Source organism: Phasianus colchicus, chromosome 5, assembly GCF_987193195.1.
Source record: "Phasianus colchicus chromosome 5, bPhaCol1.hap1.1, whole genome shotgun sequence".
NCBI classification, from domain to species: domain Eukaryota; kingdom Metazoa; phylum Chordata; class Aves; order Galliformes; family Phasianidae; genus Phasianus; species Phasianus colchicus.
Window position 1 is genome coordinate 43,984,930 of NC_143440.1, and position 60,948 is coordinate 44,045,877.

The following is a 60,948-nucleotide window of genomic DNA, read 5'->3' on the forward strand; positions in this document are numbered from 1 at the left end:
TTTTGTTGCTGTTTCTACAACATAGAGTGCATATTAGTCTTTCAGATGTGTTTCTACACCGTAGGACAACAGACAGCACTGTACCCAATGCAGTATATTATGCAATGAGAAAGGAAGTAAATGAATAACAACAACAACAGCAACAAAAAACGTGCACAATTTCTGAGCATCTGTTAAATACAGTACATTTCTTCTATGTAAAAGAAATAAACATAGGAGTTGAAGTATAAGAGCTTATGCAATCTTCAGTAATCAGGGATTTCACAAACATGATCCATCAGGGTTTCTCTGACTTAGATACAATACATTGAACATCACTTGTGTTAGCATATCTTGCAGTCATAATGCCACATATCTGAGCATTCTGTTCTCACAAGCAAGCTAGGTTCTTAAAACTGGAGTCTTGTGTAGCACTTCAGATTTTTTGTCTTGAAATATGGAAGTTAAAAATCATTTGTAGTCCTCTATCTTCATTTCTACGGAACTTAACTACTTGAACATCTGCAGAAATGGGCACATAGAAACAATGATGATACTTACGGTAAGTTTACTTTTAACAAGTAAAAAACTATCACTGTTTAAAACTATCACCATTTTCTGTGATTTTTGTTTGTCTTCCTTCTCCCAAATTCTAAGAAATGATGATAGACAGAAATCAGCTTTATCACCCTTCTTGTGTATAACATAAATTTTCAGGAATGAGTCTTAGTTTCAGTCATCTCAGCTTGAATTCTAAATTTTCAGTTTTCTATTGCTCAATTCTGAAAGAGTTTCACTCTTTCAGCTACTATTAACTGTAGTTACTCTCCTGGTCATTTACCCCTGACAAAACTGATCTCTGGCCATCTAAAGATGAGTAATTAGATATCACTCCATGATTAATAAAAATGAAACATTGATACATTGATATGAATGAAAAAGGGAATAAATTACAGGTGTGTAATCATTGACTTTTATGTCAGACAAGTAGTCAATTCTTGATTGTCTGAAAAATAAGTAAAACTGTAATTTATGCAGAACAAACAAGCTGCATTTTACTATGAGCATCAGAACATAAATATCCATGCCACTAGTTTTACCAATTCATTTATTTCTTTCTGCTTTAGATGGTAACAAACAGACATGGCAGTTTATCAATAGCAGATTATGAGCACGCTCCTTTAGCTGTGCTTATTCTTAGACTTCCTGCCAATACACATTGCCAAACAACATTGGTGGAGTCAGTTACACTTGTATGATTGAACATTGCATATCTCTGTATAAACGCATGTCTAGGTGCAGCTTCTCTTTTCCTCCTAGTAGTGCTGAATAGTGCCTCAGCAGCCACAGCAGTTCATTTGCCCAATCCAGAACTGTGAAAAGGTTTTCCTTTAAGCCACATAATATTTTGCTTTACCCTGGTGATACTATGATTTTGTGATGAACTCTAGATCAGATTAATGCATTTGCTCCAAATAATAGATTAGAGGAAAGCACGAATATTAATTTGTAGTATGGTTTGTAGACTATGTTTACAGTAATTCTGTGATTACTTTCTGGTAATTGTGTACTAATAATGCTAGTTGTATAGATACAACTTCAAAAGCAAACAAGAAAGAGGTTCATTAGTAATGGACTCTCAAGAGTGATTTCATAACAGAAATAAATTTCCTCTATTTAATATGGAGAGGTTGCATATATATTCAGATACAGTCAGATGTAGCAATACTAAGACAGCCAGGTAAATACAGTCAGAAACTCACAAGTATTTTTAACTGCATTAACATCCACCATTGCTTGTGCATTTGACAGAGGTAGGTAAGTTAAGTACCAGGATATGTTCCACAGTCAGCAGAGATTTAGGCTACAGGAGTTTGGAGAGTGGCACTAAAATCAGAGAGCAGAAATGAAATTAAGGAAACAGGATACAAATCAAAGTTTTACTGGAAGATCTGAAAGAGGGCTTATAAAAGTTTTTAATGTATTTCAACACAAGGAAGACACCAAAAATTTTTAAGATTAGCATGAATGTCAGCCTTCAGAAGGAAGCCATAACAACAGTCATTCTGAATACAACGTACCTCTCTCTGCATCACTGTGCTAGTATATCTGACCTGAAGTGACTCATAAAACTGCGTCTTGGAAAAAGGTTCATGAATGATCCCCAAAAAAGAGTGGGGATATTTTTACATGACCAAAACCATCTTAGAGTGACATGTGCACTACTTCGTTTACTGTTTGCTCTCTATTTTTTTCATGGCTATGCAGCATATTCTTTGCTTTGTGCACCAGTCTGATCGCTACTAAGCAGTTGCTCTGCTGTGAGCAATTAAATAACTATCTAGGGTGGCAATATGTGGTGATGGATTAGACAGTCTCTATCTGTTTACAATTTTGGTCATTGAAATTTGGAAAGAACTTCGGAATCTTTGGCTGAATGTCCCTCTGCTAATGTCAGTGATTAATTATTAACAAATGTGCTGTTACTATTTTAATAAGCTTCTCAGTATGCTTATGGAGCTGTGGAAATCTTCCATTCTCTGGAGTTAATGCCTCGTATTTATTTCCATGTGACAGATAGGAAAAGTGCCAGTAACACTTTGATAGAGCAAATTCTCAGCTATAAAAAACACTGTTTTTCAACATTGTCACCACCATTAGCCAATTTGCACAGATTAGCAGATCAAGACACATTTCATTTCATGGTATGACTGCTTTGCATGTCTGTCTGGAACATGGCTTGTGGGGTTAGGGAAATGTTTGATACTGGAAGGTGGTGGGCATGGAACAGAACCTTCCACCCATGGCAGTGGGCACAGCCCCAAGTTTTTGTAGCTCAACCCAGACACTGGGTTTGGGTGTGTTGTGTGGAGCCAAGAGTTGGACTTGGTGATCTCTGTGGGTCCCTTCCAGCTTGGGATATTCTATGATCCTCCGATTTTAAAAGGAAGCCTCACTGCTTGGCTTTTGGCATGAAGATGGGCTTAAAGAATCATGGAATCATTAAGGTAAAATTTACTCTGGAATAAAACATAAGTGAGTACACATCTAAGGCTTTGAATAAATTCAAAGGCATTCTTTCAATGCCTCTGAATTTCCCAAGCCATCAGACAATTTTATCCTTTATGAAAGTATTTATAACGGATCTCCTCCTTTGTCAGCTAAATTCACAACAAAAGTCTGTCCCAAATTCCTATAATCAATTGTGTTTGAATATAAATTAACCTCAGTAATATATCATCAAATTTGTTGAAACACTACAGGCATCCATGACACAACATAATGAAGAACTGCTGCAGCACAGTTTTACATAGCTCCAGGTCTGGCTCTCCTGTTGCTTGGAGAGTGGCTGTTCCAAACTAAAATCAGTCAGAAGCAGTCCCAAATGACTGTGCTCCACCTAAATATTAGATGTGATCTGCATTTACCTTCTTCACAGAATGGCCAGGGTTGGAAGGGACCTCAAGGATCATGAATCTCCAACCCCCTGCCATATGCAGGACCACCAACCTCCCCATTTAATACTAGACCAGGCTACCCAGGGCCCCATCCAATCTGGCCTTGAACATTTCCAGGGACAGGGCATCTACAACCTCTCTGGGCAGCCTGTTCCAATACCTCACCACTCTCTCTGTGGTGAGAAAGAGAATTTCCCCCTGACATCCAACCTAAATCTCCGCTCCCTCAACTTAAAACCATTTCCCCTCGTCCTGCAGTTATCTGCTCTTTCAAAGAGTTGATTCCCCTCCCCTCTGTAGGCTCCCTTTAAGTATTCAAATGCTGCAGTGAGGTCACCCTGCAGCCTTCTTTTCTCCAGGCTGAACAAGCCCAGCTCCCTCAGCCTGTCTTTGTAGAAGAGATGCTCCAGTCCCCTGATCATCTCCATGGCCCTCCTCTGGACCCTTTCCAACAGTTCCCTGTCTTTTTTGTAATGGGAGGCTCCACACTTGGACACAGTATTCCAGATGGGACCTCACAAGAGCAGAGTAGAGGGGAATAATCACCTCCCTGTCCCTGCTGGCCACCCCTCTTTTGATGGAGCCCAGGATCCCATTTGCCTTCAGAGCCACAAGGGCACACTGCTGGCTCATATTAAGTTTTTCATCTATCAAGACACCCAGGTCCTTCTCCACAGGGCTGTTCTCAAGGACCGCTCTTTCCAGTCTGTATGGATGCCTGGGATTCCTCCAGCCCAAGTGCAAAACTCTGCACTTTGCTGTGTTGAACCTCATCAGGTTTACCTGGGCCCACCTTTCTAGCCTCTCGAGGTCCCTCTGAATGGCATCCCTTCCTTCTACCGTGTCGACCACACCACTCAGCTTGGTGTTGTCAGCAAACTTGCTGAGGGTGCACTCAATTCCATCATCGATGTCATTGATAAAGATGTTAAAGAGCACCAGTCCCAAGACAGATCCCTGGGGACGCCACTCATTACTGGCCTCCACCTGGACATAGAACCACTGATGACCACCCTCTGTCTGCAACCTTTCAACCAGTTTCTTATCCATCAAGTGGTCCACCCATCAAATCCACATCCCTCCAATTCTGAGAAAAGGGTGTGGTGGGGGACCATGTCAAAGGCCTTGCTCAAGTCCAGGTAAATGACCTTGGTCGCCTTTCCCTTGTCCACCAATGCCATCACTCCATCATAAAAGGCCACCAGATTGGTCAAGCATGACCTTCCTCTGGTGAAGCCATGCTGGCTGTCACGGATCACACGCCCTTTCCTCATGTGATCAAGCATGTCATCCAGGATGATCTGTTCCATGATCTTCCCAGGCACAGAGGTGAGACTCACCAGCCTGTAGTTCCCGGGGTCCTCCTTGCTCCCTTTCTTGTAAATGGGAGTGACGTGACCCTTCCTCCAGTCATCCAGGACCTCACCTGACAGCCACGACTTTTCAAATATGATGGAGAGTGGCTTGGCAACCACCTCAGCCAGCTCCTTCAGAACCTTGGGATGCATGCCATCCAGCCCATAGACTTGTACACATTCAGTCTCATCAGGCAGTCTTGGACATGCTCTGTCCTCACAGCCGGGGGGGGGGAGGGAGGGGAATTTACCACCCCAGTCCCCACCCAGAGGTGTAGGGATGCAGGGCTCAGGGACGGAAGAAGTACAGGAATCCTGGCCGCCAGTGAAGACTGAGGCAAAGAACTCATTTAGTACCTCAACCTTCTCTTCATCTGTTGAAGCCAGTTCTCCTTTTACATTTACCAAAGGAGGCTTTGGCCTGTCTCTTCTGGCCAATGTACCTGTAGAAAGTCTTCCTATTGTTTTTCATGTCCCTTGCCAAGTTCAGTTCTGCCTGACAAGTTCATGACAAGGAACTCCGTTTGAAAGCTTCCTGAAGAAAGAATAATAGAACAGTATTTCTTGGATGTTTGTACTGTGAAATGGTCCACAGAAAGCTGAAGTGACATGTAAGAAAGAGTTCAGTGTGTGTTTACATGTTCTACTAAACCCTGCTCAGTACCTTACAGAATTAGAGATAGTTTAAGGGTTAAAAATTTGTTTAGGGAGAAGAGATTTGAAAGAGTTTTTCAGCTCCAATCATTGTAATATTAACAAATGAGGGCCTACTGCTTGATCTTGAGTTTACTGATAGCATCAGTAAGGATACTTCAAGATGCTTTTGGTCAGGCCTTTAAGGTCTCTGAATTAGGTAGAGAGCAGAGCAACAGGCAAGCAGAAATGGTGGTTGAAAAGAAACTGGGTCCAATTTCTGAAAACTAAAGCAATTTCTTCGTAGCCACCTAACAAGCTGGGTAATATCAACCAATTTAAATCACAACCAGTAAGGAGTAATTTCTGGAGCACAATGTCCTCTATCCTACTCAGAGAATAACAGTGATAAAATAGTAATTATGATGATAAGGCTCAAAATTCATTTGTGTTTGTTTGAGTTGTGGTTATTTGTTTTTTGATGGAGTTTTGAGCATGAAACAATGGAACAGTCTCCCCTATTTACATAATCAAGTCATCAAAATCTTTAGAACAGGGCATGCTATCAGCAGCTGGCTGTGTCATGTGTTGTTGGATCCTTTCATTTTTACAGCTTCTGTTGAATTCAGTTTGCGTATCTATTGGCCTTTAGTGAAAATCTGTCTTCTAGTACTTTAGTTTATATTAATATATGGAGTTGAGTGTGTGTGTTATGTCAGCTACAGAGGCCCATTCAGACACAGCTCTTTGCCTCTGCAGTGGTCAGGTGGGTCCTGCTGGGGTCAGGACTCTTCTCTGCAGGCACTGCTGGCTCGTATGCACATACAATACAGATGGAAAGGACAATTGGAATAACACTTTGTCAAAAGTCAGTGAGAAATTGCAAAAAAAATTAGATTTCAATTTTCAAAAAAAAAACCAAACCACCAGCACCACCACCACCACCACCAAAAAACCCTCAAATCTGTAGATGTTTTCCCCGGCTGATGTGTTTGTGCAGCCAGATAGTTGTGCAGACCTCACATGGGGGACGTGCACTTTGCAGATGCAAAACTTCTACATGGAAACTTATGATTTTTCTCTCAATTATTCCTATAAAACTTTTTAAATCATTTGTATTTCTCATGACAAAAAGACAGTTAAAAATACTTGTTTACATAACATCTTCAATGTGAAATGTAGTCTACCTTACTACGTTTCTATCAGGCTATGAACTGGTGAAAGAGCAGCAGCTGTACCCAGATCCCACCTGTGTGCTGCTACCCAGTGAAGCTGCTCGGGCACTGCAGTGTGGTCAAAGAAGTGAAAACTGAAGAACTGCAGCATCTCTCAGCAGATTGAGAATTCTCTGCAGGATATTTTCTCCTGGATTTTTCTCCTATTGTTTTTTTATTTTTTTTTCTTAGATGTTGTCTATATGGTAGACATGCATTTGGAGATATGGGATGATTGGGTTGGGGTTAGTGCACAGGCACTGTTTTAATTGTGGCTATATCTGCTGTTGCCTTTATTCTGTCTGTTCCTGTTATGAATCTGATTTCCATTACCTATTTTGGGGACACATTGTTTGTTTATCTATTTTGCTTTTCAGAAATGCTAATGTTTAGCCCTGCAGGTAGCTAGGCAAAATATAGTCATTTTCTTGTTTCTCACCTTCCTGGTATGGTAAGGATGATAACTGGGCAGTGGGACCCAAGTTCAACTTGGGGTGTTCAGATAAAATTATATATTAACATAAAGAAGCAGAAAGGAGTGATTATTGTAAAAAGTGAGTGTGTGTATCTATGTGTGTGTAGTATTGCTGTACAGGGATTTAATCTATATTTAGTCACTGCCAACCAATGCTTTCTCATTCAGGGGCAAATTTTTCTATAGTCTTTTCTTCATTATGTCTTATAGTATGGAATATCTTTTTGGACAATTTAATTCAGCTGTGTGGGTTCTGTACTGTCACAGCTCTTTATGCCCAGCCCCCTTCCTGCCAGGACAATAGGAGAAGTTGAGGAAATGAAGACTTTCTTGAATCTACAGAACCTTTCAGCAACACCTAGAAACACTGGTATTGTATTGATGTTATTTTTCTTGTTAAACTGAAGTCTGGCATCATACTTGGGCCTATAAAGAAAAACAACTCTCTTAGCTTATCCTAAGACTCACATGAGGCACATCACACTGATTCATGAACATGTCCTGATGTGAATCACAGTTGGATTTGATTTACAGATGAGGATCTAGTTATTTATTGTGACAGCTTGATCAGTACAGATGCACAGTCTCAATTATTTGTCCAGTGACAAAAGAACAAGTGGTACCATGAAGATTAAAATTCCTTAGGTTACCTTTTATCTTGTTCCACTTGCAGAATACGTCATTTTTAATTCCTAGTGTTCTTTATGATTTTGCCCTTTCTTGTATCCATATGTCCTCAGTATAACTGCAGTGTGTCTTTCTCACTGTTCTTTTTGGGATGACTTTTGTTCCCCTTTTTTGTAATAGTTGATCTGCTAATCAATTTAATTGGGCTATTTTATGTCTTGACTGAAGCTATTTACCATTTTAAAAACATTATAAGTACTCTTTAGAGGCTGGGATCTTTTCACCACATGTATCTGTTCAGAAGCATTATCCATAAGTGTGCACACAGTTATTAGCCTTTCAATTTCACAGTCAACTTCTTCACATGTTCTTGTGGCCTACAGCTCTGTTTTGTCATGAACTTAGGAAGCTTCTATGAATGCTTTTCCATCTAATCTTACACTATTATTCTAGCATTTGATCTTTTATCCACATTTTAGCAGATGCTCTCAAGCAGGACTCTCCTAGGTTATTCAGACAGTGAAGTGTGCACTGTAGGGTTTATTGGGCTTTTAAACATTTAATCTTCAGACAAAATGTTTGACCTCTTTCCCTCCCCATCTAGCAGTTAGAAACCTGACTTCAAACTGAAGCAGGCACATAAAAAAATGAAATGTGTTTCTACATTGATTTGTAGATCAGTTAGATACATAGAATTTGGTTGGTTTCTAGGTAAAACGCCTGTAGAGCCACAGGAAGTACTGTGCATCAAAAATAATCAAGGTCAAGATAAAAATGAGAAGATTTATAACTAGTGTATCATCTTTACTTAGAAGTAGAGTTTCATGAGCTATGTCTGTTCAAACATATCTCTGCCACTTATTTTAAATCCCACTTGTTTTCACACTGCAGTTCTATTCATGTCATCATTTTTATGAGATAATAAGTTCATAATGTCATTACTTTGCTTGAACTGTTATATGATATAAGCAGCATAAAAGAAAGCGTTTGAGTTTGGAGCTGGAACTGACATGTCTAAACTAGGCTATGCATTAAAAAAATGTGCGGAATCATCTACTCTTGTTTTTGAAACAAAGCTATTTCACAAGTTTTTAACTACTCTTAAGTAGTTTTTAAAATTCTTTGACTGTTGGGTGCTTATCAAGAACAGGGATCATGGCACAGAAGACATAGTATCCTCTACAACAAATGCCCAGGTTCTTAGATTTATTAAAATACAAAACAATAATAAATCAGTTTCCTGATATACATGTTTTTTTAAATCATAGTCAAGCTTCCCACGGAATGGGAGCATTTCAAGAAAGATATTGAGAACTGTTGGTCAAAGCTTTCCACTGAAAGGAGACTTTATCTCAAAGCAGGGACTGTTTGCTTGAGCTGAGAGAATTCTAAAACAAAGTGATTAAGATATATAAAATCTATTACCAACTAAGAAAAAGGCTGTCAGTACCTTCTGTGCTCTTTGTTTTGACATTCAGAAAGAAGGGGACAGTCAATTGGCAGTTTCAAAAGAAATCTTTTTCCATTCTGCACATTTTTTTAACAGTAGACACTTCTACCAATAAAATCATATTTGCATTTGAGATGATTTAATAAGGAGATAAAAATTCCACAGAAAATCAAAACACTTCTAAACTACTTTTTTTGAGAAAAATTAAGCACATTCAGACTTTGAGGCCTAGGTTTATAATCGTTATGATCATTGAGAATTTAAATCCCACAAACTAGAGTACTGGAAAAAGAAACAAGCTATGTTTACGTGAACTATGAACTTAACTGAAGTGAGGGAAATACTTTAATAGTAAGGGTCCAAACACAAAACTAGTCTGTCAAAGTTACAGTAGATTTTCTCTTGAAAGTATATTTCAATTTAGGATTTTGTTTTTGCTGTTCCTAAAGACACACATTCCAGTTCACTGACAGCTAGTGGCCTTGAAGAACTCATTCTTGGAAGTGCTCCGTATCCTACCAGTAGCTAGGTTAGAGAACAATGCCAGTCTCTTCTCTCTTTAAAAAATCCCTGAGTATATAGTATTTTATCTGAATTACCTGAAAAATGGCTTCTCAATTTTGATGAGTGTATCATAGGAAGAGAAATATAACTGTAAAAAGTTGACTGAGTTTAGTATATAAAGGGTTAGACAGCTGATTCTTGGCAGTTCTCTTTCCATTGACCTTTGGTGCATCTGCAGGTAAATCCTTTTACCTCTCTGTATTCTTAGCTTACGCAACCGTAAAGTATAAACAGTATATTTCCAAGGCATAGTCTGTTGATCTGCTTAATTAGTAAATATTTGTAAAAGGAATCTAAATCCTTGGATTAAGAGGAGGGAGATATGCAGATCACTGCTGAATGCAGGTGTGCACTGTTCTGTGGCAGAATAGTGTTATCTTCCCTTGTGCATTATAAAATCTCAGAAATAAATGTCAATTGTAACTTTAAAAGTACTAAGAACAAGCATAAAGGGCTGTGCTCAAGTAATTCATTCATCTGAGACCCAGATGACAGGGGCAAATTTTCTAAATCTTCATGAACCACATGAATATGGTCACTCAGGAGATGTGAAAAAAGATTTATTTGTAACACTGCAGGGCATTTATTATTTCAAAATAAATTTGAAAATTGGATGGTCTTCACCTTATTCTGAATATTCTGGTAATTCTTTCCTCAATAGGTGACATGGATCTGTATATGCAATAGCTCTCTGCCTAATGAGGAACTTGTTCATTCAGGGTTCAGGCAAAAAAGAATCTGAGGCATAGCAAGGCACTTTACTGCATCAGAAAAATTCCCAGATATTGATGTAGACTAATAAAGACCTCTGCTGGATGTGCAGGTGTTGCTAGACATGAGGGTATCTAGTGCCACGTCTGTATTCATTTGTGAGCCTTGCCAGCGTATCTGGAGCTGACAGCCACAGCACTGTCATCCTTGGGAATGAAGGTCTATCCAGCAATGTGTTCACTAGACCACTGAAAAAGTATCTCAACATTATCTTTCAATGGCTACCTTGCAGCCATAACAACTAGTCATTAGTAAATCACTTGTATTAATTAAGTATCCAGAACTACTCTTGTAGAACACATCAAACTTGTTGCTATTTACATTACATCCAATGACAATAACCAAGGAAATAATCTTACATATAGTTGCTTTTATTTTGAAAATTGAAGTAATTTTTTTTGCTCTTCCTTTTTTTCCTGCTTTTGACAGCAAAGTCCCTTTAAGTAAAGAAAAAAATAAAGTGAGGAGTGCAAAATGAATAAAATAATGGTCAAAACTGTAAATTTGAACTACAAAGTTTTCATCTTTTTCCCTAGCCAATGAGATGGATGAATTCTCTCTGAAGTTTAGAAGCAGAAGAATGAATATTACTAAATGTCTACCACCTGCAGTAACAAAATGGATTGCCTAAAATACACAGTTTTAACCTAAGAAATGAACCTTGTTAAATGCACAAGAGAAAAGTCAAAATGACAGCATGTCCTTTGTTTGCTTCAGTTTCTATATCGTAAATGCTAGTTTTGTAAGTTTTGCTTGCTTTTTTAGAGAAGAAATCACTAGATATCCCATTCAGTAAATATTTCTGCTGCATGCTATTATTTACTTGTAGAATTGAAAGCTATGCACAAATTCCACTGGAAATACTGGCAAGACTTCATTTTAAAACAAGCTCTGCTTCTGCTCCCACTGGTGCAAGAAGTAGAGAATCTCACTTATGCTTGAGAATAAACACATTCTAGCCTGAGAAGTGCTTGAAAAGATTTTGTTTAAAAAATAAAAAAGGGAAAACTGATAAGCATTAGCTCTAGAAATCAGCCAACCAGAGGATCTAAAGGTTTTGAAATTTTCACAGAAAGAAATGGAGAACATGTGTTTTCATTCCACACTGAAACCTTCTGAGTAATGGAAAAAGAAACAGCTTCCTGTGCAGCCTCAGAGCCTGATGGTGGAAATATCTGTGGGCATTAGTGCTTATGATAAGCTTTGCTATTTCTTTTCTTGAGGTCTTCTTCCACCCTCGTTTTGCCCTAATAATTTACTGTTTGAAATAGACCTTTTAATTAATTTCAGCAGCACATGCTGTTTAATCAAAGTTTGTCTTTGAGGTATACCTCTCAAATTTAATTTCAGATTTGGGATGTGACTCCCTTGTACTGCCTTTGTGACATTATCTCTATCCTGAAGAAACTAAGTGGTGAAAACTCACCTTCTTATTCCTTGAAAGAGAGTTCAGAGCTTATTTCTACTTCGTATTTGCTCACTGCTAACACCCTTCCTACCTTTCAGAGCACGTAACACACTGCATGGTCTCCATTCAATTACTTGAATGATAGAGCAGGAGAAAGGTTCCAAGACATCACTGAAGCTACTTTTTGAGGCACATATGAAGAAAAACATCTCTTAGGTAGCCCATCCTCCAAGGAGCCCCATTGAAAGTAACCCTTGCCACCTGCAATCTTGACAGGTGACCATTTTCCTGACCCCTGTCTGGTGCCAGAGCCCTGACATGCAAGTAAGACATGTTCTGCTCAGTGGACAGAAGAGCACTGTGTAACCAACATTCATGCTACATTAATATAAGAGATATATGTAATGTAGCTGCTAAATGCTTCTAATTTCTCTGTCCTTTATTATAAGAGCAGTCAAAAGTGCAGTCAAGAAAACTAAAAGCTGAAAAGATCAAGATTGGAAAAATACATTTTTGCCCTTCCCAAACACTATTACCGGGAAAACACATGGCAGAAACACGCGTGGTTCACCACCAAATATTTTCTGCTATATATTCAGCTACGTCTCAGAACTTTCATCTCTTTCTTGATATGTGTAAAAGAGCAGCTGAGCTCTCAGTACTCTTGGTGAGTTCTGAGGAGGGTGATCAAAATTTCAACTCATTCCACTGCATGCATTTCCAGACTTCTCTTAGATTCTTACAGTAGGGTAGCAGCACAGTTCAATTCATATGCCACTCATATTACCTACCTCCAGGCTGTTACAATACAGGCAGAGTAACAGTAAAACTTTATGGCAGAAAATGCTTCATCTAGCAGAATCTATCCCATTTTGATAATACAATTTCCCCCTCTTTTTTAGAATTCCCAAGTTCATTGTCCTTGGGAATCTTACACGAAGGTCTATATTTGAATGGCTAATTTCTTTCTGTTATCTATGAACCTTAATTTGAAGCTGAACTTAGATGTATCCCTTCTGTGCTGCAATCTGCAGTATGGATGCATTATAAAAGTTGACTATAATAAGCAGTCAGAATAAGTGTCCTCCCTCCTTTTTACTCTATGCCTTTGTCAGCTAAATTCTAATTAGCAGAGGACAGATAACACTAGACAAACTCCACAAATATGCAGACGCAGCTCCATAAGTAGTCTGTTGTACTCATAATATTATTAATAATGAAGATATTCCCTACTGTTACCATGGGACAACATCTCTGATAAAGCTAAACTAAATTACTGCATGTAGTGGATGTTCATGCTGAGTAAACAGAAGAAAGAAGAGATGGAAAAAATTTCAACTCAAAAAAATGAGAGGAACTCAAGGTTGTAAAAAATGGAATAATAAAATCATATTTGCTCCGGGGATAAATCAATCTGGCAAGTATTAAAGATGGTGAAGTCCTGTAGAGAGGATGGCAGGCAAGAACAGTAGAATTTTAAAGTATAGGAGTTTTTCCCCTAGACACTTATAATCACGATGAATAACATTTTTCTTGCTTTTTTGTCATACAGTAAATATTTTCTTTATGATACGATTTTCTAATGCCTGAACTAGAACATCTTTAAAGTTTGTGGAGACAGCCCAGTGCTTAGATATCTTTATAGTGTACTACAACATCCAATATAAGTTCTAAAGCTCAGACAATCCTGATAGGGCTTTAGAAATCACTTGCAGATTTAATGAATGAGCAAAAGTTCCTACATACTGTTTACAGTGAAGTGAGATGAACAGTATCTTTTGTTATCTACTACATTGCACTTACTGAACAAGCTGAAACCTCTTAATTTAATCAGAACATCCCAAGAGGATACAACAGTTTGCAAGTTATGTTTGGCACTAGGTAGCATTCTCCCCTTTAAATCCCACCTATTCACAACAACAGAGAGAAACGCAGCTGCTCTCTGAATTAGCATGCGTGTGGATCCAGCTGTTCTGGAAAATCCATGGCCAGCACTTGAATACTTTAAAATCTAATGTATTATATACACACATCATTAAGTTTTAATAGTAGAGTAAATGAAGTATTTTCATTATGCCTGCCAGTCTATGACGTCTATTTGAACCAGCCATGATTTTTTTTCCTTTATAAATACAGATATAATTTTCTGATCACTGAAACAGGATCCTGAACTTCTGAAAGACTAAACAAAAAAATAATCCTATCTCAATGAAAAGTCATGGGATAATTGATTATATGATGATACTCCTTTGCTAAGGCATTTTTGAACTATTAATTAAAATGTCTAACTAAATCAGCCTCATCAACTCTCCATTATCCTATGGAAATCTGTGGTATTTACCAAATGAATAGTCTGAATTACATTTGTGTAAGTAAATAGCTGAGTTTATACAGAGTGACAGTAAGCTGTCATGTGGATGTTGCAACACAGATGGGCTTTTCTACCAGCGTTGCAAGTGCAACTGGTCTGTTTTTGGACCATTTCTGTTTGTTTTTGCATCCCATAATTAGCAGAAGAGCATTTTCTGTTTTAACTCTATCTTCTGCAAAATCTGCTAGGCAGTGGAGTACATAAAAAAATCCAACACAAAAACTAAGCCCATACTAAAAATAACATAGCTTAATGATAAATCAGCATGTAAATCTCAGTCTGATTCCTTTCCAATTCTTTGGTTCTGTGAACCAGCTCCTGTGGCTTCAGCAACAGCCAAACCAAACCCAACCCAGACAGAGATTGTTTCCAGGACCCAGATGTATCTGATAATGCCTTGAATGGAAACCTGAAATCTGATCTGCCAGAAATCTCAACTTCACTGCAAAACGATGGCTGAAAATTCAACAGTGAAACTCCTAAAGCAACCTTGGATAACTGATACCAGCAGTTTCTCGGTTATTTGTTTTGGCCCTCTGCCACTTCCCTCGTTACCCAATCCAGCTCATCACATAGCAGCTAATACAAGCATTCCTGCCAAACCAACCCAGTTTGCTGTTCCAAGGATAAGAATGAATGGCATAGGCAGGCAGTGACTAGTTTTGCTCCCACTGCCTCTGAAAAGTTGATTGTTGAATTTTCCCCTTTAGAGTAGTTTTAATTCCCATCCAGATTCTCATGAAGACTTTAACATATACAAGCACTGCAGCAGAGTCGTCATCATTGAAGACTCTGATTTCTGCCAGCATTTCAGCAACTCCAGGTAATATGAGAGTCCATAGACAGAGTCAGTGCAAAAAAGTAAGATGTAGCTAAAAGATGTTGTACAAGAAAATGAGGCACATGAGAGATGTAGTAAAGTGTTTTGTTTCCGTTCCTCTGTCGAGGAATGCCACAAAATAGCAATATTGTTCTGTGGATGCAAACTGTAAAAGAACAGAGAAGTATATAGAATCAGTGTTCACTCTGTATTTTATCTTCAAGCACTGGGAAAACTGGAATAAACTGGAAAGGGAAATGCTTAGTAATTCATCACAATTGAATGACCCATAGATCAACCCCTGAAATTTAACAACAAACCAAAAGGTTGGTGTAGCTTAGGGCAAATAATTGAAATAATATTTTATGCCCCATTTCCATGCTGGAAACCTTACAATGCACAAAGATCAATACTCAGCATGATAGATGGATGGTTTTGAAAGCTTCAAAAGTCAGCTGGCTGACTTCAAGTTCATGAGATATGAGAAATGTATCAACCATTGCACAATTGTGCCATTAATTTTGCAAACTCATCTACTATGTGTTTGTGAAAAAGAACAAAAGGATTTGTGACTTGCCTGTGTAATAGCTTTCAAAACATGGGAAGGCAGCTCAGCTGTTTTCTAACTCCTCAAACTTTTTTCAGAACTAGAAAGGCCTAAATTGCAGAACATTTTTATTCTACACTCTGAATTTACTTTGTGAAAAGAAGTTGTACTGAAAAGAATAACAGGGTAAAGCAAAGGGGCCCACTTTGACAGAAAGCCTTATTCTGTTCTGGAGCTAATCTGCAATGTACAAGCTGAGGGAAGGATGGTCTGGTGCTATCAGTGCACAGGAAACACATGGAAGTAGAAGGAAAAAACAGTCTATTATTTTGACTTTCTCATTAGCTATCCCAGAGAAAACTTCAGTGAAAGAAAGGAGCTAACTGCTCAACTTCATATACGCTTTTAGAATTTAGCATTTCACCAGTGAAGACTTCTGCAGTTTTTGTTGATTATTGTAGAACTTAAAAATTAATACTGCTATCCAGAAATTTAGTATTTGACTCAAAGGGTATGTAGTTTGATACAAAACTTAATAAATGGTCTTTTTCCTGGTGAGATATAACTTTGAAGATGATGGACAAGGTTTGATTTAGTTTGGTGTAGAAACAGCCTTCACTCCACAGAGAGTAAAAGCATATGAAACTATCAGAGCTGCCTCTCATAGCAGAGATATAACCAATCTGTCCTATACTTCGTATAGAATGTAATGGTGCGTAGGAAGACCTTAGAAATTCTGTAGGCCATGTTATTTCTCCCATTCCCCATTTAAGTCTTCACTGAAGCATAGGTCAGAATCAGATTTTTCAGTGACTTAGATGAAAGCATTACACAAGCAATTAACTACAGAGCGAATGAAGACCTCTTGATAAGTGGATGTTAATAGTTCCTGGTTATCATTCAAAATGACTATCATTTACCTTCCTAAGATGCAAGGAGTTGAACTAATCCAGCTGATGATGATCAAGGTTACATGAATACCATCAGCATATCTCAGTTTGTCATTACACACTCCATCTACTCTCACACTGGAGATTACCCTTTACATTTCTCCTCTTGTACTATCTGCCTGTTTAGCTATGTACCTATTTGCTCCCACAGTCCTGCGAAGTAAGCTGATAGAAAGGAGAGAATGGGAGGGGAGATTTCACAATCACAGCAGTGCCTTGTAAAGCAGAAGAGCCTCCCTGCTGGTAAGAAGATGTCAGCACATGTTTTCTCATCATATAGCACTTCTACTGCAAGTATTTAACTGCATGCACAAACATAGGAGTTTAAGTTCCACATAATCTACCGATCTTCTACAGATTCAAAGTAGCAACACATTTCATGGTTTCTTTAGGTTAATAAAACACTCTCTGGAACACTGAAAGTTATCTTAACAAAAGATCTACTGAACAGTCAACAAAGTACAGTTGGAAAGAGTATTGTAGTGAGATAGCAAAGAAACAACCAGAAGGAATGCTCACCCCATACCTGGAGATTTAGGCTCCTAGGATCCACAAAGGAGGGATCTCCAGAAGAAGATCCCTCCCCAGAGTCAGTCAGCCCTTAAATGGAGCCAGCACGGGTTCTAGTCACACAGCTGAATTGCCTTCACCTGTGCTCCCACAGCTGACTCAGTCCTTTACTCAAGTGATCAATCAGTGGTTCAGGCCATAACTCAACATTTCCCATACAATCTACTGATTATCTACTGAAGTAGATAAAGCTGGAACATTCACCTGTGTCAGCCTAAGTCCACAGAAGTGATTCCAACTCCAGTCTTAATGAATTTCCATATTCCCGTTCTCTTACTGCTTCAGCACTTATACGATGGCTGGAAGTAAAACTGTCAACAGTGAAACCTTCCCACATAATATTTGGAGCAGATCTGGTGGCTTATCTTCAGTATATGTTACTTCTATACAGAACTTATTGTGGGAAGAAGCATTGAGTAGTGTACCCAGACTGCTTTGCTGTGCAATAGGGCAACACAGCTTCACAGTCCTCTCAATGTGGGGCATCTGCATTCGTTTAAATATCTTGTTTTAAAGAAAAATAAAGCAGATCTATGAAAACAGAGATAGAATAGCATTTTGCCAAGTTGAAGTAATCTCTAGAAATACTTCTTTTTCTTAAATAGTTTCAAGGAACCTAGTTATGAGGATTATGAATGACATTATCTCAAGGAAAGAAAAAATATGTGGAGAAAATTGGCAGAATATTTTCAGGATCAATCACCTACATTTTTCATTCTGAAACAACTTTACCTTCCTATTTTTTTTATGTTGTAAATTAAATTATAGTTCTAAGCTTTAATTCACATCATACCATTCAGTGACTTCAATATAGATGGGAGTATTCCAAAAGATAAAGCTGTCAGAGTTTCTCAGCTACATAGCAATAAGAACTTTTAGCAAGAGCAAAACTGTTTGTTTTCCTCTAACTTGTTCTGAGTAACAATTAAATTGGAAGGCAGAAAAAGAGAAAAAGATGCCTTGGGGAAGCACTTCAACCTAACTGGTTCAACTGCTTATTAACATCTGTAAACAAGCTTCTATAATGAGAAGTGTCATAGAAGTGACACAGTTGTCATCGTCAGAGAGAGATATGGAAAGCAGTTAAGACTAAACATTTTTACCCAGATCCTTTGTACTTCTGGAAAATAATAACTGTAAATCACAGTGAGATTTACTAATGGTATTGTTAGATGCAGTCTAGATTTTTTTTTTATTTCTATTTATACTGATCGAAATGTGTCTTTTCCTGGCCTCCTTCAATCAATCACTGTGAAAGAAGATAGACAAATGCTAAATATCAATTCTTTTAATTTCAGTCTTGACAAGTTTCTAAATAAAAATTCATCTAGAATTTATGGGTTTGTCAAGGCAACCAGGAGAATGTTTCCTCACAAAATTAGGCGTTTGGAGAAGAAAAAATATGAATTAATGTATACTGTTATCTTTATGACTGGAAAAGTATATCTGATTTACTGTTTAATTTTTGTTACTTACATGAAAAGGTGATGTGCTCTAAAATTCCTGATAGATAAGAGCTTTGTCTTGTGTTTCATCATACCTCAGCCCAGTGGATTTCAAAGGAATTTACTGCTTTTGTCACACCTATATCCTTCTACAATGGAAGAGAATTGTGGAGGATGGGAAAGGAAGTTTTAATATTAGCTTCTGGATGTAAATCCCTTTCATGTGACTTTAAAATTGAGTTTTGAACCATATGCATACAGAATTTGCTCTGTTCAGCAGTAGTAGTAATGATATGTGCAAAGCAGATACAGTCTCTTCTTAAAAAATTCTGACACTTCCCTTAAATATGGAAAAATAACTGCTAAAATTCCAAATTTTAGGAATTTGTAAAATGGCAGTCTGCAGATGCTAGTTATAAACTAGAAGACAGATCAACATCTCCCATCTGATGAGCAGGATTAAATCCTTTTCTGATTTTGCCTTTTTTACTTGCTAAGAAAATGTCTCTGTAGTCCTTACATTAAAAAAAAAAAAAAAAAAAAAAAAAAGAAGTACATGTAAGATTATTTTGTTTGCTTTTGAGATCTGGCTGCAGCTTCTCCACAGCCCAGCTATTAGCTAAAATGAGAATTGGTGCAGCTGGTAGCTACACCATCAGAACTTTCATGCAGACAAGCTTAAACGTCAGGTGTGAGTCTTTGTAGTGGGATCTCTTCTAAGTCTGAAGAAAGGTTAACATTCTTCTGTATTGTAGTTGCTCATCCAGACATATTCAGATATTCCCTTGTTCTGGCAATCCTGCTTGTTTCTTTTACTGTAAGTTATCTTACTCTTCTTTCAACATCTGTCACAAACTCTGTGACCTTTTCCTTCTTTAGAATATTCTTCCCTTGAGCCAGGTTCTTCATCAGGTTTACCCTCCTTCATAAAAAAGTTATCAGCAATTTCTTCCTATTTTTAACTGGGCAGCTGTAGATCTGACTCTTTATTAAACAGTTTGCATTAATTTTCTGGAGAAGCATAACTCATTGAACCACTGATGCAGACCTAGGGAACTGATTACAGAAATGAGTTTTCAGCTTTCTGAGCCTGTACCACAACTTCATTCACAGAAGTAAACTGAAACAAAGTGCTAGCTACCAAATGAAAGCATAACCTATATATAAAAAAAAAATATTCTAGAAGATCATTAGTGCTCATACTCATAAAGGCTCAACAGAGTGAATTTTAGCAGTTGCTTGGACTGGTAGCTAGCTTGTCAATATAATATCATTTATACAATGGACAAGAGCCCTGAAAGAGACCTTGATGAATGACCTACTCAAATGGTATCTCCACTCCCCATCTATTAAATATAATAATAACATGTCTTCCTTAGATGATTTTTTCTTGATCTTTGTGAAAGAATGTGTGTTTTTACAAATCCATCAAAAGAAAACACAGGATCTCTTTTGAAGGCCAGAAATTGCTACTGTTTACAAAGAACAGTGTTAGTAATGGATATATAGATCATGGGTGGGATATAAGGACATTAATAGAAGAAACAGTTTTGATTTTTTAATGAGAAAAATAATCCTTCCTTTGAAATTCTAATTGTTTTTGTTATGTTTTATGTTGTGAATTAGTTATCTATTTCTAACAATTCTTACCAAGACAGTAAAGATACACTCAGTGTCCTACTGTTCAAAAGAAATAGGTGGAGTAAGTAAGAGATTATTTATTCAAAATATTGGCAAAAGTACAAATTACAAGTTCAGCCACTTTTGAAGGCAGATATTCTACTGGTTTTTTAAAATAAGGAATTATATACCTGTTACAGAGAGCAATATATTTCTTTCTAAAAAACAAAGTAATTTCCAAGCTCTTCAGTGTAAGAATTATGCTTAAGTCATTATTAAAGTGACAGCACCAATAGTAACATTTAATGTTCCCAATATTGTCATGTTACAATAAATCAAACTGTTAGAAGCTGTAAGACTCTAAGAAAAGAGTTGGAGTGCTTCAGTTTGAATGAACGGTACACGTGATCAAGAAGCAGCTTACTGATAGCTAATTGTATGAATTTGTCTCTCTTTTCTCACAGAGAACTATGCATATTTTATAAAACATGCAATGCATTTATCTGCCAGTGTGCCAGTAATCATTCTGGGACTTTATTAGTATGATAGAAGATAGAGAGGCCAAGTTTACAGGTAGAAATAATGATTTAATGATTGTTTGGAATATATCTGCTATCTTGCTTCAAAGTGGTTTATTTTTTCTTGTTGGTGCATGGAGCTTTCAATTATAAAGGTAAAGAAATAATTTAAAATAAAAAGATAACATACCTGGCAGTAGTCACTCTCTGCATGTAACTGCTTTTTTGCACCTACACATCTCAAAGTGTTGAAAAGGAAACATTGAAGGTCCCTTCCTATGACTCCCACTGCTGAAGAATTCATAAGTAGGGAAATAATGCTTCTGATAACAGTATTTATATTTCATATGAAGGGTATCTAAAAACCAGGACTAGTATTATTCAAGAGTAATTTGGAGCATAAAACTAGAATTTATTTCCAGAGGAATGGATGGATGGATGTGCTTCTGCGTACACGTCTTGGTGGATGCACTGAATACTATAGTGAAATTATGAAATCATTTTGTTTATTTAAGACAAGTTACAAATGAAACTTCCCTCGTGCTGAATACTGTGCAAGTATTAAATAACAGTTATCATTTGCTAAAGAAGAAGTAATCCATCTGAAATAGACAGGTCAAGGATAAGAGAAAGAGATAAAAAGGATAAGACTCTGGCAATAAATAATTAAAAAAAAATTGGGTGCCTCCCTGAGGAGAAGTGTTTGGGGGTGTTGATTGGTGAAAGATTCAACATGAGCCAGCATTGTGCGCTTCCAGCCCAGAAGGCCAGCTGTATCCTGTGTTGCATCAAGGGTGACCAACAGGCCAAGGGAGGTGACTCTGCCCCTCCACTCTGCTCTCATGAGATCCAGCTGAAGTACTGCATCCAGTTTTGGAGCCCCCCACACAAGTAGTACATGGAGTTGTAGGAACAGGTCCAGGGGAGGGCCACAAAGATTATCAGAGGGATGGAGAACTTCTCTGAAAAAGACAGGCTGAGTGGGCTGGGGCTCTTCAGTCTGGAGTAGAGAAGGCTCCTTAGGAGACCTTATAGAGGTCTTCCAGTACCTGAAGGGGGCTTATAGGAAAGCAGGGGAGGAACTTTTTATAAGGGCATGCAGCAACAGGATGAGGGGAAAAGAATTTTAACTGTAAGAGGGTAGATTTAGGGTAGATATAAGAAAGAAATTCTTTACTGTGAAAGTAATGAGACACTGGAACAGGTTGCCTCGTGAAGTTGTGAATACTCCCTCCCTGGAAGCATTCAAAACTAGGCTGGATGGGAATTTAAGCAAGCTGGTCTGTGGGAAGGTGTTCCAGCCTAGAGCAGGGGAGTTGGAACTAGATGATATTAAAGGTCACTTCCAACCCAAACCATTCTATGATTCCAGGAGAAACAGCAGTAATTGTTTCCAATTATAATTGACAAGGTCACAAGTATGATTTATCTAATTCTCCTAGAATTATATTAGGAAATTAAGATGTTAATGGAGAAGATCAGGAAAAAAATTGCTTCTAAGTTCCTTAGGAAAAAAATACTTTGGATTAATATCTCAAGTCTCAGGTTGGCCTCTGTCAATCTTTCCTGTTCCATTAGGTACTTAATTATTCATTGAAATACAGGAAGGGGAAATACAGGTTCTGAAATCCAAAGATTAAGGTGATAAATGGAAAGAACGAAACTCATTTTGTCTGTTTTGGGGAAAGAATTGACTTACCCTAAATTTTAATAAATATTTTTCAGCTTCAAGCAAGTTTTCTTTGTGAGGCAGGGACTCTCTCTTAAGACTTTCTTAACAGTACCTACTCACATTCCTGCATGATTTGTGAGTCTTGTTCATAGGTGCTTTCCTATTGGAACAAATTGGAGTACTAGACTTCTGACTCAACACTGAATACTCTGCCACTTGATGGCATTGGTGGACAAATGAAGTGCAGCTGATGTTGCACTTGGGTTGTGGCAATCCCAGGTATGTATACAAACTGGGAGAAGAACTCATTGAGAAAAGCCCTACAGAACAGAATTTGTGGGTCCTGGTGGATGAAAAGCTTGTAGTAGCCAGTAGTGTGTGCTTCTGGCCCAGATGGCCAACAGTATCCTGGGCTACATCAAAAGAAGTGTAGCCAGCAGGGAGAAGTTATTTTTAGTCTCTGCTCTGCCCTCACGAGGCCCCGTTTGGAATGCTACGTTCAGTCCTGGGACACCCAGTACAGGAAGGATGTAAAGCTAATTAAACAGGTCCAGAGGATATGAAAATGTCTGGAGAACCTCCCTTATGAATAAAGGTTGAGGAAGATGGGCTTGTTTATCTTAGAAAAAAGAAGGCTGCAGGGAGACTTCATTGCAGCCTTGCAGTGCTTGAGAGGAACTTATAATCAATAGGAAAACAGACTTTTTACCCAAGTTGATAGAGATGGGATAAGGAGGCACAGTTTTAAACTGAAAGAGGGAGGTTCAAATTAAATATTAGGAGGAAAGTTTTTACTCAAAGGGTGGGGAGGTTCTGGCACTGCCTGCCCACAGAAGCTGTGGTTGTCCCATCCCTGGAAGCATCCAAAGCCATGTTGGTTGTGGCTATGGACAGCCTGATCGGTGGAGGGGGCAACCAACTCACAGCAGGCAGCTGAAAGTAGAAGATCTTTAAGATCCCTTCCAATCCAAGCCATTCTGTGATGTTATGTAGGACAAGATTCATTTAAGGATTTAGCTACTATACAAAGGAGAATCAGATGACCTCTGACAGGGACAGGAATTCATGCTGGCCATTATCCATGAGCACTTCATCTTGAGAAGCTGAATTATAGTGGGTCACCCTGCAACTCATGACTACACAAGATCTTGACATTTTTCCCTGTATTCCTCCCTTCTCCTTAGGAGTATAGTGATTTTAGATGTTTGTGGTCTTAGGTAGTTTCAGAAAGGTCCCGCAATCTGACTAATTTAATCTGATAATTGCAGGGACTGTTCTCCAGTTTTGCAACACTATATTATGTCTAAATTGCCATGTCCTCTCCTCTTTTTTACTTCAATATTTTTCAATTCTTTAACAGTCAAGATCAAAAGATTACTTAATAGTAGCTGTCTAAATGAAGGAGAACAGATTGAGAGCAAAAAGAAATTGGAAGAAAAGCCAGTGAACGTAGCAGTTGCTAGTATTTCTTAATCTCAGATCAGCCCATTTCTACCTTCAGTGGATCTTGCAGCAACCATGGTGTTTTACATCCATTTGTCAAGTTCCAAAATATAGTTTGATTGATTCATTTTTGCAGCCCCACACCACTTCTGCCAGGTAGTATTATCAACACTATGTGTCTTATACAAGCAGACATCAGGTATAAAGAGGCCTAATGCTTTGTGCCTGGTCACACTGAATACTCAGGAAATGTTTAGAATTAAGGTCAGCTCTCCAGACTTTCTATCCTCTGCATTAAGACTTACCAATGCAGATGGGAGAAAATGTAGAAAAGGCTCTTGTGCATATCAATTTGCATGTTTTCTGTATGTTTTATACCATTAAACTACCTGTTTGACATCTTATATTAGAGATTCTTTGTGTTGGAATGGGAAGAACTTTTAAAGAGAAAATTCTCTGCCAGCCTAACCTACTTATAACTTCCTAAGCAACATTTTGGCTACATGTGAGATTAGATTTTTTTCAATTACACACATGTAAATTTTTATTTAAAAAAATCCTTCTTTCCTCTTAACTTCACCTTCCCCTGTGCTCAAAACTTAGCTATAATTTACAGAGCACCAAAATATTTTTATCAAACCTGAACTGGAATACAGCAGCTTTGCCATATGAACTAACTTGTTAGCAAAGGCTAAATCAACATGTCAGACAGAAATACAGTGGAAATAACATAAATGGTAAATGTAGAAGGCCTCCCAGATGAGAGGACATAGTTTTTGTAGGGGGACATTGGTGATCCATTATGTAGAAAAGAGAAAGTTTCCTTTGTGATGTTACATTGCCTTTAAATAGAGTAGTAGGGTGAAGGAAGAAGGAAGAGAGAAGCAAGGGGGAAAAAAAGTGGTTTAGTTCTAAGACATGATATGCAAGGTTGTGCTTTTTGAGCTGTTTTACCACTAAGATTTTATTCAGATACGCATTTTTCACTGACATTTATGTGGGCAAGGGAATAGTCTGAAGAACTTTCTAACATGTTTATGAACTGCTAGTATGCTTGAAATAGGAAGACTAGATCATGTTTGTTAATGAAAATTGGACTATTCACATACTCAGATGACTACTAGCAGGCAATTAAATTAAGGAAGTCAAAAGTGTAAACCAGCCCTAAAACTCTTTAAGAAAACACTTTCAGCTTAAGGAAGGCATGAACTAGGTATTTTACATATCCAAATAACTACAAGCATAGCAACTGCTACTTAATGCTCAGCAATAGATTAGAAAGTCCAAAATTGAGAATAGTTTGTGCCCTGCTCTCACACCTCTGAATTCCTGCAGATGGATCAGCTGCTGATACAGGAGCATGATACCATCAAGTCCAGGTCATTAACTAAAGTTACAGGCACTGATGAAACTACACTCTTCCCAGATTGCCTTCTGTTGCTTAATTCATAATCACCATGAGATTGTTACTTTGCTTTAACTTCACCGTGTATGCGGAGTACTCAGAGTAAGGCAGTGCCCCAGCACTGTCAACACAATCAAAAGAGTGTGGACAATAAATGCCTTTACTGGAGGGACAGTCTATGCTTCTTGTATCTAATTAAAATGTTTGAATAAGTACATGGCCTTCACACAGGCTACATACACGATACTCTGGGATGCTTCAGATTATTCCGCCAAGACTCAGCTCATAATACAGAGAGCTGAAATGCCTAGTGTGAACATCATCTTCAGATGCGCAACCTACCTCACAGGCTCTTTACTATGACCAGGAGCTAGGAGGAAAATTCAAGTGTTTCACTTTTCCACAGCAAAGACAATTCACATAAGTTTATTCTGGGAGCATAACAGTGACTGCACTGAGCCAGACTAAATCTTCATTAAACTATTAGTCTTAGGGAAAAGTGACAGACACCCAGAGAGTTCTTAGTGCATAACAAGATGATGAGAAGACAGTGATAAACCCTGTGCCTTCAATATATACCCCCTGGTCCCCAGTATATTATTTTATTATGTTCTTGGGGGAGGGGAGAAGGAAAGGAAGAGAGTACTTCCTTTCAGCAGCAGCATTCCTGTCAGAATATTATGAAACAAGGATGAAAACGCCTTTTTTATTTTTTTTTAATTGTCTTACTTACAAAAAATCTTCTATTTAAATCCCTCGTAATAAAATTATAGAGTAGGAGTCAAGGTGCAAAAGTATTATTGTTACTCTGATCAAATCACTCAGAGAATATCACTTTCTCTATAACTCTGCTGCAGTTCTTAGAAAGAATGGACAGTATTTGAATGTATTTTTCAATCACTTTTCTCCCACTGGAGGAGCTACAAATATCCATTCCTATTATAAAAGGCAATTTAAAAAAATAATGTGTTGCTCTCTTCCCCTCTACAGCAACATGCCAAAAGACAGAGGGAGTAAAGGTATTAAGTACTAAAGCGTGGATAATAACTAGGTAAGAATTAACAACACTGTGCTAGAAAGTGTCAACAAGTGAGTAAAAAAGATGTAATTCAAAGTTAGATTGAAACAAACAAACAAAAAAAAACCACAAAGGACTGCTTGTGAGAAAGGATGATTGAATGCAGTAATAAAGAGAGAATTGAGACAATAACTAGAGCTGTGTAGTTGGACACATTTAAAGCAAAAATTGAGTCGTTCTCAGTATGAACATAAAAGTGGGAGTGGAGGGTGTGAGAGTCCATTGCAGCAAATGTCCAATATAAATTCTGTAATAAAAGAATGGCATCTGAATTTTACAGTGCAAACATCAAACTGTAAAGGTCTGACTGGGGCAGTCCTGGATTTCAATGCCAGCCTGCTGTTTTAAAAACCCTCTGCATATACGATACTTCTAAAATCCAGAAAACATTGCTAAAAGACAAATGGGGAATAACTCAGATAAATATAGCCCTAGATAAGTCATCTCAGGTTTTACGCAAAGGGCCCAGTGAATACTGGGGCTTGTTTCCAGAAGTTGCAGTTCATTATTGATGGACATTAGGGTCGAATGAACAAGTCATTATTTCCAGCAATTTCTGAGTAACAGTAGGTTAACTTTTGATCTGTTTGGAACAACTTCGCTAATTTGATGCTTTTACTCTTTGGTTGCATCTTTGCTTTTCTGAACACTTTATGTGTTTACTTATTAAAAATGTAGCACAAGAATTCTGAAGGTAAACATGTCACACTTCGTATTGAATAGATGTAACTTTTTAAAACCAGTCTCCAGGTCAAAATTTGAATTTTACTTTTGCTTTTTTCACAGCAAATCAAGGTCAGCCACTACACATGATCTCAGTGCAAGGGTTACAGGGTCCTCTTCCATCTAGGATGTAGGGTTATCTAGAGATAGATTCTTCTGCATTTAAAGACTAAAAGCTTTCCAATCATAGAATGGCCTGGGTTTTAAAGGACCTCAAGATAATCTAGTTTCAACCTCCATGCCATGTGCAGTGTTGCCAACCACTAGGCCAAGCTGCACAGATCCACATCCAGCCTTGAATGCCTCCAGGGATGGGACATCCATAGCCTCTCTGGGCAACCTGTTCCAGTGTGTCACCACCCTCTGTGTGAGAAACCTCCTCCTAATATCCAACCTAAATCTCGCCTGTCTTAGTGACAGGACAAGGGGGAAACTATTAACCCATGTAAACAGTCGTTAAATCTTCTTCCTAATTAGGCTTGTTTGCATTTAAATGGAAGAGTGAGCAGAAGCAGGTCAGTCTGGATTGCTGTGGTGGTGAGCTCCATCAAAAAAGGGGTGGCCAGCAGGGACAGGGAGGTGAGTGTTCCCCTCTACTCTGCTCTTGTGAGGCCCCATCTGGAATACTGCGTCCAAGTCTGGAGCCCCCAGTACAAAAAAGATGGAGCTGTTGGAGAGGGTCCAGAGGAGGGCCACGAAGATGATCAGGGGGCTGGAGCACCTTCCCTATGAGGACAGGCTGAGGGAGCTGGGCTTGCTCAGCCTGGAGAAAAGAAGGCTGCAGGGTGACCTCACTGCAGCCTTTCAGTACCTAAAGGGAGCCTACAGAGGGGAGGGGAATCAATTCTTTGAAAGGATAGATAACTGCAGGACGAGGGGAAATGATTTTAAGTTGAGGAAGGTGAGATTTAGGTTGGATGTCATGGGGAAATTCTTTACAGAGAGAATGGTGAGGTACTGGAACAGGCTGCCCAGAGAGGTTGTGGATGCCCCGTCCCTGAAGGTGTTCAAGGCCAGATTAGATGGGGCCCTGGGCAGCCTGGTCTTGCATTAGGTGGGAAGGTTAGTGGCCCTGCATGTGGCAGGGGGGTGCTGGAGATTCATGATCCTTGAGATCCCTTCCAACCCTCACAATTCTGTGATTCTAAATTCTTCCCTCTGGCCCCAGTTCTTTGATCATTTCAGTGATTAGGTATACAGCCAACAGTATAGTTACCCTAGCACTGCAGACATGTCAGAGGCACATCCTAATGGCTTAGAGGGAAAGAACAAGCAGAATGGACTTCCTAAACAGCAGTACCAGCTTCATTACCCAAACTAGTAGGTAACACAACAAAATAAGAGAGAAAGAGAGGAAGAAGTGGTAATGGCATATACTCCCAGAAGTGGGATGGTATCATAGTGTCTCTCTCATAGCTTTGATATACTACCTGAAGACCTGCAGCAGAGGGAAGTCTTCAGCAGATATGTCACTTGGAATGCTGGATTCTTTATAGGAAGATTAGAGGATTTGGATGACAGATGCTGAAGCATACAGGAAGTTATCTTGCCAATAAGGATATGATTAACATGCTAAGTGACTTATCCCTTATATTATTATTTTCAGTTTTGCATCTAGCGGCCTGACTTTATTTATTTGATTTTTTTTGTTATTAAGGCTCTCAGTTTTGTGGTGGGACACAAAGTTAAGCTGACCTCCAAAAATATAAAAATGAAGCAGCATATACGATGAAATGTGAGGAATCAGCATCACCAACACCATAATTTCTAATTAACTGTTGTAGTGCTCAATAAAAGTAGCTGAACTTGATTATTTTCACACTCCCTGAGACCTGTACTGTGAGCTTTTCCTTCTGTATGACAAAATATATATTTGTCTAGTTAAATTCAAGTAAGATATATGTCTCGTTTGTTGATCCAGTTTGTGGTCAGGGAACACTAGTCCTAACATTTCTAAAGAACTAGATTCATGTTATGATTCTTCATGAGGAAAAAGCAAGCAATATACTGTCTTTTGGCCTCCCGAGGTATTGTAACAGGATTTTTGAATTTTACATTATTGACCCATCAATAACCATACAGTGCTAGCTCCAGCAGAAACGTGCTGGAAAGAGAGATGACTGTGTCTGCTACCATAAAGTTCTAGTTTGAGGCATGTTTGATTACTGTAGCATTAAAAATGAAAAAGGAGGCGTATAAAGAATATTTCCTTACCTTTTATGTCTTCCGTCAACAAGTAGTTCAAGATCATCAGCTGCTCAAATAAGGAAAACCACATCAAAAAGGACAAGTTAAAAAAAAACCTCAGCTTTCACTGTTGCTGTCAGCCTGCAGCTATTATAAATGAGTCATTTATAAGTATGTAATTTACTGAATGTGTATAGAAGCACATTTAATGCTGCTATAAAGGCAGCTTGGATATTTAATGAGGTTTTTATAGCACATTGTGCTAAGTGTAACGCAGGTGTGTAGGTATAGCTTCCTCAGCAATCACTAAGGATTGGTTAAAGGTGTTTTCTTTCTTTTGATTGTAAGTCTGAAAAAAGTGCATTTAAATGTGGCCCTGAGTAAATTTACATAATTATTTCAAATCTGTCAATGTCTCTTCTTAAGACTTGATCATTTTGTTAATTTTATTAATATATGGAAGCTACATTATGATGGGTTTTTGGAATAGGTTTTTTCTTTCTTTCTTTTTTCTTTTTTTTTTTTTTTCTTTAAAGGTATGATGCTTCCAAGATGAATAAACAAATACTGTGGTTAACGCATGGGTAGGTCTTTCAAGAAAATGATGAGAGACATCCTAGAGAGAAGTATTTACTTGCCATAAAATACATTTTCAGTTTTGTTTATTTTAAAAGCACATTTACATGAAAACTGTATCCCTGGCTAATGAAATCCGTTCTCTGCAAAACCTCCCCTCCCTACCACCACCACCTTGGTATTTTAAAATCCTCTTGTGTTGACTAGGGTCCAAATCCTGTCAATGCATAGACACATTCTTAATCTTTCAAACAAACACACTGATTTCTGTGAAGAAATCTACTGCAGCATAGTGCAGCATATGCATAAGTGTTTGCAAGGCTGGGGCCCAGATGATCATTTCCAGATGAGTATGTACTGTAAAGAAAGTGATGGAAGCAGGAGCTGGAGCCCAAGGTTACATCATCCAGCAGTATCTTTTCCTGAGACAGAGTACAAAACAACTTTTGCCACTGGATCTCAGGAAGAGCTACCACTACCTGATGGTAGCAGTAACTCTCAGGAACCTGAGAGATACAAGAGCAGTGGTCTTACCTGATGACCCTAAAGGGATGTTGCTGACCAAGATGAAAAAGCAGCAATAAATTATGCCCATCTGGTACCAGCTGTCACTCCCATCTTTATTGAAGAGCTCATTTTTATCTGAATCCACAGACTAAATTTGAGTACTGCAGGGGAAAGTGAAGACCACTGTAGTTACTGGACCAGAATCATCAGCTTTTGAAGTGTGCTTTCTTTATGATCACAATAACAGAGGAAAATGCAAGTGTAAAAACAAATGCTGTTAAGGAGCTTTAAAGATTTTACATCTATTTCCTTTTCACTCAGAAGTAATTTTTGCTGATGATCCTGATCAAAATCACATCTGTTCACATTTTATTGTGAGTGAGGGGAGATAGATGGTTGTTTTCACACATGTCTGAGCAAGAATTCTAGAAATGGGCTGGCAGACAGTAAATGCAGTTCACAGAATCACAGAATCACAGAATCATAGAATCATAGAATGATAGGGGTTGGAAGGGACCTCCAGAGATCATCAAGTCCAACCCCAGTGCAGTTCCACATGGTGGTGTATTTTACCTTCTTAATTGAAGATCTCTAATCCTGGCAGAAATCTTCCTGTCTGGAATGGTCACTATCATTAAGAAAGCATTTCCTGGGTTACTGAAGACAACAGAAGCATGGAAAAACAAAGAAAAGAACATTACTGGAAACAGAAAAGAAAATATCAAGTTTGAAAAGGAGATAGTTGTATTCCCGTGAGATGTAGTTCTTGTTTGGAATTTTATTACCAGAAAGAAGTAGCCATTTTTCACCTTGGAATAGACATACAAGTAATCCTGAGAGCCAGACTTTTCTCCAGATTATGCATAAATCTGGAGAGAATAGTATGAAACCTGGCAGTTTTATTGTATAGTGCTCACAAAGCTTTTTCTGAATTCTAGCCTTTCATTGAATGTCAAAAGAATTCAAAACCTCAAAGTAAAATTTGAATTAAACCATTGAGTTTTACATGGTTCTGAGTTTGCTTGTTCTTTGTTTTTTTGTTTTTTGTTTTGTTTTGTTTTTAAATACAGTTCCAAGCTAGATTCAGAAGTTAGATCATAATTTCCCAACTAAACTTTTTCCAAAGGCCCCAGAATCTTAGTGAATCTTTAAATAGACACTGACCTGCAATTCAGGTTTACTGTGCAATGTTGAATCAAGTGAATTTCCATTGTGTGCTTTGGGCTTTTGCTGAGGATCCTTCACATCATGCTTCCTGCATGTGCATACCTTCCTAATTCTGTTGTTTGCAGAATTCTAGATAAAAGACAATAAATACAAAAATTATCTTATGAAAATTAGACAGTACTGTCTTCCTTCATGTCCTTATTACTATCAGGTAGCATACAGCCTGCTGTCAGACTGTTGCTGACCACTGCAAATAGAATTTACAGGAGCAATCCAGAAAAAAAAAAGAGAAGCAAAGTATGAGAAAGAATGGATTTTTATTGGATACTGAAACTAAGTAAACATGACATGTCATTTATCAAAAGCATAAATACAAGCAATGCCAACATGTCTTGTTCCTCTAGAATGATATATTTTACCAGAGGGATATTTTAGATTTTTCACTTTGTGCCAAGGTAAGTTTAATACCTCTCTAATCTACAACATATGGGTCTTATGACATTACACATTATTTGCATCACCAATAAAACAGCTCATTAATCAAACATGCCAGCATAACGACCAACAAAATACACTGAAAAAATATGGTTTTAAAAACATTTTTAAATGGGATTATTTGCTTGAAATACTCCCTTTTTTGCTACAATAACTCTCTGTTAATTTTAACACTGGTCAAGCATACCAAAGGTCATTATAAGTCTGTGTTTAATTGAAGACTACACCGAAAGGAAAAAAAAACTCCATGGAACTCTTCACAATTCTCCAGTGTATTTTTATTTATTTTGTCATCAGGGTGCAAGTTCAAAATAGAATTGCTATGAAGTAACAAATATATATTCTCTGTGTAATTATATGCTATTTTACTTGTTAGATCAGTTTATTAGAACTAAAATCTGAATTTGTACAAATAAAAATCATTTTCTTTCATATTCTGTAACAAAATATTTGTGTGAAACAGGAAAATATAGTCAGTGTTCAGAACTATCAGTTCAGCTTTTGGCTTGCAACAGTTTCAGAGTCAGAAAGAGAGCAGGAAAATATTTCAGGTAGCGTTTATCAGCATTTCATCATGAAACACATCAATATAAGACTATAGAAATGGCTTTTCTCTTAAAAAAGATAAGCAATTTGAACTCTGCTTTTATTACTGTTCTACAGAAAATGAATATTTAAATAAGCATTTTACATGCATTTACATCAGTCTGTTTGCCAGGTGTCAGTGCTCAGATGAGAATGGATTTTGGTGGTCTCCATTCAAAAAATGAAGACTATCCCTTTTTCTACCACGTTTCATCTTTATTCATTATTCAAATAGAGCCTGAACTAAAAAGCACTTAAACATAGGACTGGTTTCAGCACATATATTAAGTCCTGTTTAGGACAATAAAAGCAAAACTGAATGAGCATTTTCTAACCAGAAATACTTTGCAAAGTCAAAGGTGCTGCTATCTTCATGACACTAATTCTTGTCAGCCATAAAAGTGCATCTAAAGGAACACGGCTAAAAGTATATGAGAAGTGTGTGTTGTGTGAATGAGTCTGTGAATAGCCATTAGCAGCCCTGTAGACTCTAGATGGGATTCTCAATTTCACAGCTCATTCTCAGTTTTACCCTCCTCTCTGTAAAACAAGCAGGATACCATTACACTTCGGGTGATGTGAGACTAAAACATTATTGAAGCACTTTCAGAGCCTACAATGAAAGGCACTGTAAAAATCACAAAGCATTACTGCTATATATTAGAAAACACATCCCATTAAAACTCCCTAACACCTTCCATTACAATTATTATTTTGAAAACAAAACATTGTTCTCATTAAAGAAGGCCAAGCTATATTCAGCTGAAATAAGAACTATGAAATTTCATCCAGTACTCACAGGGACTTTCAAAACTTCAGAAAAAAAATGTTCAAGAAAATACTTTGCAGATTTAAGATGAGTCAGATATAACAAAACCAAGGGTTTATTCTGCAAACGGCTTTACGTGTATTCTGGTTTAAGAGGGTTTTCAGTGAGACTCACATGTATAAATTTAAACAAGTTTGGAGACTCAAGAATCTAGGAAAAAGTTTTTTTACCGTTTCTCTGAACCATTGCTCTGAACCTGCTAATGATAACAAACTCCCACTGACTTTAAAGTAAATATCTAATTCCCAGTACTGCAATTAATTATTTTCCTGCTGAAAAATACTTCAAAATTCCCTTGATATTTTAATTTCCTAAAAATACATTAAAAATCATACTTTTAAAAACATTAGAACAAGTATACAGAGGCAGCCAAGAAAGAATGAAAAGGACTAAATAAGCATGACATTTACACTGGGTATCTGCCTAATGTAAATTTTCATTAGGTGTCCAATGGTACCCAATTATTGTGAAATAATAAAGTATACTGAAAGAGTGCTATATTTTTACCTCTAGATTTTGATGACATGCACAAGTTGTTGGAGTAATACTGCTACCAGAAACCCTTGATAAAAAATAGTCACATTTAATACAGTCGGGTGCAGCTCCCTCTCTCTCAGTTGGAAACATAATGTGGGATACCACATGAGAGTCACTAAATTACATAACTGAACATGCAAACCTGTACGATACACCTAATGGCCCCTAATAAATCTGAAATATTACTATTTTCCCTCCTTCTTAAGTATCCAGACATGGGTGTGTTTCTTATCAAATGCTTTATTTAGTTGTACTGATCCGCTGTCAGTCAAGTTACTGCTGGGGTAAAGAATCATAGAATCTCCTTATCATAGAATGGCTCAAGTTGAAAGGGGCCTTAAAGATTATTGAGCTCCAATCTCGCTGCTGTGGGCAGGGAAACATTCATTAACAGTCACCATGCATAGCAGGAAAGCGAAGCATACAGATAATGGTTGCCACCAGCAAGAGGTAGAGTTGAGCTGCTTCTTAATCTAAATAAGGCAAAAATGATCAAGTACAATGTGTGAGAGAATGACTCTGTGGTAGCTTGGATTTAAATAGAAAGTGTGGGAAGCCAGAACTCTCAATTGAAAACATTTAAATTTTGCTATTGTTTCTAAATAACAATAAAACACAATAAAATCCCCACAAAATATATATATTAAAAAAGTATTCTTCACAAGAGTTTATGGCACCTTAAAATTAATTATATTTTTCCCATCATAAAATGCCAGTTGATCAAAAAAATTCCAGAAATGTATCAATTTCCATGAACTTTGAATAGAATGCACAGAAGGTTGCAGTGACTCAAAGGAAGGCAAAGGATGTTAACAGCTTCATTTTCTCACTACAGAAATGAATTATGCCATCTCTGTTTTTCCCAAAGCAATATTTTTCTTAAATTGCCTTCTTTTCTAACTTTCCAGATCCCCAGTAGGCAGTGAAGGATGTTCATCAGGACCTTGCTTCACTTGAATGGTTGCTTCATGATGAGTACGAGTCAGATATCTTCTGTGAGGAGTGTGTGAAAAGAATGGCTTTACTCACCTGATCTATACAGTTTAGCCTATCAAATGTTATACACTGGGAAACTGTTCTGTTCTTCAGGGATTTCTGTTCTCTGTTGTGCAGTTTGATGCACAGTTGCTCTTGCAGATTCTAGCAAGTGACACTGAACTTTGATGGAAGGACCTGGTGTAAACCGTCATTGCTTAACAGGTGATGAATTAGGTTGCAGTTGGTCAGACATTTGTCTACTAGTGCTTGCAACACTTATATCCATCTTATCTTTTGTTCAAAGTGTCTCAGTGAGGCAAGCTTAGTTTCGATTGTGTGCTCAAAATGAAGGGTCTGTTTAGCCATTCCTTCTCTATTCATACGGATCATCCCTGGTCTCTCCCAGGGCATGTCCCCTGTGGAGAAAAAAAAACAACACAACAACACATTAAGAATGAAATCTTGAAATCTTGATCTTTTCTTCCTGACTTTCTGACTCCCCTTTCCATCTATCACTTCGATCCTGATATTATCCACATGCTCTTTGACATCTTTTTTAATAATCTGTCCAGATTCTCTCCATGTCTTGACAGAGTATACTTACATTTCCTTCCAGTGAAATCTCTTAAATTCAGAAACTATAGAGGAAAAAACATCTGTTGACATATTTCTAGCTCTACTTCACCACCACCTACTTCTTGCTTCACATCTCCCCAATTTTTTTCAGGTTTAAGAAACATACCTTGAAATATACTTTTTTCTTCTTCCCCATCTGCTGTGTTTTCAGAGGTATATCATACAACACAGCTGAAACTACTGCAGCTAACTTCATATGTTTAGTTTTGGGAATTGCAAGCAGATAATAAAAACAAACCAAAACAAACTTCCCTAGTAACTATATTGCCACCTTGTCAGCACTGCCCTGCATATGAGTGGCCATATTTTAACATATTTCACTATATATCTTTCACCACAAACTTGTATAAAATGGACCAGGAACTGTTTTCATGAAACTATCTAATTTTTCATGTGTCAATATCAATTGTATCTAAACTTTTTGACTTCTTTAAATTGCAGTACTACAAATTTTGCATCATCCAAAACACAAGTTGATAAGAAAGTACATGTTTGTTTGTTAGGTTTTTTCCCCTCTTTCTCTATTGCTGTTAAAGAAAATGCACAGCTGCTTGCTCTAAGTGTAGAGAAGTTTTAATATTCTAAGTGCATTTTCTACCACACTTTTGATGGCTGGGTAAAAGAAAGCTGAAGTGGCAATTAAGAATCTTGTTTTTCTCTCTTTGTGTTTTTTTTTGTTGTTGTTGTTTGTTTGTTTTAAGACAAAAGAAAGATAATGCTTCAGAAAACATCTTTGAGGGCTGAAAAAAGTCACGCAACATGAATTTGCTGCCACCTAGAAGAAGGAAGCCTGCATTTAAGCTGTGCAATCTAAGTGTGTCAGTATTTTGAAAGTATTCAAAACCTACTAATTAAATCTCTTGATCTTACAGTGCTGATTAACATTTTTCCATATCTTATGAAGATTATCTCTCTTCCCTCTTTATGTGCAAAAATGTTACATAGAGTCCTATATTATTTCACTGCTTCCCAATTTATTCTGGCTCCATTTCAAAATTATCCTTTGATAATTTTCGGGAGAGAAAGAGAAAGTTCAGCGATATGTTCTGTGATTCTTTCCAATCTCAGACATTACTGCTCTTTGCTTACTGCCTCTTACCTCTGTTCTGCTGCGATAAACTCTTTCAAAACCAAGCAGTTTTTACTTTCCTTAACCAAAATTCCCTTCTATTCCAAGCAACACTCTATGAAACAGTAGTCCTTTGTTTTCAGCCTTTACTGTTGCCTTCATCTTTTACATTTTATTTCTGCAAAACATTTTTTCTTTAAGGAGGATCCCACATATAAATCTGCCCTTTTTCATGCTCAGGTTCACATTCTGCCATCATTGTTGTCCTTTTATCCAGCAATAATAGTTGTCTGGGAACTTGTCTGGGAACAGCAGAAAATAGGTGGAGTCGGAAAACATTACTTAGTTTATCTGCTTTTGTTTATGCGTTAAATGAGGTAGTCACAGAACTTTTAAACTCCTTATGAGTCTCAGCCCAGATTGTCATCCAGCTCTGAGAGAGCATTTCTTCCTCAGCACTTGGCCTGTCAGAGACAAACTTTTATTCACCTTGCTAACATCCCCTCTTCCTGTACTTACCTCATATCCAAAATCTGCTTCAATTAGGAAGCTTCATGGCTGATGGTAGAAAAAAAATAACAGTGGAAGAGTTACACAAGCAAAACTGAGACAGTCCTAGCAAGCAAACTTGGGAATTAACTACTCCCAGGAAAGCCTTAGGAACATCATTTCAGTCACTGGACAACAAAAGTTTGGTGAGCAGCTGGCTGCAGATTTGTTCTATGCCAAAATACATATGTTTGTTAGCTCTGCCTGTTTTTTCTGTGCCAGTTCAGGACCAATTAAAGTCATATATTTTAACAATGATGATTTTACAATCAAATATACAATGCATGAATCCATGGTGTCCAAACCGAAATGCACTCTCAAAACACTAACACTTAGGGAAATAGTCCAGAGGGGATTTTTGCCAAAATATTTATTATGGGAATACCATAAATTCTATTAGCAAAACCGCTGCTGTGTCAGCATGTTCTGAAAAAATAATAAAAGGAGCTATAAATAAAATGCATAAATTTAATTAAAGCTGAAATCTTTAGGCAGAAACTCCTCCTTAAAAGGGACTATAAATATGTTTTTGTTGTTTTATCTTTGTGATGTATCTTGTTTTTCCTTCCAATTTGTATTTTATTAATCCTGCTGTGTAATTACAAACATAGTAATTATTCAAAAGATAAATGGGTGGGTTTACAAAATCAGTGGATACAAAGCTATTCATCTAATAAGTAATCCAATCCTTGCTATAATAATTCTACAAAAACATACCACAGAGGCAGTCACATAAAAAAAGTGAATCTCTGCTACGTTTTTTCTGCTTTACAATTTAATTATTTATTTATTTTTAAAGCAAGACAATTTGTTATGCTTGGCATACATAAAGAGGAATATTTAATAAACAAAAGATAAACATTTAAAAACATTATTATTTTAATGTAATTGTTTATAGCTCTGAAATGTTCCCCATTTCTCTGGGTTGTCTGTACAGAAACCTCACTTCATTGCCAATTTTTGTTTTAATTCTATTCTTTTCTATAAGTTCTTATGAATGGCCCACATTTATGCTTAGGACAGAGACACATTGTTATATATGATCAAAGCTGCTATTCCTACAGATATAATTAGATGTCATTGTAGAACTTTTGGGAACATGGCTAATAATTGTCACCCCCATTCAGGCATCTGGACATAAAAGGCATTAGATATCTCTGGCCAGCACTAGAGCCAACGCTGATTGACAGTTAGGCTTCACACCTAAGACAGGAAATCCTTTTTTTCCTTCCAAGAGGTCTCTCTTTCTAGTATTAAAGTTTGTAGAGGATGCAGAAGGCTGTGGGGAAGGTAGGTGTTGATTCCTTTCAGCATTGCAAAGTACAAGAGCAGAGAATGGAGCAACATTGCTGATTAAGCCACCAAGAACTCTGCTTGTGTGGAAGAGCAGGTAGCATTCCTGACTGAGGCACTCAGCTGAACCAGAGGTTCTCTAAGAGGGTGAGGGATCAGAGACCAAAATAGTAGCCTTAATTTTCAGTGAAAAATAACAAAGAAAAAAGACAGAGTGTTTTATATTTTGACCCCACTAGCAACACAACAGTTAAAAACAGCCTAAAAGAGATGTATGTCCTGCTTATTGTGGCACCAGTTTACTGCTGCATGATGACAATGCTGTGGGAAATCTGAACTTGAGATTATCATCTAAACAGTAGCCTGCATTAAGTGAACTAGATTTATGTTCTGACAACCACAGAGAAGTTAATGAATTCTTGTCATCCTCTAAGAAGCATCTGTAAATGTGTCACAGATTCAGGAAGGCATCAACACGGAAGCCAGTCAGTAGACAGGAGCTTGCAGCAGCAAGGGCATCAGATCTTTAATTCGTTGCTAACCCGTAGGGAGATAGTGCAGACAATGTCAAAGTTTTTTGAAGTCCTCTACTCTTCTATTAGTCTTCAGTTGTACTGATAGCTGGGATTCAGCAGGACAACTGTGTGTCAGAGATTAGCACTTTATTGTCAAGGGTGAAGGTGTGTTCCCACTTCCAGGTCTTTGATTGAAATATGCCAGTTTGAGCTAGTAATGGTCTAGACATGGCTAAGCATAAGAGTTCGATAGGTAACAATTTTGCATATGAGAACCACCTTGCACTAAGGCTTGGGTGTGGATTTTTATGCTCATGTAAATGTTTCATGCTTACGAAACATCACGCAAAAGTGGGTGTGATGGGAAAGAAATCTATCAAAGTTTAGGAAGTTTTTAAAACCTAATGGATACAGACAGAAATTGTATGAAAAGATGCTGAATCACTGACAGGCATTTGATTGCGTAGAATTGTTTAAAATGTCTAAAATGGGAGATGAATTCCAGACCTGAAGTTTGGGGACGTAAATCCCAATCCTACCACTGCAAGAGCAATTAGCTCCTGAAAGGCCTACCTTGTTAAGAGTTTTGTGGGTTTATACAACAGAAATAAATGTAAAATTTAACATAAAAAAGGGCTTATAGCTTTATTAATGGGATAATAAAACAATAAAACCAGTAATGTGTTAATATGTTAGTCTGAGGCATGTATGGACAAGGTAATAAAATTGCTTAAGTATCCAGTGTGCTTAAAAGATATTACTGCAATCAGATTTTTGACATCATACATTTTGAGACAAAAGGTCAATTTGTTATGCTAATGCATTATGTTAATTTTAAAGTTAAATTTACCATATGACAGATAAAATAAGATGTCCTAAGCATATTATGGACTGCACAACCTTATGTTGCTAGGAAATGAGTAATAGCCCTGGGTGGCTTTAGGAGATAACATTGTGTGTTTGTAGGAGTGGGGAGGAACTGAACACATTTTTCACAAAAGAAAGCTGCTGATAACTCTAATTCTAGATCTTTCTATGTCAGGAAAATTTGAAGTGTGATAAGAAATCAGAAAGCTCAAATTATTGCCTGACGTTCTCAACGAAGTGGGAAATTACGTCTTGTTCAAGTACATACATATTTCCTACAATAACTTCAGTAAGTATAATAATTTCCATTTGATTGTAACAAAGGCATGCAGGTATTTAATGGGTGAGCTGTTAATTTGTTTGCTTGTTTTCCACCAGGCAACCAATTGATTCTGTTCTCATTTGGTCAAGAATCATTAACATTACGACACACTTCACCTTTAGGGCAAGAAAACTAAAATAAAGCATCATGAAGAGAAGTTGCTCTGCATCAAATGTCTTCATGCTAGTCACTGCACAACCTCCATTGCACAGCTGTAGTTAGTTCAGGAATTGGGAACAGTTTACCAGCAGCATCATGGAGAACAGCAGTAGCAAAAGCCCAGTCATTGCTCTGCAGGAAAGTTTTCAGGTTAAATCCAGGTTACCACAGTCCTAATTAGCTGAAAACAAATCACTGCAGCTCCACTGTGCTTATGCCATTAGGCACCTGTCCTGTTAGAAAATGGCCCTCTGATCCATTAAGTACACAAATAGTATTCCTTCTGTGAAGAACTTCCCACTGGGAAAAAAATACTCCTTTGTGTTCTTACTGTGTTAATTGAAGGAAATAGGAGAGGAATAATATCCAGTATTGCAAAGAATGGCTGTTTCTCCCTTTGCTAATACATTCCTCTTTCACAGTGCTCTCCCAGACTGTACTCCCATCTCTGCCCTAGCAATTCTTCCTGCTGCCCCATGCTTGCCTGTGAAAAGCATAGAGTGCCATCAGCCCTCTGCCACCAGCCCTTCCAGCATGCAGAACCTCTCAGCAGAGACCATTAAATATGGCAAGGATGGCCAGACCCTTCTGACTGTTGGCCAGGAAACTAGTTTTACCACTAGAGAGACACATATCTTAGTGTCATTCTGATGTACAGGAGAATCATCCTTAATGAGAAGAACTTCTAGACTGCCGATCTCTCTCATGCTTTATCTGGCATCAGCTTGACCCAGCCTTCTTTTAACTACAGAGCAACAACACACCTTTCTCTCTGTCTAACTTTAAACAGAAAAAAAATGCATTGCCATACCCTGTGCATAGCCTGAGCTGATATGAGAGTATATCATTACGCATGTGAACAGAAGGACAACCCTGCATGCTGTACTCAGGTGCTCAGGGGCAACTAGCACACTCCACCCATGCAGAAAAGTGTCTGAGCATTCACAGCAGATAAAGCTGAGATGCTATTGCAGCTGTTAACATCATACACTTAGCCAAGCTACATACTCTATAGCTAGGTCATAGCTGAAACAGAGACTTGAGAACCATAATTTTGGTTTACAGACCTAAATTCTTTCCAAGAGCTATATCAGATGCCTAGACCTGTGTTTTAAAACACAGAACTTCACCAGTTTTTTTTGATGACTTCATTCTGAGTGCACTAGGTTTTCTAGTTTGCATTTTGAGGTGCCTTAAAGTTTAGAATAGCAGTAGTTACTATAGATCATGGGAAAATGTGGTTATATGAGCCCTCTATCCACACAGGGTTCATGTATACTTACTGACAAATGTTTGCCTAATTGAGGCCTCCAAGAATGTGAGCACATCTTCAGACAATCCACCCCAGTACTTAACCATCTGTACAATGGTTTGTTCTTGTCTTTCAGTTTTTTTTCTTACCTAAATACCTAACTTGGATAGTTCTTGGTGAATTTTACTATTTATCTGATGTATGCTGAAGTGTGTAGCTCTTTGGACCTGATTTGCTTTGATCTCTTTATCAGCTAAATCAAAGAAATAAAATTTGTGCTTGTGAAAAGCTGCAAATGCTTTTACACAGACTGCTAATTGTATCTTTGGGGAAAAAAAGAATAGCCTTTTGCATCATGTGCCTAAGTTTTTTAATTTTTTGTGATGTTTGTAGAGAAATGTGTTTTCAACCCTTCCATCTCCCATAAAATCCCAAATATACAATCTGCTCTGTAGAAGCTGAACAGCACACAATCTCCACAGGTATATTTGCTTACTCTTTCTCACAGTCTTAAATGTTAGCAGAGAACAGACTGAAAATGGTTTTTCATATTTACAGTCTATAGGCTTGGGAAAAAAAAAAAGCCATTGTACCATTTTTAGTAAGCAAATAGATCTGCAAGGTACCACAACTGCCTTATGTTCTTGTTTCCAGTCTAATGAGCTGCTGAAAAATCTGGATGTAAAAAAGAGGTAGCGGAAATAAGCAGTGTTGTTAAATCAGCCGTTGATACACAACAGTAACTGAGAAGACATAGTTTTCTATTGTGCAGAACAAACCGAAGAAATTCATTTAATGCCTACTAAGAAATATCTCCCTGATATGATTGAATGGCAAGAAGCTTTTTAGCAGGTGTAAGATGGATGCCATTCACTATAATTAAATGTTTACCTTTCCCTTCACCCACATCACTAAGATAACTCTGAAGTCATGCTGAAATGGAAAGGTTACAAACATGCAATGTTAAAGCACTGTGAGTTGCCTGAGTCTAACACAGAAACAGCACAGCAAGTGAATGCAGAAACAGATATCTGCAAGAATGCCAACACACTTGTGACTTGTGTCTGTTCTGTGACAAATTGTTTCAACACTACTGAAGTGTTCATTTTATTGCTTTTCCTCCTTCTGCTATAACATAAACACCTCTCATGAGACATTGTACATGTTCCACTTAAATATTAGGTTTTGTATCTAGAGGACAATTTGTTTCCCACCTACCTTCTTATCTTCCTGAAGTCATCTTGGTTTTTAGAATTGATCTGTTCTGCAGGAGTTATAAACTCCAGCCTCATTGGCAGTAACCAAATTCACTGGGGTATGCTGCCTATTAGTTACACAGGTAAGAAAAAGTACAACATGATGCACGTGAGAAAGCAAGCTGAGTGGTTGTGACTTATGCCATTCCTAAAATAAAAATGCAGTTGAAAGACTGAAGTAATGGGAAAATATTAAAAGATTGTCATTATACTTCTTGTGTAGCCAAAGCAAGCAATAGTACCGTGAGTAACGAGGCAGAGTTTAGTTTTAGTATTTCTAAAATGTATAAAGATAAAAAATATCTCCGATTTTATCACTGCAAAATTTGAAAAACTTACTAATATTACTTCAGGATATGTGATAACTGTTAAATTGGATCCACTCCATTAAAAAAATAAATTGAGGTTTTTTACTTGGTCTTGAGTTTTCAAGATTTACTGTTTTTTACATTAAACGAAAATTTCCAAAAATTTTGATGAGGATGGTAAAATCATAAAAAAATCATTTCCTCAAGAAAAGTCCCAGCAGGGATAATTGCCATAGTCCATAAATAAAAAAGATCCTCAGTTATCCATATTCCAGATAGGTAAAGAGTGTAGAACCAACCCCGGCAGTCTGCAATGCACCCCAAAAGAAACACCCAAATGTAGCATGGGGAAATGAAGCACTTTAAGTATGACTATAACAAGAGGAGAGATCGAAACAGTAGAGGCAGCCTGATGAACAAGCATGTGGATTGGGTAAGCTGACAAATGCACAAAGCAGACACCACTCAAGAGTTTCTGTTTTGTTTTCTTTTAAATCCTATACTATTCTGTTGCTATACACAGCATATTTATTTAAAACATTATATACCTCCCTGCCTCCCTTCAAGAGGACAGTTTGGGAAAAGAATCCTCACTACTGAACTACAGGAAGAACAGGAAAACCTAAGTGAAATACATGAAAAAATGACAACCACAAGAGAATAGTAAATATGCTTATACCTAAAACACTGCCATTAATTTTAATGAGATTTTCTCCCGTGGAACATTTAGAGGATTCAGTCCAATGGCTGAAGTATAGAACACAACAGTGTTGGTAATCATACTAATTCTTGAATGTTGTTGTACTATGAAGTAATTATAGGTGCATTTGATGTGGAAGTGATTGCTATGGGGCTTATTTACCTTAGCCATGGTGTTTCTAAAGCTAGCTGTCCCACTGGGCAGGTGTGGCTGTCCATGCCCATTGCCAGAGCCAGCAGGAGGCATCCAGGATTTCAGACACATTTGATTTCTCTGCCTGAATGATCTGCTTAGAGTTGGGTGAACAGAGTAGAAGGACAGAAGTTTCACTCCTGTCATCTTTAGTTTTTTGAGTTAATATAATTTCAGAACAATTGCTCAAGGCAGAGGAATGATAGAAGAGATTCTAAGTTGTTCACAGTAAAGTTGGTAGAATAATGAATTACTCTATTGATACTCTGAAATACAGTAAACTATTAAAAGCAAAATATTAGTACTTTTTCCTACCTGTGTAACTGCCCTTCTAATCTGTCAAACAAAAGAACATGCAAATTAAAACCATACAGAAAGATCCATGTTTCCTTGTGTGGAGACCAGAACAGCTTCAAGACACTACTTTAGCAGGAAGATACTATAGTATCACCCAGCCCCCCTTACCTGATAAAGACAGCAGTAAATCCTAGTGCCAGAAATGGTCTGAGGAGATAAGGACCTTTTGATGGGTCCAGAGACATGAGCTTAAGTGCTCGATAGGTAAAATTTCTGATTCTCCTAAGCAATCTCTCTTTGTTTATGCATGATAAAAGGAGCATTATGTGAAAACTTAAAGGCTCTGTAAGAGCTCTTTGATTGTCCAGGCAGGTGAAGAAACAGGTAGTTAGTGATTTCAATAAGAAAGGAAGTGCAAAGTTGGCAGCCCAAAGACACTGGGTCTTATTTTTCCCACTTTCTATTAGGAACAGAGTGACTTAATGTCATTGACCACTTCCAAAATCCCAGATTCACAGTGAAAACATGGAGTTATGCTGGATGTTACAGATGAAAATAATATATTCCTGTATGACTAATGAACTTAGCTCATTTTTTTAAATAGTACTTGATGAGATGGCTGCTCACTAGCACAAAGGATTAAATGAGAAGTTATCTTTTTCACCACAGTCTCTTTAAACATTTGAGCAGACTTAACTCACCTCTTCACTTGGTTGCACTTCCATTGCCCTTTCCCATCCATTTGTCAGCTCTCTGAAAGGACCCCTTCATACCAGCTGACATAAACACAATCAAACAATACAGGGAAAAAAATTAAAGACAAAAAGCTTAACAAAAGAAAAGGCCTTTCCTTCATGCAATTGTGATTTGTATGTATCCAGATATTTCCTTTGGTAAAGCTTTTCACAGTCCCCTGTGCAAGGCAGCAATCAGCTGTTAACAGCAGATAAATTAAAGAATGGAAAATTATAACACACGTTCCACCTGCATATTGGCTTTAACACAAACATCAATCATTTTCCAAGGTAATTAGTATTGTGTTGGCCTGCAGGGACCAGGCAAATGAAAAGGGTAAGATTTAATGCTTTATATAGTATGCATAAACACATGCACATCAACACACATGCACATATCCACTGCAAAGAGATTTTTCTCATCTAAAGAACTTGTTATAAAAGTGAATGTGACAAATGTTGAGAAAAATTTAAAAATAAGAAAGCATATACAGATCACAGTCATACAAAGGCAACCCAGAATAAAACCACTAATGTCCACACCACTTCTCAAAGTTCACTCTGAAGTAAATGAAATCTGAATCAAGCTTACAGTCCCTGCCAAGTTCTCAGGCAACAATACTTTCTTGATTAAGCAACAGGCAAAGAAGAACAAGGAGCTATTGTACAGGCAGCTGGCAGCAGACTGGTTAATAATAGCACTAGTGGATGTCTGAGACATGCTAAAAGTTATTGAATTCATTAAGCTAAATTCTGTCGCAACGTGAAATCAATAGGAGTCTTGCCACTGATCACTGTTTAGGCCAGCCTGTCATTATTTCCCATATAAAATAGGCAATAAAGTCACAGTGCCAAAAAAAATGTTGAAAATCATGTTGGATAGAACCTTAGGAAATATGCACACTGTGAAAACATTTCATTTTAGTAGCTGAGGACAGAGAGCAATCCTAATAGAAATCAGAGTGAAAAGATGTATGCTACAGTTTGTCAGACACCCTTAGCAGCAATATGCTTCTAGCTAATATTAAAATGCTGATGTGGTCTGTCTTTGCAAACCATTCTTTCTTTGTTGTCGGCCCCCTCACACACACAGAGACAAAAATCAGATACAGTTCTGTGATCCCACCGATGTACTAGTGGGTCTTAATGCCCTTTCTACATTCATGCACAGAAGAAAAATAAAGAGACATTCAGTATTGTAATCCAGCTCAAAACCTTAAAGGAGGATGTGTCCAGATATTACTTGGTAACATGTAAGAAACTGCGAGGCTGTCAAATAAATACGTTGAAGATTGTATTAACGTCTACAGTTAGAATGACAACAAATGGGCAACAGGAGGAGGTATAGGAATTCAAACTGTAGTCACTGATGGTTCCAGATACCAGAACCATTAGAAACATAACACAGTGTCCCACCATATGTCTACTTTCTTAAGCACATCTCATCCCTCTGGTGCTCAGAACAGGTGTACAACTTCCACAGGTGCTAACCAGAATGAGAACAGATCATATCTTACCTTGTTACAAATTATAATTACAACCAAACACAGGGAAGACAAAAACAGACCTTTAAATTTCCTGTGTTGTGAGTCACAGGAGGATTTTTACATACCTGCACTGAGCTGCTTTTCCCCCCTCAGCTGAGCTTAGCTGTGATATTTCTCAGGGAGTGCACAAATCTAAGCATACTACACACTGTAAGGTAGGAGAAGTTGAGGCACTAGCAAAGAACGATTTTCTACTTGACATTCAGCAGCTAAATTGAGGGAACCTAAGGCAGTAATACTACTGCTGTGGCACTGTCACTCAGCCTGTGCTCTATGTTAATTCAGAAGTTGGAAAACTTACATTGCCATCAAGAAATCTGCATACCATCAGCATACCCAGCGCACAGAGCTGCGGAGGAAAATGCAGGCTATACTTAACAGGTCTGGAGAAAAAGGACAGAGAAAATGCACAGCCTGAAAATGGGAAAGACTTGCCTTTCAGCTATTGCTCTAGGATGATACAAACTGGGCATCACAAACTGAAACAAGAAGCACTGTTTCACTCCTCTGAAAGCCCTTTTCAGATGTCATGGAAAGAAAGTAAAAGGCAAAGAACCGATGTTTCCTCCAGAGTGAGGCCTGCAACTTTGCATCATGTTGAGCCCTGAGCTAGCTCTTGAGTGCCCACTTGTGGGAAGCAGCGTGGCCCCATTTTCATTGTTCGGGCTAACCGACAAGCTAACAAATCTGGGAAGAAAGCTGATTCATGGATTAAAATACATTTGATACCAGAGTTGCTCAGAAACAACCCTATATTCACACATCACCAGCACTGGAATTAAAATTAGGAATGCAGGGGAGATGAGCTTGGGGGAGGTGACTGAAAGACCTAACTGCTTGCAGCTTATGTGACAGCAGCTCTGGAAACAGTTCTACGAATGGTTTCACAGGCTCATTGTCCAATCATTCAGCACCCAGTATAGAGATCAGCAAATGGAATAGAGGGTGACAAGAATTCTAGGGGTGCACAATGGGAAAGGCTGAGCAAGGAGATCAGGGGAAAAGGGTGAAACTGCTTAAGGAGTTTGAAGCCTGATAAATTTTGGGAAGGGTGCAAAAGCAAGCCAGAGGAGAGTAGAGAATTGGATGAGAAGGCAGGAAAAGAGAAGAAGGCTAAGGAAGAGCCCGGATATAGAAACAAAGCAGAGAGAATGAATTTCAATCACACACTCACACAAATTGCTCTTCTTCCAGTATTTCCTCATGTGGGAGTCAACAGCTTTGTTATTTATGCAGAAGGTCTGGTAAAAAAGAAATTCTTCACAAATGAGGTCAGCTTTCCTCTCCTCCCCAGGCTCAGGCTGTTAGTGATTTATTAGTTCCCTCTGCGTTTTGGGTGACCCAGAAGAGATGACACCTATTCAGGAGTGGAGAGCAGCATATAGCCTTTGCTGTCAGCCTTGGTCAGCTTGCAAAGATACCAATGATAAATGCAGAGTTTCCAAGAGACTTCAGTCATGGAAGCATATTTATTTGGAAAAAGTATTTCTCACTTAAAAATCTGGGACAAATGCTAAGGGGTGTGTGTGGAGAATTTTTGTTTATATTATTGTCTTTTATGTTCCTGTTTGTGAAAAAATCTTTGGAAAACAGCAATTTATGCAGAGTCTGTCACATTGCTGACAGTCTGCTGCTGCTATCAGGAGATACATCTTAATTCTGTTGAGCTGGTTTGACAGACACTTGTAAGGTTTCTGTATTTTATGTCTCAGCTTCAGGAGACATCCTTACAGAAACACAGCATTTTATTTATTCCACTTGTGGCCAACAGATTATTGTTTGTTTCTTATCTCAAACAATCAGTCTGTCCTGGGCTGCACCACTTGCATTTCTTTTTCTGTTTGCTAGAACAGCTTTGCCTTGTTATAAACTTCATTTTCCTTCAGATTGAACTGACTGGTGAAACTCTTCGGGACATAGCTGTCAAAATTATTTTTCAATAGAAAACAATGTTTCTGCAAAATTGAAATTTTCTGCTGGGAAAATGGAATGACACTGCCCAGCACTCGAGCTGCCTCAGGGGCACGAGTAGCTCACGAGATATGTCACTCCGGAAAAGTATTTCAGCATCCTAGCCCAAGGATCAGCCAGCACTGTGTGGTGCCCTGTGTTACCAAGGAGGCAAAGACATGAAAACAAGAAGAATGAAGGAGTGTGTAAATTATATTTGTGTGCCACTTTGTGGTATTTACTGAACTTACAGATAAAACCTTCACTGAAGAGAGATTTCAGTTTTTAATAGGCATTTGGGCAGGGAGGGAAGGGAATCTGTGATCTGACTTCAAATCATTTGTCTATAATTACATAGCGAGATTTCATGCCACTAAGTCCTGATATATCCAAGATGTGCTAGCTCAAACTGTGTACTGTGGTGACATGGTCATATGGTTTAAATCAGAGCACATCTTTTTCTTGCTTACTCATCCTTTTTGAAGCAAAAGCATTTACTAGCTAGAATTTAAACTTGCTTTATGACTAAAACTAATTCTAAAAATCCTAAAAACTTTTTTCTCTTTTCTGTAGGGCAGAAATTATAATTTATGTGTCTAGTTTGTATTTTAAAGGTATTATAATACAGATGGTCTCACTCTTTAGGACCCTGTAAGAACTTGTCCTACCTTCTTCTGTGCTTTATAGTCACAGTGAGTCGAGGATAACCTAGACAAAACTCTTCACTGCAGCTTCACTTTTGTTTATCTCCCCTGATAGTTTGAATATCGCAGCAAGAAAGAGAATTATAGCCAACTTTCAGGAGGTCAGTACTCCTCTTATACTCTGGTCATTCATTCCCACAGGTTTAACAGTGCTCAAGGAACCTTGGTCCACACACACAGTGGCAGACAGGCAAAAGCCCATCTACAAAGCCAGCCAAGCCCCATGTGAATGTTTCAGTGGGCATGTTATTTTGTCCACAGCATATAGAGATAATCAGAGGTCATCCTCCTTATTCTTCTCTCCATATTTAGACTGTGAGCTTTTCAGAGCGAGGAGGTATTATTTTTTCAGACTGTATAAGCACAATATATTTTCAAGTTGCTTTTCCTGTGTTACACCACTCTTTTCCTCCTTTATGCTTTCATCCCTAAGGAGATTCTGTCAAACTCAGGGACAACACATGACATCAAGGAATTCTGAACAACTGTTTCTCTTTTCTTTTCCTGGACTGTCATTGTATTTAGCTCACAGGTACATTTTAAATAAATAATCAAAAATATTTGCAGTTATGTTTCCAAAGGATTGAAGAAACTTATAAGTGGCTTTGGGACTTCTGTTCATCTGCTTTTGGTAAAGCAAGGAAACTTAGCTGATGGTAACCTTGAGAGCATTTTCTAAGACCATGACAACAGAGTACTCTCCTGACACATTCTGAGGAATTGAAAAAAGAACAAAAACATGGCTGGAAATGCCTGGCAGAAGTGTAGATCAAAACACCTCCCTTCATGTCTTTGTATCCTCTTGATTCTTTTCCAGGTTTTCTCTACATTTTCAAGCAGCCAGTCACAAGCGGTTTCCACTTTTAGAAAGTACATGGTACTTGCAACAGTCACAGTTTCTCCAAAGGCAGATTTTCTGAGGAGGCCTGCTGGCTGTGCAGCTGTCCCTCCTCTCTTTTCCTCTATACCCCATGGGTCACACAGTGTATTTGCACATAGAATTTTGTGCCCAGCCCAAGCTAAAAGTAACAACTAACCTGACCACCAGAAGAAGCAGAATTAATAGTAGGGAAAAACTACCCACAGCTAAAATTATATGGATTGTAATTGTTGCTGAATACACCTTTTCCTAAAATGTTTTAAAGTAGTCAGAAACAGTTTGGATATAGTTTTAGAATACCCACTGTTCCCTAGGATGATAAACTCCAGAAGATATTATTCTTTTTTGATGTGGATTCCTAGCATCTGGCATTTTCAACTACCGTACCTATGCACATGATTGTTTAAGTACAGGTATAACTGTGAAGATAGAGAATACTACCTAATATTTAATAGCCTGCTATAGGTCAGATTAGATGGTCATAATGATCCCTTATGGTCTTAAAAATCTATTCAAATCCGTTTTATTAAAACTTAATCAAACTTTCACTTGTGTCTTTTTTTGATGCTATATATTGAGACAAAATATCAAAATCTGTTATGCAAAATCAATCAAAAGAATCTTACAGAATGTCTTTTTAAGACAATATCTGTAGACAAGTCCAGAAATGCTCTGCTTTTTAAATTTTCTTTTTCTTATAAAATGTCTTCCTTTCCCAACTTAATTCTCAATATTCATAACCCTGTTCTCCTAATATTGCACTATATACATCAAAGAGTAAATGAAAAAATAAGCTGCCAGGTGAAATTTCCCAGACCACAGCCCCTTCCATATGTTTGCAGCTCACTGGTCTATGCATATTATTTGCTTTTACTAAATGATATTGTAAGCAGAGAAGGGGCACCTACTTGACTCTGAAGCCATACAAATCTCTCAGGCTCTGTGAATTTGAAAAACCAGACAAGGTCCCTAAAACCTCTTATCTGTGAATTCAAATGCTAGCCTGTTTCTTAAGCTGTTACAACGGCTGTATTCTATATAGGAGTAGAATAACGAGGCCAAAGAATCTGCTGGAACATGCAGTTTATTGAGGGTAGTGGAAAGACCTCTTAACTATTTTCCACTCCCATTTTCTCTATGCACAGTCACATCATATTCTACTTTTTGTACTTCCCATTCCGTCAGCAGTTTTCTGTGCTGTCTATGATTCTGCTTTCCCCTTTGCTCTTTCTCATGATAGCTGATCCATGTTTAAGCAGGCAACCAATAAATCCTGAGGTCCTGCCAGACTTTAAATCCAAGAATATTTAAGTAAATTCAAAATTGAAATTGATGAAAGAAAACACAAATTTATTAAAATTTGCATGGCCCTTCTGGAAATAATGCTTCATCTAATCAGTTCTTTAGCAACTCCAGTAGCAGCCCCGATGACAGCCATGATGATAACCACTGTGTAATGAAAGAGCATTAATAGTTTTTTACAGTTATATTTTCTGCTGCACCAGAGAAATTTTTAATTTCAATTCTCGTTACATAAGATCAGATTGAATGTAACAAACCTAAAAGGAAAGTGATCTCATTTAACTGTAGTGCTTGGTTACACTTTATTTTTAAAGGTTGCTTTCACTTTATTTTATATATCTGGTATTCTTTATGACAAATAGTAAGGGGGTTTAATTTAAAATCCTACTCAGCAACTTGGTATGCCTCACTACCAGAAAGTGCAAACAGTGAAGGAATTATGGGCTTCATTTATCTTTCCCATTTTATCAGCCATGTGTTATGTTAAGAAACTCACTTACTCTGAGTGCTGTTGGCTCAACTTCTTCAGGAGCTGGCATATGTTACATTGCAATGATTAATCATTGTATACTGCTGCAGTGCTATGACAAGAGGATGAATAGCAAATGAGGAAGTGTCTTTGGGAAAGGAAGGCCAAAATATGCCCAGTTTAAAACTAATTAGAATAGAGAATTGTGAGACAAGATCATAATGACAAGCACCCTGTTACAGAGATCAACAAAAACCAATGATAGATGTAAATCTCAACATTCATATGAAGTAGGTAAAATTATCTTCATTTTGTAGACAATTTAAGACAGATAAATAGCACAAGATTATGTAACAAGTCAGTGTCAGTTTTGGGAGTACAGTACCAAGGACCTCACTATGCAAGCAGTGTTCCTGCCTATGGCATGTTGGCCTAAAACTTTAAGAGGTTGCTACCTTGATAGGAATTAAAGCATCTCATAGCTTCTGTCTGCAAACATAGTTTGAAGCAGCTTTGCATGTATACTTCACTGCAAGAGATTGTTTATGTCACTCCTTGCTTCTACTTTATAACTAATACAGAGGTCGCTGTCATTTCTTTCCTTTCTTTGCTTTATTCAGCTTGGTAGTTATCTATTTTGGGATGTTTAAATATGGTTACGCTATACATTTCAAAATACAGAACAGCTTCTTCCACTGGCAGGATATTGCACAATCAACCATTGGAGACAGAATTTCTGCATGGTCTTTCTTGTACACTACTGAGACACCCTCAATCAAAGTAGAATCATGTAAAAAGAAGAAGTAATAAGAGATGTTGATTTACCAGTGAAAATGGATAACAGGAAACAATAGATTAAAAAGCCTACAGCCAATCCTTTGTGAGAAAGGAGTGCTAAAAACATAAGTATTAATGGATAACTGAACAGATAGATTACTGACTTCATTGAAACAGCATTTCTCCAGCTGAATGGCTTTACTTCTTGGTAAAGATTGGCACTTTGATCTCAACTATAGTCATTATTCATAATACACATAACCATTGAGAAATTGTCACTGGCATTTAGTGACAGCTCATATTTTTGAGTCAGAGGAAGGAACACATTCTTGAACTTTAACTTTTCAGTTTGAAAACACGAACCTCCCACAGCAGTTAAGTTTAAGCCCAACTTCAAATTAATGTCATCAGCAAACTCTGAACTGCATGTAAATAGAAGATGTTGATGTAAACAATGCAATAGGATCTAGGCAGAGCAGATGAAGAGAAAGTCACTAGAGATGTTGGTCATAAACTAAGAAATCTGAAGGAAGAGATTTACCCATTTGTCCCTGCGTATCCACAGCATGAGTCTTTGAGGAGAACGTTCTGAAGGAGAGATACAGACAGCTTCAGTTTGCACTCCTGCCAACCCAAATGAGAGACATGGAGAGTCAGGCTATATGAAGTACAGACCAGGAGACAAAAATTTCTTTGATAAAAAATACAATTCCAGAAGAGAGAACTCTTTTCTAAATATTATCTCACTCCCAGAAACAGGCTGATCCAGCTGGAATCATTTATCCTAAGATTTTTTAAGAGTTTGGAAGTGGTTTGAAATTTCGCACCATGGTTCATTTTGATTTCTAGTGTGCCCAAGGAGTAATTTCCATCATTTCTAATTTCTTCACATTGCAGAAAACTTTCATTAGCAATGTTTCAACCGATTTTATTCCTGTAGTGATGTTTACAGTGTACCAGCATCCTAGAGCCAAGCCTATTGCTTCCCACTGATGTATTAAAGGTGGATGGTAGTGTGGGTAATGCTTCATCAAGACAACCTGTGTAATTTAACTGTTTTTTGTTTGTGTACACAGAGAGAGTCAGGCAGCAGAGCCATTAAATTAGATTTTAAATGCTTTGACAGATGTTACATTTTAAATGGGATTAACCTCTCCATTCAACCTCCAAGGTCTGGACCAATTTTTAAATATAACCTACAATTATACAGGCAACAAACAGTTAGAATCCACCAGGTGAAAACTATGGTGTCATAGCCTTAAGCAATGCACAGCTAGACAGGGAATAGAGAAGAAAAATTGCACGGATAATTATGAAATATATTAATAGACTCAGCCAGGAACAGAATTACCATGCCCCATTAAGAAGATGCACAGGTATGTGGCAGCAAGCTTTGATGCACCATGTATTATAATACGGGAAAAACCAGTAGTCTTGTATTTATTCCAGAGTAGAAGCCCCAGGGAAGGAATCATCCACTTCTCCCTTATGCTTGCGTCAGTCTGGACAGTCTGCTGGGAAATTTATCTTTCCTACCCATCTAATTTTTCTCTCTTGTGACAGCAGAAAGAACTCTGTGGAGGGAGCTTGTATTTAAGATTGATCAGAAAAAAATTCTTCTTTTCTGTCAAACAGCCAAGGTTTTGAAAGGAGTTTTCATTTCATGTCAAAAGAAGTTGTGGATTTTCAATTATTTTAGATATGACTTTTTAATTTTATTTTTATTTTGGGTGATAAAAGACATTTGACAATCTATAGGTTATATATTATAGGTTATAGGTTAGCTATGGACCTCCACCAGAGTTTCCTCTGGCTTTGCCCTGCCCAGGCATAGATCACCATCTTTCGGGTCCCAGCACCTGTGAGAGGTGTTCAGTTAGGTTAGCTGGGTGGATTTGTAACAACTGCAGATTATAGGCCAATGCCCTCTGGCACCAAGATTCTGGCTGCCCCATCAAACGCTGGTGCTTCACTGTTCCAGTGTGATCTGACCCCAGTTCCATCTCAGAAGTGTGCTTGAAAATAATTTACTCAAAATTCAATTTTTTTCTATGAAGTTTAATTTCAGACTGAGTTCACTGAATACGTCTTTGTCAGTCTCCTCATGGCCCAAAAATCTCTTCAGTTTCAACAGGTACCAGACAAAACCCCCAGCTCGCCAACATCCTTCTCTCTGTCATAACTGATTTCAGACAAATTAGGACAAAGGCAGAGGCCAACGCTTGCTTGAAAATCCCACCCACACCCTTCCTTCTTTCTTCCTGCTGCTGATAAAAATAACATTAAGAGCTGTATTTCTTCAAAGCAAGTTGAAATTCTTGTCTTAAAAAGAACAAAACAGAAGAGCAAGCAAGGGAAATAAATCCAGAATCTCACCCCTGTGTCTCTGATACTAATATTTTGCATTCTCTTTAAGTTTCACATCAAGTTTTATCCTCTCTTTCCTCCTCCCACATGAAAAGCTTACTCATTTAACATCACAAGAAAGGGTCCTTGTTTATCTCCACGTTAAAAATAGCAAATAGGCACAAAATAAACCCCAACATACCACGAAACAAACATTTCTGAAATATGTAGGTAACAAAATGCTCACTCTTTCACAGCTAGCTTTGTTGGCTTTCCTCCTTACCATAAAGATACAGGGTAATCTCAGCTCACGGACACAAAACCACGCACAGTTTACCATTACTTATTTCTGAAGAACAAGAGTTTTGAGGCCTGCAGACTTAACTGCCACTTTTAACAGGAGTGGTATTAGGCTGCAAGCAGAAAAGTAGGGGGTACCTCGCGTACCTGTGCAAGGAAACAAAGTGCCATAGAAGCTGCAGCTTTCATGAGGGAGGTGTAAATCAGGTGAGCATCATCAATTTGCAGGTGTGCATGCAAACTACACTTACACAAAGGAATGTGTTTCATATCTATTTTCTATTTGCTGTACCCAGCAAATAAAAAATCATGTTACCGATGAGCTGATGCAATTACTCCACAGCCTCAAAGAGGTGGGAATTAAACTGTGCCTATGATCCACAGCTAGACAATGGTATGGGTTTTACATAAAACAGGCAGCACCAAGTATTAACTGTTCCATAAACATGCCAAAATAAGAAGTAATTATTTCATACTTTTTCAGGAACTTCTTGTCAGAAATTCACCTGTTGCTGTTCATATTCCTGTTGGCAAGCTGCAACATGATTTGTGTTACGTGGAGTAAAGTCATTCAACTGTCTGAAAAAGAGAAATACATGATTTGAAAATTCATTTAATTGCAAAACTAAATTACGTTTAATATTCAGGCTTTTGAAGAATTGTATCAGCTATTAAAATGCTACACTTTGAAAACATTTACAGTTAATATAGACAGGGATGAAAGAAATTTTACTGATGAAAGAAAAATTCAGGTCAACTAATTAAAAAAGAAAAGAAATAGCATTATAATGCAGATGACCAGCTATCCAATGTTATATTCAATTCCATTATGGGAATAAAAATTCCAGTGAACAGTCATAAGACATCCAGGGGCAAACATTTGTTTATACAGATGATTTAACAAATCCTAATGCTCAAATTCATTTAAAGCAGCAGTCCCCTAGAAGAAATTCTGTAAAAAGAGAAAGGTTTTAATTTGTAAAATAAATTGTTCATTGTTAATTGTTTCTCCAGATGAAATTCTCATTATGAATAACTGATTTCATTCTTTCTCACACTCTTATATTCTTTTCCCTTCCTCCTCCCCAAAAATACTTCTTTTCCTTTTCACACAGCAGAAAAAATTGTCAAGACTTTTTATTACCTGAAAGTACCAATTTGAAAATAAAACAAAGGGATGCATTTTTAAAACAATAAATTTCTAGTATGTTTACCTCTTGCATAAACAAACAGAGCTGAAGTTTGCAAGAAATATTAAAGTTAATTTAAATTGCAAATCTGACCTTATTAAAATGGCTTTTCAGGGAGCTATAAACAAATAGTGCGTGAGCTAGTAATGTACACACAACAGAACATATTCTCAACTAGCATTATAATTAAAGTAAAAAAAATATTGTTTTCACTGTTCTGAAAATTTTGGAAGGAGAGGAGGAATGGAGAAAATGTTTTAAGGAACTATCAGAGTTGGAGGAGAAAAGTATTCCATTTGAATCAACCTTTTAAGAATTATTGAGACGTTTACTCATTCAAATTCAAAATAAATTCTGATGAACAGCTTGAAAACATTATTAAGCAGTTACTAATTTAATGTGTTTTGAATACTTTTTTCCTACAGCTACTACATCGCCTCTTAATGTTTGAAGCACAACCATTAAGATTTACTGCATTTTCTGTGAGAATAAAAATGGAGCAATTAAGATTGTGCTTGTATCTGCAATGGATGTGGAGAGCTAATAAATTTCAGAATTAAAAGCCAACAGATAAGTTGGGCTGCTTCCTTGGTTTATGGAAAATCTATACCTGAAGCTCTATTTAAGCCAGTGTATTGTTAACAAGCAAATAGTTTCCTTTTACTTAGAAAAATAACACAGGCTGCAGAATACCAGGCCAATTAGATGGAGCAGAGGTGAAACTCAACAGGATATTTCTACACCTCCAGGCTTACATGAATGATTATGGCTCTTTTGAGCAGTGCACATGACCCCCAGTGAGTAAAAGGAGTACCAGCTCTGTGGATGTAGGTGTTCTCTGACCACAAACATATTTTTACTCGTGCTCATTTTCCTATTTGAATGAAGTTGTTGTTTGGTTGGTTGGTTGGTTTTTTAACATACAAATAAACCATTTCAAGCATGGACATGAGGCAAAATATGTTTCTGGTCAGAGAACACATTAACTATTTTTAAGAGTTCATTCTCTATGGACTCAGTGCATCCAAAAGGAAAACGGCCAAGAACTGTTCTATTGATAGAAAAGGAAGAAACTGAATACTGAAATATTTAAGACTACTTTAGGTGGGGCTGAAAAGAAGCAGAGATTATCTTTCAATATCTCTGTGAGGACTGTTAATAATTTTTAAGGCTGGGTTTAAGGCTGGGATGGTCAGTTGCTTTCCCACACGAGTGAAGCATGTGGGAAAGTAGAAGTGGCATATAGAGACATAGTGCTGTTTCTCATGCATCACCCAGCAGCTCAGAACAGGCTGCTGCTCTGGGACATCAGAAAGCCACACTCCAGAAATTGTCAGAAGTAGACAGTCCTTTGACTCAGTCCCTGTTGATGCATATTTTTCAGAAGGCACTTTGCCTTGATGTCACAAAACCTCCTAAAACTCTTCAACAAGCAAAAACACATCTCTTCACTATCTAGAGTTGTGCCTACAAAGAACCACCCATCCTCTGGTGAATCGATCTTTAGTCCCCCTTATCTTAGCAAAAGCAGCACAGCAGTTCTTTGTAGAGCCTCCTTTTGAATCAACATGATTCCCAGTGCAAGTGCATAGAGTTACTCAAGCCAGTTTCTGGATTTTGAGGAGGCTTCCTGTAATCCAGGGAGGAGGCTCTCTCATGGGACTCCTCCCTTTCACTACTTTTTCTTAGGATTAAAATATCACAATCCTCTCCATCTGCAGCAGTGATTTCTACATCAGCTTTAACTAAGTGTAAATGCAGAAAAGGAAAAGACAAAACAGGAAAAGGTAACCAAATTGCTGTAAATTAAAACAAAAACAAAACAAACAAACAAACAAAAAAAAAAAAAAAAAAAAAAAAAAAAAAAGATCCATCCTGGCACAAATTCTGGGTTACATTTGTGGGAGGTTTATTTCTGCTATATACAAATGTAAAGAACAGTAACCAATGTTGTTTCTGTACTAATTTCTGCTAACCACCATCCAAACTTTATTCATCAGCTTCACTAACCACTGAACAAAAGGCAAATCCACTTTCCTTTGAAGCAAAGCAGAAAAGTTAAGTAGGGAAACAGAAGTGCTGGAGATTATAGGGTTGCAAAGATATTATTTTGTATAAAGTGTTTCTTTACCCAGGATTCTTGTGGACTTAAAATCATCCATATGCAAAATCTGGAAAACTGGTTATATGATTATACAAATGCCGAATGTCCATTTGCTTTCTTTCATCCCTGTATACAGAACTTTGTTCTACTGCTGTCAAGACTGGATCCTGGCCTCTCTCCTTGGGGATTCCTAGGTGAATTAGGAGCTGCAGAGCACATGTGTGCAGTGAACACCAACCCACAAAGCCTCTAGCAGGCTTTTCATGCCTCTTCATTTACACTCTCTTCTTCCTCACCCATAATGGCACCATAAAATGGTGGCCTAAATTCTACTGACTACCAGACTGTGCCAAGTTTTGGTTATTTCTGGCATAAAACATCAGTGATCACAGGCTGGTGAGGTGTATCATCTGCAAAATAAGATCAGACCAATTTACCAGCACTAACAGTGAATTCAAAAATTTGAGTACCTACCATCTGACAAAGAAGTGAAGACTATAAAGTCTGTCTGAGTATTCCTTCCCATATGGAAAAGTGCCTTTTGGCATCTGAACAAATACAGCCTCATTTTTAGATCACAGATAAAGTAAAATAAATGATAATTTAGAACATACACTCTTCTTCCCGCAACATTTTGGCTGAGAAGAGAGAGCAGCTGACACACATCACAGTGTCAGATCTTCTGGAATGTGGTCCATGTGGGGATAGATCCGAGGAATGGTATGGACAGGAAACATAACATAAATAGCTTCAGTCAAGAATGCTCTACCTACATTTGTATCGCTTTTATGAGGAAAAGGCAGCATAAGAGAGTATTTTCCATCCTAAGCTGATAGGAAGATTTCTATGGAAGATATTGTATTTCAGAGGATGACATTATTAAAAAGAGAAGCCATCAGGCATCACTGGTTCATTTTCCTGAATAATTTTTTTTTTTTTTTTAACCACATCACGTTCCCTGATGAAAGTGAAGGAATTTCAGTAGGTCAGTAGGAGCATTAATTAAAAGGTAGAATTAATGTTAAGTTTGTAATTGTTTACAATAGGAAAAAAAAAAAGTTGAAAATTATGACTGCAAGAATATTAAGATGTGGCTACATGAATCAACACTTTTTCTTCACTCTGTCACACCACAAAGATGTTCAAAAACCTGAATTGATATCAGTATTACCCAGACAGCTCTGATTGCAAGTCTTGTCAGCTGTAAGAAGTAGAAAGTACTTTCCTGACAGTAATATTTAGCTTCTTTCTTCCTCACATGTTACAAAGGCTTTGGGGTATGAGAAGAAACACCAGCTTATTAGTGCAAACATCTGAAGTCTAGTTCAGCTTCCCCATAAAGTTGATCTCATGGTTCTTACAATTCTCTGCTGGGAATTTCACATGGGAAAAACTGATGATAAAAATTTTTGGGCTGGTAACTTCGGTTGATTGTTTCCATTTTTTACTGCAAAATTCAGTCAAACAGCAACAAAAGATTTCCTTTTCAAGGATTTCATGCAGTTGAAAAATTAAACCTCTTACCAAGCAGGATGTTCAGCAGATGAAAAATAAGTCTAAAGCTTCCTTCAGTCAAAGATAACATTGATATTACTATCAGAGCAGATAATTCAACAGTCTTCTGACCTGTTAGAGACCATGGAAAAGGGATACGCAGTCACGGTTAGGGTCATGAGAGTTAGGCTGTGCGATAGTTATCAGTGAGGTAATGAAGGAGGACCTTCCATAAAATCCTTGAGCCAAGATTATCCCCAAGCCCATTCCCAGCCCTGCTGCCAGGCTCCCTGCCCAACCCACATCAGATTTTTGCCCTACCTGCATTAAATCAGAAAGTTGTCCCACAGCACTGCTGCCTGTGGAGTTACAAGGAATTCACAGGGGAAATCACACTTCTTCACATATTTTATGAGAAAAGTAATCTGTAACAACTAGTCTGCCACGTGAAAGAAATGCAAGCCAATAGAGCATACTGAGAGATGGCATCTTTGGAGATTCTGGGATTTCTGTTTTTAGTTTCTGAAGCAAGAAAAACTATAAACCTGAGAGAACAGCTTTGTGGTATCAAATGTTGATTGGTGTTCCCCAAATCATGGAAAAATGAAAAATAGACGAACAAAAAAGCTAGATATATTTCAGATTACGTAGAAGAATGTCACTTTCCTGTCTCGATACTATTCTGGGAAATTTATATCCTAAGATGTTATGCCCAGGATGCTGATTCTTTGCCTGAATATAATTCAGTTACATTAAATCTGAGTGAGTGCAGAGTCTCT

General features: G+C 37.7%; 1 long non-coding RNA gene across 2 annotated transcripts; it reads right to left on the bottom strand.

The window, feature by feature from the left end:
• Positions 1–31,536: 31,536 nt before the first annotated feature.
• Positions 31,537–60,284, bottom strand: LOC149917889 (uncharacterized). Of its 2 annotated transcripts, XR_016467323.1 has the most exons (7): positions 60,200–60,284; positions 55,858–55,960; positions 53,277–53,359; positions 45,074–45,148; positions 37,182–37,220; positions 35,009–35,373; positions 31,537–31,662 (listed from the first exon to the last, which is right to left on the bottom strand). It is a non-coding gene; the product is annotated as an uncharacterized LOC149917889 (long non-coding RNA). The 2 variants fall into 2 exon arrangements; XR_016467322.1 differs by lacking the exon at positions 31,537–31,662 and having other exon boundaries at positions 34,659–35,373.
• Between the last annotated feature and the right edge of the window lie 664 nt (positions 60,285–60,948).